This window comes from Euphorbia lathyris, chromosome 2, assembly GCF_963576675.1.
Source record: "Euphorbia lathyris chromosome 2, ddEupLath1.1, whole genome shotgun sequence".
Classification (NCBI taxonomy): domain Eukaryota; kingdom Viridiplantae; phylum Streptophyta; class Magnoliopsida; order Malpighiales; family Euphorbiaceae; genus Euphorbia; species Euphorbia lathyris.
In genome coordinates, this window is record NC_088911.1 from 118,985,367 (window position 1) to 119,057,455 (window position 72,089).

General features: G+C 34.7%; 3 protein-coding genes, 1 long non-coding RNA gene and 2 other non-coding genes across 7 annotated transcripts; 2 read left to right on the forward strand and 4 right to left on the reverse strand.

Annotated features, from left to right (window-relative positions):
* Positions 1-28,087: 28,087 nt before the first annotated feature.
* LOC136219682 (uncharacterized) lies at positions 28,088-29,442 on the reverse strand. Its single transcript, XR_010684242.1, has 3 exons — positions 29,323-29,442; positions 28,236-28,336; positions 28,088-28,144 (listed from the first exon to the last, which is right to left on the reverse strand). It is a non-coding gene; the product is annotated as an uncharacterized lncRNA (long non-coding RNA).
* LOC136219680 (protein TIFY 4B) lies at positions 29,311-34,350 on the forward strand. 2 transcript variants are annotated; one of them, XM_066007168.1, is made up of 9 exons: positions 29,311-29,563; positions 29,754-29,881; positions 29,961-30,133; positions 31,177-31,267; positions 31,356-31,515; positions 31,988-32,047; positions 33,001-33,064; positions 33,190-33,395; positions 33,858-34,350. In XM_066007168.1, the coding sequence occupies exons 1-9, from the start codon at positions 29,446-29,448 to the stop codon at positions 33,872-33,874; spliced, it is 1,017 nt and encodes a 338-aa protein (XP_065863240.1). In that variant the 5' UTR covers positions 29,311-29,445; the 3' UTR covers positions 33,875-34,350. The 2 variants fall into 2 exon arrangements, with proteins under 2 accessions (XP_065863240.1, XP_065863241.1); XM_066007169.1 differs by having other exon boundaries at positions 29,313-29,563; positions 29,695-29,881.
* A 294-nt stretch (positions 34,351-34,644) lies between these two features.
* On the forward strand, positions 34,645-37,645 carry LOC136219681 (acireductone dioxygenase 1). The gene is made up of 5 exons (XM_066007170.1): positions 34,645-34,802; positions 34,884-34,971; positions 35,056-35,150; positions 36,961-37,200; positions 37,296-37,645. Exons 1-5 carry the CDS (start codon positions 34,791-34,793, stop codon positions 37,428-37,430), a joined length of 570 nt encoding a protein of 189 aa, XP_065863242.1. The 5' UTR covers positions 34,645-34,790; the 3' UTR covers positions 37,431-37,645.
* Positions 37,646-38,827: 1,182 nt separating this feature from the next.
* On the reverse strand, positions 38,828-39,023 carry LOC136221102 (U2 spliceosomal RNA). Its single transcript, XR_010684891.1, has one exon. It is a non-coding gene; the product is annotated as a U2 spliceosomal RNA (small nuclear RNA).
* A 3,505-nt stretch (positions 39,024-42,528) lies between these two features.
* Positions 42,529-42,724, reverse strand: LOC136221089 (U2 spliceosomal RNA). Its single transcript, XR_010684880.1, has one exon. It is a non-coding gene; the product is annotated as a U2 spliceosomal RNA (small nuclear RNA).
* Positions 42,725-42,915: 191 nt separating this feature from the next.
* On the reverse strand, positions 42,916-45,216 carry LOC136216579 (chlorophyllase-2). The gene is made up of 2 exons (XM_066003121.1): positions 44,860-45,216; positions 42,916-43,803 (listed from the first exon to the last, which is right to left on the reverse strand). The coding sequence occupies exons 1-2, from the start codon at positions 45,118-45,120 to the stop codon at positions 43,132-43,134; spliced, it is 933 nt and encodes a 310-aa protein (XP_065859193.1). The 5' UTR covers positions 45,121-45,216; the 3' UTR covers positions 42,916-43,131.
* Between the last annotated feature and the right edge of the window lie 26,873 nt (positions 45,217-72,089).

The window sequence follows — 72,089 nt, forward strand, 5'->3', positions numbered from 1 at the left end:
AGGTTGATTATGTCGTTGACCTTTCCGTATTAGTTACGGTATAATTCGATCCTTTATCAACTACGTCCTTGAACTGAATCTTATGACTATGGGTAATGTCAAGTCACATATAGCGAGACGTTCGTTTTACTTGTTCTGGCCGAGTCAACTCCAATTAGATAGGATAAGAGAAATCTCATTTCAATATTAAGCTATCACCTTGCAAGGATTTAGAGTCAAGACTTCCACAAGCGATCCATGGACATATCTCCCATTTATCGCGAGTGATAAATGCTCAATCCAATGTATAACGATCCCGCAATCACTTCCTGTGATACCCAACCTCTGCTGTTCACACCCCAGAGTCATCTCTGTTAAGGATCATGTTACAACAGGATCAAAGCGTCACATTCAATAATCCAGAATGACCAATTAACATTCCTTTGAGTCTGAGGATTATTTATACCTATTAATACCAATGAGATGAACAGGTGACAAGGATGAATCTACCCATCCTGTTATCTCAAGTCGGGCCCCCAATCCTAATGAACTACTTTTCATCGGATCCATGTAACTGTCCAGATATCTATATATATGAAGCTTTTGAGATCAGCTTTCTGTCGGACAGAAGACATTGTTACATGCAAGTCTCAATAGTGATATGTCAATCCTAAACATATTACTTGACTTGGTGTGGTTTTAAGTTTATTAGTTTATTACAAAGTTTCGTCTCACTTCATACTTGTATGAACACTTTATAATCACTTTAAACAAACTTACGGATTCACAATGTCAGGCACCACACCTAGTTCAGTAATGAACTTCCTAATCCAAACCGCTTCCTTTGCTGCTTCCGCAGCAGCGATATACTCTGACTCGGTCATAGAGAAAGCTACGCTTCCTTGCTTGGAACTCTTCCAGCTGACCGCGCCCCCATTCAAGATAAACAGGTATCCTGATTGGGATTTAAAATCGTTCTCATCTGTGAGATGACTTGCATCTGAAAATCCTTCTATTTTCAGATCCCCTTCTCCGTATACTAGAAACATATCTTTAGTTCTTCTCAAGTACTTAAGAATGTTTTTGACGGCAATCCAGTGCTCGTCTCCCGGATTTCCTTGGTAACGACTCGTTATACTTAATGCGAACGCTACGTCAGGTCTAGTGCATAGCATAGCATACATAATCGAACCGATTGCGCTGGCATACGGGACTACAGCCATGCGCTTCTTATCATCATCGGTTTTAGGACATTGATGATTGTTTAACTTTACTCCATGTAGCATGGGTAAGTTACCTCGTTTCGATTCAAGCATGCTAAACCGCTTTAGCACCTTTTCGATGTATGTAGCCTGTGAAAGACCAATCAGTCTTCGTGATCTATCTCTGTAGATCTTTATACCAAGTATATAAGATGCTTCACCGAGGTCTTTCATTGAGAAGTTACCAGATAACCAAACTTTTACCGACTGTAGTAGAGCTATGTCATTTCCCATTAATAATATATCGTCCACATATAATATCAGAAATGCTACAGAGCTCCCACTTGCTTTCTTGTAAATGCAAGCTTCTTCGCAATTTTGTTCGAAACCAAATTGTTTTATGGTTTCGTCAAAACGCTTGTTCCAGCTTCTAGATGCTTGCTTGAGTCCATAAATGGATCTCTGAAGTTTGCAAACCTTGTTTGCATCCTTTGATATGAAACCTTCAGGTTGCATCATATATACATCCTCAAGCAGTTTTCCGTTTAGGAAAGCTGTTTTCACATCCATTTGCCAAATCTCGTAATCGTAGTGAGCGGCAATAGCAAGCATTATTCTGATTGATTTGGACATAGCCACAAGAGAGAAAGTTTCGTTATAATCAATTCCTTGCTTCTGACGATATCCTTTCGCTACTAACCTAGCTTTGTAGGTGCTAACCTTTCCATCCATGTCAGTCTTCTTTTTGAAGATCCACCTGCACCCAATGGGTTTTATCCCTTCGGGTGGATCAACCAAAGTCCACACTTGGTTGGTGTACATGGAATCCATCTCAGAATCCATGGCTTCAAGCCATGCTTTAGAATCTGGACTATTAAGAGCCTCTTCGTAGTTTTCGGGTTCGTCTTCTAACACGGGAACCTCATCATTATCTCCCACTAGAAAACCATATCTAATAGGGAGTTCACGAACTCTTTGTGATCTACGAAGGGGTGGCACTTGAGTCTCATCTAATGGGACTGCATCGGGTTCCTCGACCGCTTCTGTTGTTTCAGTTGGTGTTTCTTGTTCATGAACTTCATCAAGTTCAATCATGCTTCCCTTTTCTGTGCCTTCGAGAAACTCTTTCTCTAAGAAGGTTGCGTGCTTGGATACTATTACTTTCTGATCATCTGGATGATAGAAGTAATATCCCACAGTTTCCTTAGGGTATCCAATGAAGAAACATTTATCAGATTTAGAATCTAGTTTGTCGGACGCAATGCATTTGACATATGATGAACAACCACATACTCTCATGAATGAGAACATGGGTTTCCTACCAACGAACAATTCATATGGTGTGGAACTAGCGGATTTAGTTGGTACTCGATTTAGGTGAAGAGGGCGATTTCTAAGGCGTAGCCCCAGAATGTCTTTGGAAGTAATGCTATGCTCATCATGGATCGTACCATATCTAGTAAGGTACGGTTTCTCCTCTCGGACACACCATTGTGTTGTGGTGTATAGGGAGGTGTCCATTGTGAGCACATCCCACATTCAGTTAGATAATTCAGAAAATCATCTGAAAGATATTCGCCACCTCGATCGGATCGAAGTGTCTTTATTTTCTTTCCTAATTGATTTTCTACTTCATTCTTGAAGCATTTGAATTTCTCAAAAGCTTCAGATTTGTGCTTCATCAAGTAGATATAACCATATCGGGTATGGTCGTCTATGAAGCTTATGAAGTATCTGAATCCTCCTCTTGCTTGGACTGACATAGGACCGCATACATCCGAATGAATGAGTCCTAGAGTGTCTGATACACGTTCACCTTTATTGCTAAAGGGTGTCTTTGTCATTTTACCTTTTAAACATGCTTCGCATGTTTCCAATGATTCAGGATCAATTGAATTTATAAGCCCATCTTGATGTAGCTTAAGCATGCGTCTTTTGTTTATATGGCCTAAACGACAATGCCACAAGTAAGTTGAATTATCTAGCTTATGTCTTTTGGTATCAATTGCGAAAACAGAAATTTTGTCATCTAACACATAAATCCCATTTTGTGATATTCCTGAAAAATAGAAAATCGAATCTCTATAAAAATCGCAATGTTTGTCTTTTATTGAAATATGAAAACCGTCGTCAACAAGAAGGCTAATAGAAATAATGTTGCGAGACATTTGAGGAACGTATAAATAGTTCCTTAATTCTATTACAAGCCCAGAGGGCAAATTTAAAACATAATCTCCAATTGCGAGGGCGGCAACTCTTGCTCCATTTCCTACTCGCAAGTTTATGCTTCATTTCTTCAGTTCCCTAGTCCGATTTAGTTCCTGCATATTTGTACAAATATGAGATCCGCATCCGGTATCAAGTACCCAAGATTCAGACTGTGAAACTGTATTTATTTCAATATAAAACATACCAGATGTTGAAGCACTGCCTTTTCCCTTCTTGAGGGAGGCTAGGTACTCCTTGCAATTCCTTTTCCAATGCCCGTCTTTACCACAGAAGTGGCACTCTCCTTTGGCCTTCTTCACTTCCTTTCCCTTAGCTTTAGTGGGCATGGCTCCCTTGCCTTTCTTGGGATATTTAGGATTGGGAAAATTCCCCTTCCTTTTCTTTGATCCCTCTATGACAAGAGCTGATATTGCCTTGTCCTTTTTCATATTGGGCTCAACTGACTTGAGCATATTTGCAAGCTCTTCAAGAGAGGTTTGCAAGTCATTCATTTGATAGTTCATAATGAACTGTGAATAACTCTCTGGGAGGGATTGAAGAATTAAGTCTATGCTTAGTTCGTTATCCATCGCGAATCCAATACTAGAAAGTTTGGTAATATAGCCAATCATCTTGACACAATGTGTCATGACGGATGTGCCCTTTTGCATCCTGCTACGATACAATAACTTGGATATCTCGTAGCGTTCGCACCTAGTCTGTTTCCCAAACAGTTCCTTAAGGTGCATGATGATGGAATAGGCATCCATTTCCTCATGTTGCCTTTGTAATTCTGGTGTCATCGATGCAAGTATGATGCATCCCGCATGATCATCATCAGCTTTGTGCTTCTGGTAAGCATCAATTTCTTTGATGGGAGCATCATCAGCAGGGATAGGGGGTATCGATGTATCAAGTACATACCCTATCTTATCGAACTTCAAAACAATTTTGAGGTTACGAAACCAGTCGGTGAAGTTTGAACCGTTCAACTTGTTATCGGTAAGAATCTTTTGCAGATTGGTTTTAGTCATGATTTTAAGAGTGTTTAATTAAACCTGAGAGTGAGAAAGAGTAAACGTATGTTATTCATTTGCTTTAAAGTATAACAATCTAAAATTATAGGCCTTTTAGTTTATTTTAGACTGCTCCCACTATTTTGCCAAATTAATAGCCCTCCATATTAATTCGAAGAATTTCACAAATCCTTTAGTGAGTTAGGATCCTAACTCTTGAGATTTCGCCTTGAGTTTGCTCAACAAGCTAGTCTCATTCGTTAGGTAGATTCATGTAATCAATCACATCTTTAATGTGATTCCTAGGTTATTGGGTTACTAACCACGTTAGTAACTAATATGTTATTCACATTAATCCCAACCATATTGCCCATTAGTTTATGACAACATGAGTTTGCTCATCCAATTATCATAATCTAATTTAAGTATTACCCCATATTCATGAAAAGTGATTTTCGATAATTCAGGTGTTACCGTAAGACCCCGAGCTTGAGTTTGCTCAACAACCCAAAGGCCCCCAGTACTGCCGGCTGAATTATAATATTAGGGAGGGGCAACCGATTTTAATAACTTGTTTATTTACTTAACTTTTTAATGAGGGATTTTATTTTAGGTCTCATAATCTAACTTAGTCTTGATTTGCTTTAGCATACATCAGACACATACATTGGCGTTATGGACATATTATCTAAATTATTCCGTCGAGCCAGAGACGGAATAAAAGGCCAAACCTAGGGAAATACTAACTATTACATATTTCTCTTTAGGTCCTCCGTCTTCTCCATGGCGCCTTGAAATTACATATTAATTTCTATTCTACTAAAGAAAACTTCAATTGAATTGAAGGGAATTAGATGAGAGGAGAAATTACAATAGATAGTAGAAAGGCAGGACTCGCAGACCCTATTTCAAAAATACCAAAAGACTAAAAGAGGGTCCAAATATGTCCATAACTCCAAACATGCATAGACTCAATTAAATAGATTTAATTGGTTGATTACATAAGTATTTTATGTAATATTTAGGTTAATCACATTAACTCATCAAATTAACTTTCATCCAATTTTACTTCTAACAGTTTCGTATCCTTTTATATTAAACTTTTAGATTAATATAACTATACAAAACTTTAATGATGCACGTCCCAATTATTTTGATTTGAATTCATTTAAACCTTTTTTATTTACAAATAGGTAAAACAAACTTTTAAATAAATTTTCATTCGATAATCAAAACAGAAAACTATTAATTTCTGAAACATACATATATATATTTAAAACTAGTTTTCAAACGATTTAAAACTAGGTGGGTCTCGGGCCGGGCCCGAGGTCGGGCTGCCGTTTGGCAGCAGCCCTAGGCGTTTGATCCGCCGCTGCCTTGCGGCAGCGGCGGTCAGGCGCCGCGCGCGGTTGCTGTCGCGCGGCAGCAACCGCGCAATAGCAGTCGGGTCGCGCCGTAAGGCGCGACCCGAACTGCTATAATTTTTTTTGTATAAATATAAAACATATATATATATCAGTTTTAAAACGATTTTCAGAAAATAGGAAAAACTATCATAGATTTTCCGTTTTATCTTTTAGAATAAATAAAACTGATTTTATCAATCTAACCATAAAACTAATAGATTTTGTTATAATGATTATCAACCAAAATTATTAGGAATATGTGCATAACTTATTTTAATTAATAATTAATTAAAACTTATTTATCTTTTAGAACTAATTAATCAAAATAGTTTTGTTAATTAACCTAACTATAAATATTTATTCAATCTGATTGAAAAACTTCTAAATTTTCATATATGAAATAACGGATTTAACGCAGGCTCTGATACCACTGAAAGAAAATAGGCTAACGTATAGCAGCGGAAATATAAAAATTTTAACCTATTTCCATTAACCCCAAGATCCGCTTCTAGTTGAGTCAGATAACCAAGAAGCGGTTAAAATGATTTTTGAGGGCAAGTCTGTTTGCCGGAATAGCTTGAATATTATTAAAGGCATTAAAAGGATTGGGTCCTCCTTTGAGTCTATTAAGTTTGTTCATATTTATAGGGAGCAGAACCGCGTCGCGGACCGTCTTGCAATGGAAGGGCACTCTGGTTTGTTGGGTCTTTCTACCTTTTCTTCTCCACCGGGCTTCATTTCTTCTTTGATCTTGGAGGATGTGGTGGGGGTCAGTTTTCCTAGGCTGATCCCGGGTTGAGTTGTTTTGTTTGTTTGTTTTTTTTTCTTTCCTTTCCTACCAAAAAAAAATACAAAGAGGGATAAGAAGAAATACCTTTTAGATGTTCTATCTACCATTGCAAACGAAGTGCCCACAACTCTTACTTCGAGTTCCCGAGCACAAAACAAAACAACAGAAGATCAAGTTAGAATCAACCGTTTATTAACAACCAAAATAGATTGTCTCTAATTAATCAACACAAGATTAAGGATAAAGAGAAAGAGATGAAAATCAATTGAACGGAAGGAAGCGGTGGAAAATCTCGTCCTCGAGCTAGGGGTCGAAATTCTCTCTCTTAATGCTAGGGTAGAATTCGAAATTCTCTAGCTTAATTGCCTAGGGTTGAATTCGAAATTCACATAGGGGGTATTTATAAACTCTCTTGTATCTAATCCTTAGTTAGATAGAATTAGGTTATTGAATAAGAATTTAATTCGGAATAGAATTCTTTAATTATTATCCATTAATAAAAAGTATAATATCAATAACCTTATTGGATAATAATAAGAGTAATATAATCTAATTAAAACTCCTAACTTATTTATCCTTTAATTAATTTAATTCATAATCCTAATCTAATTAGGATTTGATAAAATCAAATTAATTATTTATGTATTTAACATACATAAAATCGCCCCCCCCCCCTTTAGCAATGGGTCTTATTGGGCTCAGTTGGGCTTCCATCAATTAATTAGCATCTGTCTCTCTTTTGGGTTCCAAGTCTTATGTGTGACCCATTAGGTTCTTATTGCTACTAGCCGTATGCAACTTATTAAATTAATTTTCAAAGAATTATATTTAATCTTTGCATAACGTAATGATGTACAAAGTATGTGATTAGCAAGTCCGTAATCATTCCCCTAGAGCTATAAGAAGACAGGTTGATTATGTCGTTGACCTTTCCGTATTAGTTACGGTATAATTCGATCCTTTATCAACTACGTCCTTGAACTGAATCTTATGACTATGGGTAATGTCAAGTCACATATAGCGAGACGTTCGTTTTACTTGTTCTGGCCGAGTCAACTCCAATTAGATAGGATAAGAGAAATCTCATTTCAATATTAAGCTATCACCTTGCAAGGATTTAGAGTCAAGACTTCCACAAGCGATCCATGGACATATCTCCCATTTATCGCGAGTGATAAATGCTCAATCCAATGTATAACGATCCCGCAATCACTTCCTGTGATACCCAACCTCTGCTGTTCACACCCCAGAGTCATCTCTGTTAAGGATCATGTTACAACAGGATCAAAGCGTCACATTCAATAATCCAGAATGACCAATTAACATTCCTTTGAGTCTGAGGATTATTTATACCTATTAATACCAATGAGATGAACAGGTGACAAGGATGAATCTACCCATCCTGTTATCTCAAGTCGGGCCCCCAATCCTAATGAACTACTTTTCATCGGATCCATGTAACTGTCCAGATATCTATATATATGAAGCTTTTGAGATCAGCTTTCTGTCGGACAGAAGACATTGTTACATGCAAGTCTCAATAGTGATATGTCAATCCTAAACATATTACTTGACTTGGGGTGGTTTTAAGTTTATTAGTTTATTACAAAGTTTCGTCTCACTTCATGCTTGTATGAACACTTTATAATCACTTTAAACAAACTTACGGATTTCCTTTTATTAGACTTTATTTAGTGCTTAAAAGGGATTGCCTTTATATAGTTATAAAACATATATCTCATTAAAACAAATGATATAAAGAACACTTCATTTATATTAATTTTGTATCCTAGAACAATTGTCTATAGGACACTAAACCCTAACAACCACTAGTCCACTCCCTAAGATGATAAAGATGTCCTCTATATGGTGCAAAGAATCCCTCTCCATTAGTATATCCACCATCACATAAGTAATAACAACCTTTGCACATTAAAAAACTATTTGTTATACACTCACTCATTTAAATTGGACTCAATGAAACATTTTTATCAAGTAAATTACCTTTTGGAACTTTTAAACCATTAGGTCTAGAGATAGCATCTCGAAGAATACGACCATCATGTGCTGATCCCTCCCAACCAGGTAAGACATATATAAATTCCATTTCAGGCGAGCACACTCCTAATACATTCATTGCTAGGTTACCTTTTCTCGTACGATATTTAGACCGATCCTCAAAAGGTACATTTACACTAATCATTGTACCATCAAGTGCATCTAAACCATTCTATAAAAAAAGAACTTTAGATCATGTAATGTTTATATTATTGTAATGCAATAAGTGTTAAATTGTTGTACCTTGAAATACTTCCACCTATCATCATTGCAATCCTCTGGTATTGGGGTAGGTTTCTTAAGCAATACAACATGTAGCTTCAAGATTGCCATCAAACAAGCATGAAATTGTCTACTAACCGTTTCACCAATTCTATAAAAAAGTGCACCAACCATTCTATTCTTTTTATGGTGAGCTAGTGTGTACAAGAAGCCTGCAACAATCTCCTCTAAACATGTATTTCTTGTCTCACTCAAACCACCAATATCTCTAACCAATTCAAGAAGTGCACCAAATGTTCGCCGATTAACACGAAGAAAGTTTCTACACAATGTGTCACTTTCTCTAATCATTCTATTTAAGTTGCGCAATCTCATTTTTCTTCTAGTTTGTTTATCTAGTCCTAGACGTTGACCATTATGTAATGTTTTTCTAATTGTGTACAACATCAAATGGACCGATACAATACAATTAATTAATGTAACGACATATCGAATAAACTCGTAAACTCTTCTCCTTCTCAAGGAATGAGCAATACGTGCCATTTCTGTACAATAAAACATCAATAAGACTTTCAATCAAATAATAAGGCTATCATAATATACAAAAACACATAACACTATCATGTATAGTTAGAAAAACATATAACACTATCTTACTTAGAGAAAGTGAGAGATACAACAAAGAGAAGAAACATAGCATTACAAGTTTTCTACTACTATTTGATAGAATATCATTAGCAGAAACATATAACACTATTGACCCATTTAGTAAAATAATACATAATTAAGTTGCTTTAATATGGCATATAACTCTAATAAAAACATAGAAATCACACAAAGAGATAAAATCCCTGATTCTTATAAAGAGAAAGAACAAATAGCTCCACAAACAAATAAACCCAAACCAGAAAACAATTGTAAGAATCAAATTAGAGAACCCAAATCCAAATAGCAGCAAAAACAATTCTAATCAAATATCAAATATGAAAACATGACATTGGACTTATCAATTTGGGATGAAATATCAGATAATACCATAAAGCAATACATTGGACTTATCAATTTGGGATGAAATATCAGATAATACCATAAAGCAATGATTTGAAATCACACATAATGGGTGAAAAATTCAAGTCAGAAAATGGAACAGGTTGGAATTTGTAATTGGAAGCTTACCTTTTCAAGTCAGAAAATGGGACGGTGGAACTTTGAAAAAGCAAGACCGCGACGACGGCGAGGGCATGGAATGAAGTTTTCGACAATGGAGTGAATCGAGTGAAGTTTTCTGGACCCAAATCTAAGGATGTATTCAAAGAGGCCTGTTTTACCTGGGAAAGGGAATCCAATTCCTTAATGGGCTTGGGGTAATGGGCAAACCTAAAGTGGGGTAAACCCATAATCTAAAATGGGTAAAGGGAATGGATTTTTTTGCTAAACAAACAATAACAAAGGGAATGAAACCCTCCCATACCCATTCCCATTCCTAAAGACCCTGAACCAAACGCTCCCTTAATCTTTCATAAGAAAAGTAATCCCAAGTTTATTTAAGTAGTTATAAAATGTTCATACAAGCATGAAGTGAGACTATACTTTATAATAGACCAATAAAATTAAATCAACCCAAGTCAAGTAATGTGTTAAAGGGGTTGGCATATTACTGTTGAGACTTGCATGTAACATGATGCTTTGATTCTGTGCGAGAATGATCCACTACAGGGGAGGCCCTGGGGTGTGTGAGAGCAGGGTTGGGTATCACATAAAGTAATTATAGGATAGTTAATGTTAGATTGAGCATTCGTCACTCCTGATAAATATGAGATATATCCAAATTGCCGCTTGTGGTGAATTGACTGAAATCCTTGCAAGGTGATAGAGTTAAGAGTAGAAATGGAAATTCACTCAACTTATCTTTCAGAGTAAATTCAACCTGGACAAGTAAAAACAGACTCTTCGTTATATGTAACCTTGACACATTCCATGGTTATAAGAATTGTCCACAGGATATAGTTGATGAAGGATCGAATTATACTGCACCTAATGCGAAAAGGTAAACGTCAGTATTCAACCTGGCTTCTTATTTGCACTGGGGGGATGTCTTAGGTTCTGCCAGTAACAGCTCGCGAAGTCAGTCCGTTATATATAAGTAGAAATTAATCAGGATGAATTAATTCCAAATGATATATACAGCTAGTAGCAATAAGAACCTAATGGTCGCACATGGGACTTGGAACTAGAGGACGTAATTGTAATTTAGTGGGACATTAAGCATGGGCTGAAATTTGTATTAATTATAGGGATAAAATAGTTTAATTAATAATTATAATTAGATTATAATTGTGAATTAAATTATAGGATTATCTGATAATATTAATTAGAAGTTTTTAGTGTGATTATAACTCTAATTAATTATTACTAACTTAAATTAATAACTAATTGGATTAGAGTTATTATCTAAATATATTTAGATATTATTAAGATAATAATAAGTATTTATTTAATTATCTAATTAGCAATTCTATTCCGAATAGGATTCTAATTAATTAATTAACTAATGCAACTAGGGTTAGGGTTTGAGAAGTCTATAAATAGACCCCTCTCCTTGTAAATTCCGGCCAAGACAATACTACAGGCTAGGAATTGTTCTGAAATCATCTCGGCTAAATTAGTCTCTTCTTTACTCTCTCTTTGATCTCGTGTCGATTCCTTTAGAGGCAATCAACTTAGATTGCTATTCATTGGTTGATTACTAATAGCTTTTCTTTTCTGTGTTGATTATTATTCGTGATACATGGATTAAGAGTTGTGGGCACTTCGTTTGCAACTGTAGATAGTTCGTCATAAAAGGTATTTCATTCTATCCCCTCTTTGTATGAAATAACAATTAATAGAGCTTGAAAAGGGAAATAGATAAAATTTTATTATTCCGTTGTGCCTAGGCTTATCTATTTTCCTTCAATAATTTCTTAGAGCGATCTCTCGTGATCTTGACACTAAGGATATACGCTACTTCTCCCATACCTTTCATCTCAAAACTTGAACTAAGTCAAACTTTGGTTTGATTTACATGACTCTTATCATTTCCTGCAATTAGGATATCATCGACATAGAATGCTAGAATGAAAAACTTATTTCTGGAGTGCTTAGTATAGACACAGTGGTCTTCTTCAATCTGATTGAAGCCATTCGATGTCATCTCATTATGAAAACATAGGTACCATTGCTTTGAAGATTGTTTGGGGTCATAGATCGATTTGATTAATTTGTAAACCTTTTGTTCGCTGCCTTTTTGAATGAAGCATACATGTTGTATGTAAATTTCTTTTTCTAATTCTCCATTGAGAAAAGCAGTCTTAGCATCCATTTAATGTAACTCTAGGTCCAAACTTGCTACAATTGCGAGTATGAACCTTATAGAAATAAATCTTACAACATGGGAAAAAGTCTCCTTGAAGTTTATTCCTTCTTGTTGCGTATAGCCCTTAGCAACTAGACGAGCCTTATATCTTTTGATACTATTGTCAGCCTTTCGCTTAATCTTGAGCACCCACTTCTTCCCAATTGTCCCTCTACCCTTGGGTAAGTCAACCACTTTCCAAACATGGTTAAATGGCATAGAAGTCATTTCTTCTTGCATTGCTTTAATCAATTTATCATTTTCAAGACATGAGAGAGCCTCTTGAATATTTATTAGTTCTGTATCATCACCCGGAGTTACTAAAAGAGCCGAGCCTTTGATACTTAATCGTGGGCGTTTAACTTTTTATCTTTTAGTACGACGCAGTTCCAAACCTTGATAAATGAACTTCATATATTCATCATATTTCGATATGCTCCCACTTGGACCAAGTTCCATATTGTCATAATAATAGGGAATATCACTCCCACTTTCATTCAGATTTAGAGTATTCGTAATGTTCTAAGGTACATTGCCATTATCTTGTTCCTCAAATTCCTGGGGGATTTGAACATTATGAGGTTCCTCATAAATTTACCCACTCGAATCGAGAGGTCTGTTAGACTCTAATTCATCATAGAGAGTGCTATCTTGGTCAACATCGCCTGATTTTGAAAACTCATTTTACAAAAAGATGACATCCCATGATTCAAATTTTGTGACTTTTCCATCTTTGTTTCTCCCACTATAACATATCCTTTTGATAGTTCTGGGTACCTTATAAAGATACACTTCTTACCCATCAGTCCTAGTTTCCCAAACTTGCTCGAGTTATCATGGGTGAAAACGGTGCAACACTAGGGTTTTAAATAATTTAAAACGGGCTTGCGATCAGTCCATAACTCATATGGAGGGGAAGTTACAGATTTGGAGGGCACTCGGTTTAGGGCGTAATAAGTTACCGTGAGCAAGACATCTCCCCAAAGTGAAATGGGTAAGTTGTCCTCATCCATCATTGATCTAACCATGTCGAGAAGAGTTATATTCCTCCTTTTGGCAACACCATTTTATTGTGGAGTGTATCAAATTGTCAACTGATCTTCAATTCCTTTTTCATCATATAAAGTGTTGAATTCATCTGAAAGATATTCCCAACCAGGGTCGATCCTAAGACTTTTGAGGTCTAGGAGTGAAGTACCAAAAGGGGCCCTAATAAATAAATGCATGTAAAAAATAAAGTAAGAAAGTCATTGTATAAAAAAAATAACTTTAAGTACCCCATTTCTTATACAAAATGATGTCTACGAGCATTTTTAGATGCAAAATCACTAATAATAGTGTGTGCATCAATACGTTCTAACATATTTCTCTCGGGTAAATTACACCCATGGCCACTAAGTTTTACTCATTTTAACATTGTGGCCACTGAACTTCAATTCTTAACGGTATGACCACTGAACTTTATTCGTTTTAACACCGGTGGCCATTGAACTTTAACTAATTCCTCAAAATGACCGGTAACGACCTCAAAATGAAAATATTAAAGAATTAAAGTTGTTCAGAACGACATTTACCATGAAACCATATTTTTTATTTTCCAAAATCACCTTTTTTGGACCTTTCGCTCTCTACAAATTCACTCTCTCTCTCTCTCCTAACCAAAAAAAACACCTAAATGACCTCAAAACAAAAAATTTCAAGAATTAAGGTTTCTTATAATATCATTAACTCTTCGATTTTTTTTATTTTAAGGCCGTCAACGGTCGTTTTGAGACGTTAAATGGCCACCAGTGTTAAAAAGTGTAATGTTCAATGCCCATACTGTTAAGAATTGAAGTTCAGTGACCATAATGTTAAATGGATAAAGTTCAGTGGGCATGGGTGTAATTTACCCTATTTCTCTCAATACATAAAATGGCTAAACCATTCAACTTTTCTTGTGACATTGGTGATCTTATATATTTTTTCAATAATTTTAACTTCGAAAAACTTCTTTCAGCATATGCAACAGTCACTAACATAGTTGAGAGGATTCGAAAAACAATTGAAATATTTGGATAACAATCTGATGCTTTCATAAACTCGAGAATTTTAATTGGTGATATGAACTCATTGGGCAAAGTCATTTCTAATACTTTCACTTCTGAAAAAAGATCATCTGCATCAACATCCGAAAAATCATTATAAGAAAATGTAGTCTTAAAATTTATGCAAAATTTTCTTAATTCATCATTATCCAATGACTTCAACCTTTTTGAATCAAATAAGAATCCAAAAATACCTTCAAATATCTTTAATTGATCAAATCTATCTTTCAAAGATTTTCTTACCATATCAACAACAATAAAAAATAATTAATTAGGATTCCTCGACTGATTGTATTATTTCATCATTATCATTCTCGTCAAATTGTTTTTTCCTAAAATCACGACGCCTGTTGGAAGTGTTGATTCTATATTCATATCATGTGTAAGGGATTTGGCAATATTCATACAAGATTCAAGCCCTTCATTTCTATATTTTCAAAGTATGACATTACACCTTCTACTTCCTTAATTCTAGTGTCAATGCACGTGGATTTAGATTGTAGTTTTTTACTCACCATGTTTATAACAAATAAAATTTCATATCAAATAACCATGCTGAGTAAAAATTCAATGCTTCACTTTTTGACATCATCACGACTATTATACAATTCCAATAAAGCTAATCTTATTTGAGGTGCTTGAAATCTTATCGCTTTAACACTTTTAGTTCGACTTTCCCATCAAGTATTACACAAAGATTTCATTATTAACCCCGGAACATTATCAACTAAAATTTCCCACCTTTTGGTAAAATTAGCAAATAATGAGTACACGAGTTGCACAATTCCAAAAAATGAAATAGCATTAACACATGAATGTGCCATATTAGCTAGAGTAAGATTAAGACTATGACACGCGTATGGCATATATAAAGCCGTCGAATTTATTTCAAGCAATCTCTTTTGCACCCTTTGGTGTTTTCCTTTCATATTAGATCCATTATCATAACTTAACCTCTAACATTATCAATATATAAACCAAGGGATTTGCATACATTTAACAATGCCTTAAAAAGCCTCAATCCAGATGTACCATCCACTTTTAAGAACTCTAAAAAAACTCCTATATTTTAATTTTGTCACTTGACATATTCACACATCATACTATCAAAGTCATTTATTCTTTATGGCTCACATCCGAGGTACAATTAAGAATTATAGAAAATATTTTGCCTCCTTAATGATTTTTATCATATAGAAGTTCTAACACTATAGGCTAAAAGAGAAATCGATTCATTTTGAATTTTAGGACCAAAATAATGGTAGTGAATTTCTTGGTTTCTGATACGTCGAACATGATATTGCATAACCAAATCAAATTCAACAATCATTTCAATTAAACCCAAAAAATAACCATTACTATCCTTATAAAGTTTCACACATGATCCACGAAAAGCTAAATTATGTTTCACTAGACATTTTACCACGGAAACTATTCTAATCTAAAATTGTCTCCAACCTTCTTCTTCTTTTGAAATTCCTATTTGCAAATCTTTATCAATGCCTTAGTTACTTTTTAATCTTATCTTGCTTCAGTCCAAGTACTCATATTAGTCATATGCTAAAAAAAATTCTCTTGTTGTTTGAGTCTCTCACTAAGATGCTTCCAATCATCCAATTTGCTAAAAGACTTTTGTTATTTTGAGATGTGAATAATTTGCAACAAAAGAAATATACTTTATTTGCAAGTTTTGAGTAAACCAACCATTTCCTATCACTATTCTCTCTAGTACTCAACTTTCAAAAATAATAAGCATATGAAAAATGCCTAGAAAGATTATCTAAAGGAAATGTAAGATTCAAATCCCTTATAGGCCTTTTTTCAACTAATATATCCATGGCTTTATTATCGAGATTACCCAAATTTTTTGGATCATGAATATCCAAACGAGGGACTAAGTGTTCATCAATATCAGCATCATCGACATTCCACATATTTTGGTACATTTTCATGGCCACTCAAATTAGTAACATCCTCGTTGATGAGATTTTCATCATCCAATTGTTCATTAGGTTATTCAATATTAGCTTCATCCACACTCAACCCACCATTAGAAGACTCTTCAACTCTTTTAGAAAAAAATTTGTTTATAGCCCCTTTTTGCGATTCTATGAGGTCTTTTGTGTTGGGGTTTGGTGTCCTATAGAGAATTATTATAGGATATAAACCAATTGTAAATGAATAAATTATCGTTTGTTTTATAAGATATAACATGTTAAACTATATAAAGGCAATTATCTTTTATCAAGAACTAATCAAGTTAAATAAAAGAAATCCCAAAGTTTATTTAAGTGATCATAAAGTGTCCATACAAGCATGAAGTGAGACGAAACTTTATAATAAACTGATAAACTTAAAAACAACCCCTAGTCAAGTAATGTGTTTATAGGATTAACATAATACTGTTGAGACTTGCATGTAATAATGTCTTCTGTTGTGAATAGAGAGCTGATCTCACAAGCTTTAGATATGGATATATCTAGACAGTTACACGGATTCGGTGAAGGAGTTCATTAAAATTGGGGACTCGATTTGAGATAACAAGATAGATGGATTTATCTAATGTCACTTGTTTCATCTCAAATAGTATTAGTAGTTATAAGTAATCCTTAGACTCAAATAAACATTAATTAGTGATCCTGGATTATGGAGTGTGATGATTTGATTCTGTGCGAGCACGATCCACTACAGGGGGAGCCTTTGGGTGTGTGAGAGCAGGGTTGGGTATCACATAAAGTGATTGCAGGATAGCTAATATTAGATTGAGCATTCGTCACTCCTGATAGATAGGAGATATATCCATGGCCTCTTGTGGAAGAATTAACTGGAAATCTTTGCAATGTGATATGTTTAAGAGTAGAATGGAGATTTCACTTAACCTATCTATTCAGAGTTAATTCTACATGGACAAGTAAAACAGACGTCTCATTATATGTAACTTGACATATTCCATAGTTACAGATTTGTCTAAGGATATAGCTGATGGAGGATCGAATTATATTGGACCTAATACAGAAAGGTAAACGTTGGAATCAATTTGACTTCTTATCACTCTAGGGAATGTGACGATTCTACTAATACAGTATGTGCACTCATTCTGTTATATGTTTAGGTTAAATTAGTTCGGTTGAATTAATTTAAATAAACATATACGACTAGTTGCGGTAAGAACCTCATGGGTCACACACAGAATTAAGACCGGAGGACGGAATTGTAGTTTTGAGAAGGAGAGACTAGGGGGATGAAATTTATAGTATAAATTAAAGATTGGATTAATTGATTTATTTAGATAAATGTAATTAGATTATATTTATGGTTATATCAATTAAAGAGATAATATTAATTAGATAAGTATAATGTGATTATATATCTATATTATTATCCTAACTTAATTAAATATTCTAATGGGATTAGGATAGTATTTATTAAATATAATTATATTAGATATAGATAATATTTGATAAATACCTTTTATTATCTAATTAGAAAACCTAATATGGTTAGGAATCTAATTAACTAAACCTAATGTGATTAGGATTGATTAATTTTTTTTTATGAAAAGGATTGATTAATTAAAAGACTATAAATATACCCCCCTATGCTAGGATTTTCTACCAAGACAATTAGAGGAATATGATTTTCTTCTCGTCCCCCATTCGACAAATTATCTCTTCCATTCATTCGTTTCTTAATTCGTGTGGATACCGTTAGAGGCAATCTACACTTGGTTGATATTTTGGTCGATTACTAACATTTCAGTTTTGTTTTTGTTTGTGTTCATGATTGACATGATATCCACGTGGGCACTTCATTTACAACGGTAGATAGTTCATCAACCAAGGTATATATGTTTAATCCCTCTTTATATGAAATAACGATTAACGGATCTTGGGAAAAGAGAAATATATAAAATAGATAAAAATTATATTTTCGCTGCGCCTAGACTTGTCTATTTTCCTTCATTGTGTTCATTTTCTCTTTTTCCCTTTTTCACTACCAGATAAATGCTTTCTAAGCAACATTATCTATTAAAACTGTAATTTGTATGACAACAAAATTCACATAAAAAGTAAAAAAAAAATAGCACATGGATCTTGCGTTTGACTTAGATTATGGAAAAATAATGAATATGGACCATTTATAGAAAAGTATTAAATTTAAGATCAATTTTTTTTGAGTATCCAATTTATGTCTTAACCAAGTTCAAAAATCACACCATAATACACAAATAAAGAATTTCAATTCACACTAGAAATATAATCCCCAAAAGTGGCTTGTAAAATTAAAATGATGGAAATAAAAATTACCTTTTCCAGAGTTAACGTCTGATGAAGCTTGAAGAATAATAATAAATGGGGAGTGGTGTCTGGTGAGAATTTGATGCGCTTTTTTTTCTCTCAAACTCAAAATTGTTGTGATTATTGAAGAAAATTTGATGACTTTCAGTTTCAGATATAAAGAAGAATAAAGATGAATAATGAATTGAATGAGGATTTATATAATCTTTAATTGTAGAATGAAGATGAGGAGTTGAAAAAATATAACCGCTTATAGGAGAGATAAATTAGAAATTGTTGGGATTTGGGTGGAATTGATTCAAGAAGATGATGAGTAATTGGGAAATGTAGATATATCGACAAAATGGTGCTTTAAGTTTTTTTGGATTAATTGTTCAGTTTAAATGTAATTTTTTAGGGACTATAGGTATATTTTAGTTATTAAAATTCCTTGTATTTAGGGATATAGTAGTAATTGTCAAATGTAAAATTCTATCCTTAATTAACAGTAAAGGATGGATAATTATATAAAAAAGGAAAGGGCTGACAAATGAGGGTTGCAGTATAATTAAATGGCCCAGTATAATTAAATGAGGGCTGAAATTCTATTCGTATGTTTGAATATGTATTTTTTTTCTATATTAATATATAATAAAGGCTATAAAAAAGTATTTTTTAGGGCCCTCATTTCCATGGAACCTGGGCAGGCGCTCCTCCTAACCAGGCCCAAGGACGGGTCTATTCCCAACCTTGGTTGGTTCTCAAAGCTTTGACTTTTCTATATAACTGATGCTCAGTTAAGTTCGTGAACTTCTTGAAACAATTTAATGCCTCAGACTTGTAATATATAAGATAGATGTGACCATATCTTGTATAGTGGTTAATAAAAGTGATGAAATAATAGGCCATGTGCCTTGCCCTCATATTCATTGGACCATGTACATCTGAATGTATCAATTGTAAAGGGTAGTCGGCTCTTATAGCCATTCCAAATGGTTTTCTAGACATCTTTTCTTTTAGGAATGTCTCATATGATGGTAATTCAAATGTTTTCAAACTACCTTACATGCCTTCTTTAACTAATCGATTCATATGATCTTGACCTAAGTGATTCAAATGAGCATGCCATAATAATGAATCTTTATCAATAGAAGAAGAATAAACAATATTAAAGGAAATGGAATTATTATAAGTACGTAACTCAACATCCATTGCTATTAAACCATTAGTAAAATAATTAGATCCATAAAAGGTATCTAGTAAACACAAATTCAAGTTGTTATTGTCAAAAAAAACAAATTAAAACCCATGCTTATGAAATGTGAAACATAAATGAGATTTCATCGAATCTTAAGTGCATAGAGAACAACATGTATGAATAGGGTCCGACCACCTCGTAGAACCAGCCTACAAGTACCAATCCTTTGAACCTACGTGTTAGTTGAGTTCTGTTTCATCAGACCAAACTCCAGAACCCAATTCTGCAATTGGAAGATGCCTGGCTTAAGGTTCAAAATAACGTGACTCCAAAATGTAACTCTTCGTGTCTTGGGATGCAAGTAAGACATGGAAAAACAGCAAAAAGGGTTTTAATCACACAATCTTCTAAATTCAAAAAAAAATTAGCATAGGTTTGAGTTTCGACTCTAAAACCTAAATATGTATTATGATAAGTAATTTCAGATTAATTCCAAAGAGTTACAATTAATATATACAATTGAATAAATTAAACTCATATAACTCTATCATAATTGAATCCTAATTAGTTTGAATTAAATACAGGATAAGTATATGACTAAAGGATAATTAGAAAGTATAGTTATTAGAGTAAAACTTTATGGTGGAGATATGTACTAGCAGCGCCCCTCGATGCAATATTGGGGACTCATCCAAAGTCGATTCTGAAGAAGTAAAAAGTGAATGCTCGGTAGAGACATGGTTAAAATGTCTGCAACTTGATCATGAGTTGGAATAAAACGAACGGATAAGAAAACATTTGCAACCTACTCATGCATGAAGTGGTAATTCAATGTACTTTGTGCGCATATGAAAATCGGGTTGATCGTGAGATAAACGGCACCAACATTGTCACATTAGAGCTGAAGGGGGCGAGGAATTGGGAACCATAGTTCTCGTAGAAGAGATTGAATCCAAAAAATCTCAGCAATGGCATTGGCAACCACTTTTTATTCACTCTCGATAGAGGAGTGAGCAATCGTAGGTTGCTTACCAGTATGCTAAGAGACAAGACTGCCATCAAAGTAGGTACAAATGACACCTGTTGATTGACGGTCATCCATGCAAACCCCTCTCCCCTAATCGTTGTCAGAATAGCAATGTATAACACAAATTGGGTTGGAGAAAAAGATAATGCCATGATCTCTAGTGCAATAAATATATCGAAGTACGAACCTATTTCAAGTGTTCATTCGTTGGGCAGTGCAGGAATTGGCAAAGTTTGTTGAAGGAGAAGGCAATAACGGGATGAGTCAATGTCAAATACTGGAGTGCACTAACAATGCTTCGATACTCATCTCCGAAGGTAATAGGCATTCTATGTTCCTTGGACAAATTCAGAGTGGAGGCCATGGGAGTGGAACATGGTTTGCAATTACCCATTTTTGCTCGTTCAATAATGTTGCCTGCATATTTCGCTTGGGACAGATGGATGCCTTGACTGGTGTAAGTGATTTCAAGCCCAAGAAATAAAAAGCACAACCAAGATTACGAACCGAAAATTTGGTTTCAATGGTATGATTTGTCACATTTGTGTCCCTAATTTTAGTTATTATACCATAATATTTGGTTACATTATAGTTATTTATTGATTGAAGAGTTAATTGGATATATGGATATAGTTTGGAGGTTAATTTCATGCTTTAAGTGTAAAATTAAAAGTTTAGGGTAAGTTTTAAAAGAAGTTAAATTTTAAAGGGGTCAAAATGGAGATTTTCCCTTATTGGGAATATAAATCTCACACTTTAAGACACTATTTTCGTGCACATCTTCCCCAACAAATAAAAAATCAAATTGATCTCCATCTTATTCATTTTTCCCATTCTTTTCCATTAAAACACCTAAATTACCCAGTTTCAATGATCTTAAGATATCCGAAGATTGCACCGTCGGATCGAGCTCATTTTTTTACAGTAGGTTCTAGACATCCTAATACACATTATTGTCGGTGTGATTTGGATTTGGAGACTTCTAGCTTGGGTTCGACCTAGACAGATTAGAGGGACAAATTTGGGGTTTAATGTGCTAATTTTCTCAATTAGTGCTAAAGTAAGTAATTATCAACTACCCTTTTAAGTTTTTATGTATATATATGTATATACAACTCTATATTTTCCAGAAAATCAAATTTTTGTTGGGATTTTTGCCATGCATTTGATTAATTTGAGTTTTTATGATATAGTTTTGAACATGAGTTTAAAGTTAAGTTCAAGTAATTATATATGTATTTGCATGTCAATTTCCACCTATAATATATGTTTATGTATACATGATTTAAGTTTGGTTTTGATGAACTTAGTATATTTGATTAATATTTGTGTAAGATTTGATATTTTGAAGAGTTAAAATTCAAAGAAAAGTGTGTTGAGAAACTTTATTGATAATTGATTTATGAACAATGGTATATTTATATGTTAAGTGATTTTCTATAAACTTATTTCTCAAAGTAAATTTTAGTTTTAATTAAAGATTGTTAAAGTTGCAATTTTTATGAATTTATGATTTATTGAAATGAAGTTTATATATGATGATTTATGTGTATTTTTAAGAAATTAAAGTTAATATTGATAAGTATATTTTTAAATTATTTATTGGTGATTTTGGTTTGATTTATGAAGTATGATTTAATATTTTGAAAATTGATTGAGTAAAGGTACTGAGAAATTTATGATGTTGATTTATGAGTTATATATATATTTACATATATATATATATATGTTTTTAAATTATAATATTTTTAGTATCCATCAAGAGTAATCCGGATAGGTGGCTTTAATTAAAGTCCGTATTTAGTGAGAAATACGGCATGTGTACACAGTTGGAAGACCTATCGGGTATGGCAAAGAAGTGTTGAGTAAGACCATGCAGGATAGGCAAAATTATGAGATATCTCGATTATATTGTATTGTGGGGATTGATACATACGAGGATTATCTCTCGGATGGATACAATCTATAAAGTATTTAATGAAGTACGATTTATGAAGTATTTACCGAAATACGGTTTATGAGGTATTTATTGATTTATAGTTGATTTGAGTAAATGGTTAATTGCAAACCTATTTATTTTGTATAGTCGAGATTTTAAACAAATAAATATATATAGTTATTTTGGACATGCGTTTTATATTAAGTGTTTTAATACCGTGATTTACGTTTTGACTATGTGTGATATTTTGAGAAATAATGTTTAATACAAGCTTATGATAATTAAAATTTCATATCTGGTTAAAAGTACTATTTTGAGTATTTTATTATGATTTAATCCATAAAATGTTCATTTTGAAGTATATGAATTTTATATGATGTATTTTGAAAATCAAACTATATATATACTTATTTTGAGTATAAGTATTTTATGTAGTTGATAATTGCTTACTGAGATTTTTGTCTCACATTTTTAAATGTTTTAATGTTTTTAGGTGAGAAAGTGCAGGATAGAGAGAAGGTTACCGACCGATTAGGCGAGGATCGGAAGTAGTTGCTTATTGTTAGAATTATTATTAGAACTTTAGTATTTGACTGTAATATGATGAAGTTGGTAAATATGTTGAGGTTTTAATGTAATAGGAATACGGATTTGTTTAGAATATACATTTAAGAGGAATACCTAGAAAAGTGATATTTATGATATTTGGAGACTATTTAGTGTTGATTGTGATCTTTCTATTTCACGCCCGATGCCGATTGAGGTCGTTTAGGGTCGGATGTGACATGATTGATGAGAGTTGAACTCGTACTCAGGGCCGGCCCTAGGCATAGGCCTGGGGTGCGGCCGCCTAGGGTCCAAGGCTAAAAGGGGCCCAAAAATTTTAATTTTATTGAATATATACTATTTTTTTAATTATAAATTTAGTTATAATACCCATTAGGTCTAAAAATTGACCAAATAATATGACAGTTAGGTTTAAAATCGGCCCAAATTTCTATTCTTAGACTTTTTAAGTACAATTTTTATTTATTAAGGGCCATTATCTCTTATTTCGCCTGGACCCCCTAAAATGTCAAGACCGGTCCTGCTCGTACTTGTGACAAAGATGTCATCGACATAGCAGAGAATGAAGATTTTGTCCATATCAGTATAACGAGTGAACAAAGAATTATTCATTTATGACATCGAGAAACCCAAGGTGCAAATGAATTGTTTGAGACGTAAAAACCACTCACGAGGGGCTTGCTTTAGCCTGCAGAGAGTTTTTTTAGTAAACACACGTGATTGGGTTGATCGCTATCTTGAAAACGATGTGGTTGTTCCATATAAATTGTTTCATTAAGGCAACCATGAAGGAAAGAATTGGAAACATCGAACTGGTTGATAGACCAGTTATGCGCAGCAGCAAGAGATAAAATGATGGAAATGGTAGTCGCCTTAACCACTAGAATAAATGTCTCTTTGTAATCCAAGCTTGACAGTTGTGTAAATCCACGAGCAACCAAATGTGTCTTGTAACGTTCGATAATGCCATCAAGTCATTTTTTTATGTAAAAGAGCCAACGATAAGTGATGATGCTACGATCTGAAGAACGGGGAACCAATGTCCAAGTACCATTATCCAAGAGAGCTTTGGAGAAATAACTCGGGTCAGGCGAAGGCATTATTTTAAAGGAATGAATAGCCGAAAATTTTCCTCGAGAATGCAATGTGGAAGCTCGAAGCTGCATTGGATGCCTGTGGTATGGATGAGGACCTAGTGATGTAGGGTTGATGCTGAAAGGTTCCTATTGGGAAATATGAGGGATAATGTTTGACGTACTTAGATTAGTCTCATGAGAGGAGAAATGGGACTTGTATGAAGTAGAAATGCTTATTGGACTGATGATAAGAAATGAGACCAAAGAGTTCGTGGGTCCTGGTGTGGGGCAGGTGTCAAGTGACTGGATAGATAAGGGAGTAGTAGAGAGCTTAGAAGGGAGTGTAAAAGTGGGACTAGAAACAGAAAAAAAAGGGATAAGAAGTGGACAAACCAATAGGAGAAGGAGGTGAAGTACACGGTGAAGCCACTGGAATATGGAGAGGAGATGCAAGGTGTTGAAATCCAATTTTGATGAAGTTTTTGATAACACAAAAATTATGATTAAGGAATTAGATCCCTAAGGTATTGAAAATTTAGAATCAATTATTTGTGTTTATATGCTAACAATTTATTTTAAGTGTTTGAAATGATTAGAAGCAATATACAAAAATCAGCAATAAGGCCTTAATGAAATTAAAGGCCTAGCCGAAACAAGCCCAGAACCCATAAGCAGAAGCCCATGTGAAAGTCAAACAAAGACTTTCCTAATCTGGCAAAATATCAGAAGACAGAAGACTCTGTTAAAAACTCATCTCTTTTGATAATCACAAACCAGGAAATGCACAGTGTGCACGTATGTGGTTTCAAAATTCAGAAATAGATTATTAGACACGTGTCTTAACGGTCAATAGTCCTCTGAATTCTGAAATGGCTATTTCCTTAAATGGCAATATGGGTGCAGCAAGTCAGAAGCTCTAGAGGAGAACATAAGTTGTTTCTTCACAACAGTTACCTTCTAATTCAAATGATAAGTTTGAATGCTCCACCTATAAAAGCCAAGTCCAAGCTCCATTTTAGCGCATATTAGTGTTAAGTAGCAGGCCGACGGTTCAAGCCGGCGATTATAAGATGCCTACTAGCCTTTCTCCGAAAAAGACTAGCCTTCTCATATCGTACCCAATTTCCCGAAGCCAACCGGTCTCCTATAAGGAATCCGGTTACTTTTTTTTCCATTCGTGGGTGGCGACTCTTCTATCTCTGAGCTTTGGTCCTGCCGAGTAGCTTAATTCCCGGATTGATTGCTTTCAGCTTCAATCACATCGTTGTCATCAACAGTATCATCCCCTCGGGTCTTCCGGGCGAGGCTTGATATCTACAATAACTCTCTTGAGATAAGGTCAATAGTTTCTTTAAGCGATCCCTTGTGATCTTGACCTCAAGGATATATGCAACTTTTCCTATATCTTTCATCTCAAAACTTGAACTTAACCAAGCTTTGGTTTGATTTACAAAAGTCATATCATTACCTGCAATTAGGATATCATCAACATATAATGATAAAATGATAAACTTATTTTCGGAGCGTTTGGTATAGACATAGTGGTCTTCTTCAATTTGATTGAAGCCATTCGATGTCATCTCATCATGAAAACGATGGTACCATTGTCTTGAAGACTGTTTGAGGCCATAGATCGATTTGATCAATTTGCAAACCTTTTGTTCGCAGCCTTCTCAAACGAAACCTACAGGCTGTTGCATGCAAATTTCTTCTTCCAATTCTCCATTGAGAAATGCAGTCTTGACATCCATTTAATGTAGCTCAGGTCGAACCCTTCCACTAGTGCGAGTATGAGCCTTATGGAAGTAAATCTTAAAAGAGGAGAGAATGTGTCCTCAAAGTCTATTCCTTCTTGTTGTGTGTAGCCCTTGGCGACTAAGTGAGCCTTGTATCTTTCGATACTGCCATCAGCCTTTCGCTTAATCTTGAGAACCCATTTGTTCCCAATTACCCTTCTACCCTTGGGTAAGTCAACAAATTCCCAAATATGGTTGACTCGTATGGAAGTCATTTCTTCTTCCATTGGTTTAATCCATTTGTCCTTTTCGGGACATAAGAGAGCTTGTTGAATATTCTTCGGTTTCGCATCATCATAAGGAGTTATTAAAAAAGTTGAGCCTTCGACACCAAATCATTATAATCAACTTTTTGTCTTTTAGTGCAATGCGGTTCTGAATCCTGGTAGACAAATTTTATGTATTCATCATAATTAGGTATGCTCCCACTAGGACCAAGTTCCATATTTTCATAATAATGAGGAATAGCACTCCCACTTTCATCCGGATCTAGAGTATTAGTAACATTTTGAGGTACATTGACATGATCTTGTTCCTCGAATTGCTGAGTGATTTGAACATTATAAGGTTCCTCGGAAATTCTCCCACTCGAATTGAGAGGTCCGTTAGGCTTTAATTCCTCATAGAGGGTGTATCTTGGTTGACATCGCCTGATTTCAAAAACTCATTTTCCTGAAAGACGACATCTCGTGATTCAAATTTTGTAACTCTTCCATCTTCATTTTCTCCTATTAGAACATATCCTTTTGACAGTTTTGGGTATCTTATAAAGATACATTTCTTACCATTCGGGCCTAGTTTCCCAAACTTACTCGAGGTGTCGTCGGCGAAAGCGGTGCAGCACCAAGGTTTTAAATAGTTTTAAACGGGCTTGCGACCGGTCCATAGTTCATATGGAGTGGAAGTGGCAGATTTGGAGGGCATTCGATTTAAGACATAGGTTGCCGTGAGCAACGCAATGGGTAAGTTGGTCTCAGCCATCATCGACCTAACCATATCGAGAAGAGTTCTATTCCTCCTCTCGATAACACCATTTTGTTGCAGAGTGTGTTGAATTATCAACTGATATTCAATTCCTTTTTCATCACATAAAGCATTGAATTCATTTCCCAACCTCGGCCAGTTCTCAAAGCTTTGACTTTTCTATCTAACTGATTCTCGGCTAAGTTCATGAACTTTTTGAAACAGCTTAATGCCCCAGATTTGTGAGACATGAGATAAACGTGGCCATATCTAGTATAATCATCAATAAAAGTGATGAAATAGTAGGCCCCGTGCCTAGCCCTCATATTCATTGGACCACAAATATGTGAATGGATTAATTGTAAAGGGTAGTCGGCTCTAGTAGCCTTTCCGAACGGTTTTCTTGACATTTTTCCTTTTAGGCAAGTCTCACATGGTGGTAATTCGATGTGGTTCAAACTACCTAAGAGGCCTTCTTTAGCTAATTGATTCATATGATCTTGGCCTATGCGATTCAAACGAGCATGCCATAATAATGCATCTTTATCAATAGAAGAAGAAGAGACAATATTAAGGGAAATGGATTTTTTTTATAAGTACTTAACTCAACATTCATGGCAATCAAACCATTCGTAAAATAACTAGATCCCTAATAGGTATCTAGGAAACACAATTTCAAGCTATTATAATTAAAAAAAAAAAAATTAAAACCCATGTTCATCAATTGTGAAACAGAAATGAGATTTCAATGAATCTCAGGGGCATAAAGAACATCATGTAGGAAAAGAGTCTGACCTCCTTGTATAATCCACATACAAGTACCAATCCCTCGAACTTCGACCTTGGAGTTGTTTCCTACATACAACCACTTTGATCCCTTTAGGAAGCGTAAAAAATCTACGAAGGCTTCATGATCCTTCGTCACGTGGTCCGTTGCACCTGAATCAATTATGCTTAAAGGATCTAATTCAGTCAAAAGAACAGTTGAAGATACATAAACTTAACTAACAAGCATTTTAGAAACATGTACCTTAGGGACTTTGCATTCAGACACATAGTGCCCTCTTTGCTGACAATCGTAACATTTCACACATGAGATGTTGGCTTTGCTAAAGATCTCGAGTTCGAATTCTAGCATACGCAAAAAGCTTTAATTGAAATAGAATCCACTTAAAAAATGTATGACGAGGCTCGAACCGAGAAATCAGATAAACTATAAAAAAAACTAAAAATATATAGAGTATTATATATACTGTGCAATACGATGGTCTAATTAAATTATAAAAAAAATTACCTAATTATTTAGGCAAATGATATATACAACCCTAAGAGTTGTACACAAGCTTTAATTCTCCATATGTTTTCAATAAAATAAAATAAAAATCTTAATTCTAAAACATTTATTTGTATTGGAAATATAATTAATTTACTAATTTTTATGAGTATTAATAAAATATTAATAAATTTTATTATAAGATTATCTTAAAAAAAACCAAATTAACATATTTTTTTTTGATGAAAATGCTTATAACTTCATTAGATACGAAAAGAACAATTACAACAAGAAATGAAAAAGGTAAAAAACCTTATAAAATCCACAATGGAACCAAAACGACTACAAAGAGCATAAAAAGCCATAAAATGTATAAAACACACATAAAAACAAAAATACATATACTTCATAAAAACCAAAATTAACATTAATAATACTAATTTGTGGGTTTTTATTTCCGGCTCTTAGGACTATAAATATCGGGATCCAATTATTTATTATTTTGTAAAAATAATAACAAATTTTCATAATTCAATTCAACTCGTGCAACTCACCAACATTTGACTGGTTAAATTATTATTTACAACAATAAAAAAGAACGAACAAAGAAAACAAATAAAGGGTTAGTCACTAGTCAGCAACTAGTCCCAAGATATTTTTAAACACAATGCAGTTTTTTTAGTAGAAGAAACCCAATATTAGGACCTTTAAAACCACCTACTAATCCACAATTAACAGATTCCTCTGTATACGTGGCAGCCTAGGGAGCAACCCCCAGCTCCTAAAAGCTCCCCCTTCTTAAAAAAAAAATTATAATAAAAATAACAGAAAGCATCGGCCTTACCTCACTCACTATTACTCACTCGCTCATTCACTTTCCCTTTCTTCTCCTTTTCCCCCACTTCTCAATTTCACCGTTCTACCACCAAATTGCAGCTCCGGCCAATCTCCCGCCGGAATCTTACTGATGGACGCCGGCGTTACTTCTGCTAGGTCTATACTCGACAAACCCCTCACTCAGCTTACTGAAGAAGACATTTCTCAGCTCACCCGCGAAGATTGCCGCAAATACCTCAAAGAAAAAGGTCCTCCATTTCTATTTGTTCTTTTCTTTTTTGTTTTCAATTTTCTTACTTTTTTTTGTTTACATATTTTTCATTTTCTTTTCCGTTTTTGTCCTTTGTGTTCGCCATATTTTCCGGTGCCCGTAAATTAGGAGGCAGCTGACACGTGTCTCCATTATTTTCCTCCGATTTTGTGAGAATGTCCGTACAGGAATGCGTAGACCATCGTGGAACAAATCGCAGGCCATCCAGCAAGTAATCTCCCTCAAAGCTCTACTCGAAACTAGTGAAGATTCAGGCGCCGGTGCTCTCAGAAAAATATTGGTTTCGAAACCGGTGGTGAGTCAATTTCCGCTACTAGCAGTTTCACCAGAATTGTCTAAGTATATTTAATAATTAGTATTAATAAAATCTATAGGTGACTTCAAATTCGGTTGATTCAGCAAAGGAACCGAGCGATACAAATAACCTAGCTTCGGTATCGGTAGATGACATTGCTCCGTGCAGGCAAAATGATTCCCCTAAATCTGGTCCTCCCAGGCCGTTGGATTGCCAACTGGAAGAGGCAGATAATACAGCCAGTGGTTGCAGGTTATCTATGATTTTCAAGATTTGTGTATTGACATTTTTTTTTCCTATGATTAATTTTCTGATCGTTAAACGGATAAGTAAATTGATGCATAGCCAGTATCCTGCAGAGTTTAATGCTTTAAGGTTCATGCTTTGAAAATGTGTATCCAACTCTTTGTGAGGGATGACTGCTCTGTAGGTTTATTGCAAGCTATATGATGCAGATGACTGACATTGTTGACACTAGTTTTGATTCTTTTGAAAACTCCTGTGGACATACTAATAAGTAAGGTACCAAAATAGGTCTATGGTTTTTGGGGAAGTATCAATTTAGGCTCCCCGTATAAAATAGCACTAATATAGGCTTAACATTTAAAAAATGGTACCAATTTAGGCCTCCATAACAGAACGAGACACGTCATTGATATTACTCTGATAAGTTCTGTCAATTGTACGTGGAGGGAGATATAAGAACTTAACGGAGTAATAGGAATGACGTGTCCAATCTATTATCGAGGCCTAAATTGATACTTTTTTTAAACGTTAAGCCTATATTGGTGCTATTTTGTATGTGGAGCCTAAATTGATACTTCCCCAAAAACCATAGGCCTATTTTGGTACCTTATCCCTACTAATAATTATTCACTACACCAGGGCACAAGTTGATCAGTAGAATTGGCATATTTTGTTGCATAGTCATTCTTTGAACATTTCTTTTCTGATTGTAAGGTAGTTGTTTCCATCACAATATATTTTTGGGAGAATGCTAGAGTTTTATTATTTTAATTTGGACTCATGATTGCGAAAATTTTATACCTCTGAATGTAAATTACTTCAAGTTACTCCTATATATATATATATTTTTCTGATTATATATGGAGTGCTATGCTCCTATTTTCACAGGCAATTTTTCTGGTTGATTGATTGTATTGATAGATATAATGAGATGCCATCAATGCATTAACCTGTCTAGTGAGTACAATTGAAACTCAAGTTGCGCTTGCTAGTTGTCCTTATCTGCTGCTCAACTCTGTTGACGTAAGGTTTTTGAAATGTGACTGCAGAAATCCAAAATTAACAGATGGCTTGATCGGGCAAATGACAATTTTCTATAGCGGAAAGGTGAATGTTTATGATGGAGTCCCACCTGATAAGGTAATGAAGCTTCTCCTTTGCATGGATACCTGGAGATAACTCTGATAGCTTGCTGGCCTTCCAATGCATCAACACTATGGATTTGCAGGCCCAGGCAATCATGCATCTTGCAGCAAGCCCACTTCACTCACCTTTGGATGATCGAATTCGTAGACCTGCATTTTCGTTTCCATATCAGTTACAGACCCAAAGTGACAGACATGTCTTTAACTCTTCTAGTGCTGCCATCTCTGACCCCACTCAGACAGGTAAGCTGTTAGCATAGAAGTATCTACTTGTTTCTCTTTGAAGCTTTTAATTTTAGGACTTAGATTGTGTTTCTAAGAATCACTCGAGGTACTCTAGATGCTGCTAGTGCTGAAGATATGTGTAGGAAATGGAAAGATGCATGCCTGTATCTTTAGCATTAGAAAGGAAAGAAGAAAAAAGAACTTTTTCTAGCATTGTTCCTAAATTTTGAAATATGATAGACTACTATCTAGATCTCTGTTCTAAAGTCTGAAACAAAACATTATGTTAATTGACTTCAACTCAATGAAACCTTCAAATAATGAATCATTCGGGCTAGGGTGCATAAAAATGAAATAATGTGGTCTGTACTATGTAGTATCAATATAACTCAAAAGTGAATTGATTAATTTAAAACTTACCTTAGACTCTGAAAGTACGTGGACTTTTTATGTTGCTTCACTTAATTAAATTTACAAATTTTCTTTGCAGAGAAGATGACAGAATATTCTCAGCAGTGTAAAGAGAAAGGGAATTTAACTCATGACCAAGGTAATGACTCTTGTAGCTTCTTATTCTATAGGGTTTTTCATATATTTTTCTGGTTTTCTTTGGTGAAGGTGATGAATGTGATTGTTTTTAAAGAGAAAAATATTAAATCTTGCACATTCATTAAGGTGGAGGGTGGAAGTAAACATTTCAGTATTGTACATGCTAAGAAATTGTGGTACCTCATAAGAGTAAGAACCTTCTTAGTATATTTATTTAGGTTACTCAGGCCGGGTTTCTCTCTAGAAACAGACGTAGGAATTTTCTTCTAAGTTGGTTTCTTACAAGATTGAGAGATTCTGATTATTTATTTTACTGACAATTGTATCTTTCCGTTACACGATGATTGTGGAAATTATTAGTACCAAGCATGTCCTTGTCATTTTCTAGTGATTTGCAATTTAAATATGGCATTTTCATGGAAACTGATTATTTGTGTCTTGTATCAAGATATTAACCTTTTAGTAATTTCCATTTTAGTAAATCATATACAACTGCTCCCACCAACAGCACACCCATGTTGGAATCTGTAATTGCCATTATACATATCTCCCCGAGTGCAAAATGCTAATGCTAGGTTCAGACATTACCCTTGTTTGTGCTTGCTTGACTGTCTTCCAATTCCTTGCATGCACTTGGATTCTGATAGCAACTATTTTATATTCAACTAAAACTGTCTTCAGGAGCTTTGATGGGATTAACACCATCTCCGCAACTCGCTTCTCTCCTGCTTTACTTTTTCAAAGTTGCTTTTTTCCACTCCTGCTTTTGCCGTGCTGCAATCTGCTGCTCTCTGTTTGAGCAGTATATAGATTTTTAGTGCATTTATTTAGTAATTCACCCCTTTCATATTATGCAGAGTACCCTCATGGTTATCTTGCTATAGATGCTGCAAGTGAAAATTGCATAAAGTGGTCAGCTGTTTGCTCACCCTAACACTGTTTTCTCTTTTTAAGATGTAGAAAATCAGATGAACCGCAAAATATCTTTGCAGAGATATCTCGAGAAGAAAAAAGATAGGTACTCATAGTGGCTAAACTGTTTATGGGGTGAACCCAATAACTTTGTTGTCTTTGCTATTGCAATACTATTAATCTGACACCTTTTTGTTTTTGTATGTGTTTCACTGCATATACTAATATTAGGGGCAGATTTAAGGTCAGGAAAAATGTAGGGCCAACTTCTTCAAGCTTGGAGGTGTATTTCAACCATAATGTGAGAACGCATACCTCAAATGAACAACCAACCAGAAGCAGCACGAGCTCTCCACCGCATCCTGTAGCGCCACATACCTCATCTACATCAGCTGATGATCAGATGAAGATTAGTTTTTCAGTTGACCTCAACGAAGGTAGCTACAAATTTCATTTATACAGTATGTTTCATGCTGTTTACTCGGACTGTAGCTTTAGGGCTTATTATTGAACTTTTGATTTCAAAACATTTTATGTATGGGCTTTAAAAAATCTTGCTCGTTCACTGGTATCATGAAGAATGAGAAAAAAAAATCAAAATTTCATAAACACCAACAAACATTTTTGTTTCAGGGTATCTAAATTCTCGATATGCTACTCAAAGTCAAACCATGTTTGTTAGTTCCCATACAACTTAATGATTCTCTTACCTCTTTGCTAGAAATGCTTGGCATTCCTAACCATTTGAAACTGGGTAAATTTCAGTTTGTTATCTAGGTGATCTGTAATTCTAGTGCCTCTTCTACTAAGTGTTCTGATTTTATATTATCGTCTTCTGTAGATTGGGATTCTATAGTGATTTGAAAGTGGTTTTATATAGTGTTATTGGTGTTCTGCAGATATCCAAGAACTTTGACATGCTATATGCAATGATATACGGTTATCGGTACTGCCAAGAGTACCCCTTTCAGACAGTCAACATTGTCGAAGAAGAAACCATTCTAACAATCTTCAACAAGTCTGCATCTTACACGATTCGTGTTCCTTGATGATGAAGGCTTTATTATCATCTTCTTTCTTATTTTTTCACCCCCCTATAGGATTGCCCCTATTTCTAGAGATCCCTAGGAGAGAATTACTTCTTGAGCAGGGATTGCACCCGCAGTTGATCAATTTTGTACAAGAATCACGGTCTGAGGAATTTCTTGTTTCTACATGTAATGTCACCTGGCCGGGTTAGATATGCAGCCATGAGCAACTATTCTGTCACATAATGTAAATTTAAGCCTATCTATTCGATATGCATTATGTTGCTCATCTCATTCCTAGACTTGCAATTGTGTTGCACATAAAAATCTTTAGAATGATTGATCAAAGTTCAGTTGGTACGTACATGCTTGCCCAGTTTACTCTTTGTAAACTCTCTAAAATTATTGTATGCCCCTCTTTTGCTTATTTATTCCACTAGCAATCAATTGGATTATTTTTCCGTAGTGTTTGCAGTTTAAAGTTGCAGTAAAGGAAACCAGAAATAACAAAATAAATTAAAACAATAAGCAATATCAGTAAATGGTTTATTAAAGCTCCCACACACCTCTCTTCAGTAAATTGAATAATGTGGAAAATGCCAAAAATGATATTAGTTTGAGTACAAACGCTCACACCACAAGTAAGAAGAGGAAATAGAACCCTACACGTGGGTGGAGGCAAGTGAAACAACTAAGAAGTGGCAGAGAAATCAAGATAGGTATAAACATTAAGGATGCTTGAAGAAGTTTCTTAACTAGATTCTGATTCCTGCGCGTTGCAGTGACTAACTATTTTTCTCGCTCATGGCTATCGAGGTGAGTTTTTTCCACCTCGGTTTTAAATTATCCTCTTTATCTTGCCCTAAATTTCCTAACCGGATATGATTCTTGTTGCAGGCATGGTTCATGGATGAAAGCAGCGAAGATCAGAGGCTCCCACACCGCCGAAACCCGGAAGAGTTCGTTTCATTGGATCATTTGGCTGGTCTAGTCTAGTCTAGTCTCTTCCTTCTTTTTCATATATACTGTGTTTATGAGCAATTGAAAACTTATATAACTATGTATGCAGAATTGGGAGTCCTATATTGGCATTTGAATCCAGACGACTATGAGAATGATGAAGAATTAAAGAAGATCCGGGAAACCAGAGGATACAATTACATGGTATCTCTTTTCTCCATTTTCTATTTGATTATTCTATCGTCATCTTTGTTGTATCAACGAAGTAATCCTAAACATGTTTTTAGTATTTCCTTTTAATATTAGTGAAGACAAAAGGTGTTTCCCTGTTCAATGGATGTGCCTTAATTAGTTTTCCCTTTTCACTTGAAAAATATTACGTAGGTTTCATCATCCTCTATGTTGACAACTGTTATTAGAATCTTACATCGAATCGATTGGATTCAATTTCGAGCCGAATCTATTGGGAGAATCTAAATTGTAACAGAATCTTGCCATTGTTATTCAAATCATAATATTCTATTCGAATCAGATCTATTTCGAGTCGGATCTTCATCACTAACCATCAAAAACTTCAACAACACTAACTACTATACCCACTATTCTCTACTCCGATTGTTATTTAAAGTTATCAACTTAAACTAGTTTCATTCAATCATCATCAAGTTGACAACAAAGCAAAAAGACGGAGTCAGAAACTCAAACTCTCCGTCTCCACTAAGTTATTAAATAGAGTCTGATTTGTGAATTGGTTTTATTTTAAGATTGCATTTGCATTAGATTTGAATTTTAAGTAGTTGTTTGATATGATTTCATTTTTTACATTACAATTGCACTTCTAGAATAATATTTGATTATATTTTGAGTTCAACATGGTATATATTTTATTTATTATAATATTATGAATTTGAACCGAATCTTACGATTCAATTCGATTCACGAGTCACGATTCATAAAATATGGATTTCGATTCACGAGTCAAATCTCGATTTGACAACTATAAACAATAAGTAGGAAGCAACACTTTGCTACAATACATTTTATGCCAGTCTAATGACTAATGGCATATTGTAGGCGTTTGCACCAAAAATAAATTCTTATTTTTCAGATTATTTGTTTTTTATGATTTTAATTTATTAAAAGGCATCAAGGTATATATAGTTGGTAAATCTTTTAAACTTTTCAAAGCCCCTTTTATTTCCGGAGAGAACATATTCTGGGGGAAACTTTTCTTTGGAGAACTTTTTATTGGGAAAACTGATGTACCTTTCTTGATGCACCTTTTTTCTTCATGGAAACTTATTTAGAATCTTTTGGAGATCATAGATCACTAGAAAGTAGATCAACTTCTGAAGGTGGAAAACGTGTATTAGTGAGAGAGGCTTGGAAGTTACCACTACTAACATCTATAAAGGAGAGAATCATTGGATAAAAACTCTCTACAAATACTACTTCAAATACGGGAAAATCAAGCAAATCTGGTCTAGCATTCGATTTTAGACTTCAGTGAATTCAAAGTTCTATTAATTTCTTGTCCAGTTCATTTCCCCTTTGAATTTCTCTCTTAGCTCTGTAGACGGTCATTTCAATTTAAGTTCAAAATTCTTCTTCAAATTGAAAACAAATTCTTCAAGCATTTCTTAGGCTAGAATCATTTTGATTGTCAGAACCTTGAGAAATTTCAAGGTCCCTTTTATTCCGACAATCGTTCGATGTAGAGCTTCATTAGGTGCATTTACTTAGATTTGTAGTTTGAGAATACTATAATTCTCTAGCTCGGCCGCATTTTCATGAAAAGAGCCAGACATTGATTAATTTCTTCTCATACTTATTATCTCCACCTTGGTTTTAGTTGACTAGCTCTAATTCGAACATGCTTTGGCTGGGAGCCTCATCATTTTCTTTTTGTTCACCACCTTACAATTACTCACTCTTACTTCAAGTGGATGTTCTTTAACAGATTTTCTGCTTCAGGTAATCGGATTCATATCAATGGTTGTTACTATCTTTGTAGGATTTGCTTGATTTATGCCCAGAGAAAGTTGCTAACTATGACGAGAAGTTAAAGAACTTCTACACAGAGCACATACATGCAGACGAGGAGATACGTTACTGCCTAAAAGGAAGTGGATATTTTGATGTTCGAGACAAGGATGATCGTTGGATCCGAATCTGGATCAAGGCAGGTGATCTTATTGTTCTTCCAGCAGGGATCTACCACCGTTTCACCCTTGACACAAATAACTATGTTAAGGTACGTAATAATCAAAGATATAAGCACAAAAACTTGATTAATTAAGTGTCAATTGGAGGTTTGGATTGATAAATTATTGAATTGGAGATGTGCAGTTAATGAGGTTATTTGTGGGAGAACCAGTGTGGACAGCATTCAATCGTCCACAAGAAAACCATCCTGCGAGGAAAGAGTATATCATGAGTATGACTGAGAGTGAGAAGGTTGGATTTGCAGTTGAAGCTCGTTAAGGTTTCAACAAAAAACTTGCTTGCTATTGGTTACTATGATGTGATCTCTGTACAGTTACTGTTATATAATGTTGCTGTCTAATCTAATGTACGATATAGCTGAACCTACCTTTTCTATACACACAAATCCATTTACATGGGAATGTAAATAAAATACTGAATATTGGCTGGTCATTATTTATAAAATTATCTCCCTCATGGTCATTATTAGTTCAGTTCATACTATAGGATCACATTGTTATTATTCAAATTATATTTGTTGTAGTGAAATGTAGTGCTCACAGTAAGCTCATCCAAAGTAAGCATAACCTAACCCAATACTAAAATGCCAATAAATTTATAACATATCACACCAGTAAATAAAAACACTATAGTTCGTTCAAAGAAAAATAGCACTATAGCTAATAAGTACAAATTAATTATTTAAATAAAATTCTCAATTGTAAGTTAAAAACCTCTTATAGATTTACCATATTTCAAATGTACTCTTATTAGAAAATAAATATTTATTAGATTTCTGAGGTTTAATATTTGCTTCACATTTTAACAATACAAAAATATATAAAAAAAAAATGACTGCTTGTAATTGATTAAAAAAAGGTTCATCCCCATCCAGGGTATTACTTGTACTACCAGAAATTTTAAAGAATACTGCAAGAATGCAATTTGTATTATCAATAAGAATTAACTGGAATTGGAGAGGCAAGCCAAAATGCCAGGGCTAATCACACAAGAAGTTTAGCTAATATTGGAGATGCGAGCCAGGCTAAGAAGTTTAACTGAAATTGAGATTGAAAATATTAATTGATGACTTTGAGATTGAATTTGCTATTTTTTTTTAACTTAGTATATGATTGTTAAATTTAATTAAACAAGAAAATTTGCTTGCTATATTTAATATCATTGTTATTTTTATGGAAGAATTTATATCAATATTTAATCTTATGGAAATATTACATTATTATTAACCGTCCAATCCGAATTAGACAAGCAAAAAAATATAAAAATAAACCCAACATTTGTGAAACAAAACATTCAGTGTATAAATAACTACACTGAAGAACTTTAAGAATATATTCATTGTAAAAATAGCTTATGTTAAATACCAGTAAATTTATAACATTTCACACTAATCAGTAAATAATAACACTAAATAAGTATAAATTAATTCTTCAAATAAAATTCTAAATTCAAATAAAATTCTAAATTTATAACATTTCACATTTACTTCTTATTAGATTTCTGACATCTAATATTACTTTACATATTAACAATGCAAAAATATAAAAAACGACAGCTTGTAATTGATTAAAAGGTTATATTAAGTAAATGCTAAATTCAACCATAACAGTATAAAGTAACCAGGTGTAAACCCATAAGAAGTTATACTGAAATTGGAGGGGTGAGCCAGGCCAATGCAGTAGTGCAACGCATAGGCGAATCTTGAAGACCCCAATGGCAAGCCATTGAAATGGATCTTCACCCTTAAAAAATTAATTTAATATCGTGTGGCCCATTGGACCACATATCAGATATTAAACTGATAAGAACAGATACTACACTTGATCTTAGCCAAAAGGCCGAGAAAGGTATGAAGTTTCTCATGTTGGGCTTCTGTTTTTATACTACACTCCTTGCTCCTCAAGTAGCTTGCCTTCCGATGTGGGATTGAGGATAAGCGAAAGATACACTTGCTCGCTCAAGCTGACGCCTTGTCATTTGCCAACAAGTTTACCCACTAAATTAACACACCTAAAGCAAAACTTTTTCATCATAACTCCACCTAGGTTCTCGATTGATCTGTGTAATTGCTTCCAACCAAAAAGGCACTTACTGAAAAATTAACTTCCAATCGGATATGGAAGCATATGATATGTTATTATTACATATACTTACATGAATGAAAGCTGCTGCTAAACCTAAAAGTTCCATTCCTATGTAAATATGGTGGAATATAGTATACTAGCTAAGCCATCAAGGATCTAATACATCAGCACCAAATTTATTTTTATGCAATCATCATGCGCAGATTTGTTCTAAATGATAAAAATGTTTTTAGTGTTTGTATGGATTGGTTGATTGTCAGTTTAGTATTACTTAGAGGACTAAGTTTTGCCTGTTTAATTGCTTCGGTTTCATCAATGTCCTCTATTGGATCTGTATTTTTAAATCCAATTTTAAAGCTGGTTTAATAATTAAAGTCATGTTTTTTTCTAAATATATAGTTAAAATTTTAAAAATACTAATAAAAAGTAAGTGTTATTAAGTGACAAGTAAAAAAATCATAGTTGAATTTTTAAATATGGAAAAAAAGAACATTCAAATTAAAAATACTATCATCCTTTTTATCGACATAAATCTAAACCGACTTTAAATTGGAAAATAAATATCGAGTTTAAAAATATCAACACGCCATTATTTGTTTCCCCCCTGTGTTATATTATTTTATTTTTAATAATATCGGGTTTTTAGTGCGTGCTCTTGGGGTGCCAATCTAGTTGGGATTCTAGGATCATTGCTACTGTATCGTCCCAGCTTCTTAAAAAAAAAAAAATTAAAAGCGCCATTAGGTGATTATAAAAAAAAAGTCATTAAAAGAAATCGTGGTTGAATTTTTAATTATATGGACAATAAAAGTCTTTCATATATAAAAATATCCGGACGCTCTTTATTGACATAAAATCTAAATTGTCTTTAACTTAAAAAAATGTTTTCGGTTTTTTTTCAAATATAATTACAATTTTAAAGATAAAAAAAATTAGAAATGCATTAAGTGATTATAAAACGTAACACAAATAGAAAAGCGTGGTTGAAATTTTAAATATGGCGAGAAGACTAAAAATCCCCCTCAAATTAAAAAATATTGGAACACTTTTTTATCGCTACAAAATTTAAATTGTCTTTAACTTAAAAAAAAAATGCATACGCTTCTTTTCAAAATGTATAGTTAAACTTTTAAAATACTCTCAAAAAATTATAAGTGTTGTTAAGTGATTATAAGAGATGTCATGAATTAAAAAGTTTTGTTAAAATTTTAAATACATGGTAAAAAGATACAACTATATTAAAATGAAAAAAATATCCAGACACTTTCATCACAAAAATTCTATATCATCTTTAAAATACAGATACTTATTTCGTATTTAATCTTCTAAAATACCTCAAATTATAAAAAACGTCGTTAGGTGACAATAAAAAACTGACAAAATTTAAAAGTATGGTTAAATTTAAAAATATAAAAACATATGCGGAAAAGTGTCACTAAAAATGATTGTAATAGACCATTTTTTTAAGTGTAGAGTGACCCGGTCAAATTCTCAATATGCCCCTTAATGCCTTTTGTGATATCATCCAGAATCCAAGCATCTTAGTACTCTCAATGTAAGGAATAAATTCTAACCCAAACCTGAGCGTTACTTGAGTTCTGTTTTATCGGATCGAACTCCGAAAGCCAATTCTGCAATCGAAAGATGCATGGCTTATGGTTTAAAATACCGCGACTCTAAACGTAACTCTGCGTGTCTTAGGATGCAAGTAAGACATGGAATAACCACTTTTCCAAATAAATAGGGCACAAAGGGTGTTTGATCTCACAAACTTTCGTTAATGTCTCTTTTAACTTGTTTTCTAAGGTCGAGTCTTCCAATAAGCGATTTTTTGCAATTCTTAATTCTCATATCGTAAGCAGTGTGTGCAATCTTCACAAACTTGTAGCCACCGACATCATGAATATTAGCATACGAGATTTTAATCATACAATCTTCTAAATTTGAAACAATATTAGCATAGGTTTGAGTTTTATCGATGTTCTTTCTATTACCAGATGGTGAGTCTTTTTGCACCGCATTAGGGATTGAATTTTGAAATTGTATAATTGAAAATAATTCTGAAATACTGAGGTAGCTGAAAAGTCAGTGAAGGATAGGTCTCACCGTTGCCACCAGGCGTCACAGAGGAAAAACTAATCGGAAAAGAGGTATTTGAATATTCACGATTAAGCCCTGAACACTAGGAGAGCCCTCTTTTATATTCTGCTTATTTATAATGGTTTATTTTTTACTTTAACTTATTGTTAATTGAAAATTTAATTGATGAATTGGGAATTTGTTATCATTTTCAACTTATTAGCATTATTTGATTATTTAATTTAGTTGTGACAATTTTAATAGATTATGATTGAAATTGAAAATATTAATTGATGACTTTGAGATTGAATTTGCTATTTTTTTTTTAACTCAGTATATTATTATATGATTGTTTAATTTAATTAAACAAGAAAATTTGCTTGCTATTAGTCACGTTATTAGGCTAAGAATCATTATTCATGATATGTCTATTATTATTTTTGTTATATTTCATATCATTGTTATTTTTATTTGTATGGAAGAATTTATATCAATGTTTTTTTTTTAAAGTTGTGCACAATACACTTACATTAAACAAATAAAGATTACATTAAAGAGAAAGAAAACCTGCAACCCACTACAACACTCATGTGATTCGAACCCATGACCTCTACAATCATAGGTAAGCTCTCAATATTTAATCTTATGGAAATATTACATTATTATTAACCGTCCAATCCGAATTAGACAAGCAAAAAAATATAAAAATAAACCCAACATTTATGAAATAAAACATTCAGTGTATAAGTAACTATACTGAAGAACTTTAAGAATATATTCATTGTAAAAATAGCTTATGTTAAATACCAATAAATTTATAACATTTCACACTAATCAGTAAATAACAACACTAATTAATAAGTATAAATTAATTCTTCAAATAAAATTCTAAATTCTAAGTTAAGAACCTCTAATATAACCATATTTTTCACATTTACTTCTTTTTATTATAAACAATTAAATATTAGATTCCTGGTATATAATATTACTTCACATTTTAACAATACAAAAATATGAAAAGTGAGAGCTTGTAATTGATTAAAAGCTTATATCCTAAATTAATCCAAAATATATCAGACTTTCCAAACTTATACTTTAATGGTTAATAAATAAAATATTAAGTAGATGCTGATTTAAACATAACAGTCGAACAAGAACCAGGGACAATCACATAAAATGTGAAACTGAAATTGGAGGGGTGAGCCAGGCCAATGCAGTAGTGCAACGCATAGGCGACTCGTGAAGATCCCAATGGCAAGCCATTAAAACGGATCTTCTCCCTTAAAAAATTAATTTAATATCGTGTGGCCCATTGGACCACATATCAGATATTAAACTGATAAGAACAGATACTACACTTGATCTTAGCCAAAAGGCCGAGAAAGGTATGAGTTTTCTCTTGTTGGGCTTCTGTTTTTATACTACACTCCCTGCTCCTCAAGAAGCTTTCCTTCCGATGTGGGATTGAGGACAAACAAAGATACATTTCTTCGCTCACTCTAACGCCTTGTCAACAGTTTTAGCCACTGAATACCAACTCATGGCAAAGCTTTTTCATCATAACTTTGAAGATCGACGGATTCAAGCCTTGAAGCATATGATATATTGATATATAATATATTATTATTATTACATATAATACATGAAAACTGCTGCTAAGAGTTCCATTCTAACAGAGCAATTCTTATGTAAATATGCTGGAATATACTACAAAAGCCATCAAGGATCTAATACATTACAACCAAATTTATTTCTATACAATCATTGTGTGCTTATGTAGTATTAAAACCAGCATTTCATACATAAAATTCAGAAGCTTGAAGCTCGACTGGTCCGGTCTGTCCATCTCTAATGGAGACTAAATCACAGAAATCACCATCCAAATAAGCTTTCATAAATGCAACCATAACACCAGCAATAAACCTCCTCATAGGCTCCCTGGATTTCCCATTCATACACAAGCAATAACTAGCTTTCCCTCTGATACCCTTAGTATCATCATCTAACATATCAAGATGACCATAATCTTTCACAACAAAATAGCAAGCTGGTTTCTTACATTCCTCAAAGAAACTTTCATGGTTAACACCCTTTGGAGCACAAGGAGGGAACAAAGGGTTCCTCTTCACTTCACCTAAACCGGAACCAATAACCATTGCAGCCATATCTAAATCGAATGAATGAGGAACATATGTGAGTACTGGTGGAGGTGTTTGTTTGCCTTTGTCCGTACCATCAACTGGGTCTACTCCAATTACTGCTGAAAATTTGAGTGAAGTTGCTGCTTTGTCTAGAGCTAATGCAAAAGCAGTCTTGCCTCCTCGGCTATGGCCTGCAAGAACTAGCTTGCTTAGTTTTGGTTGAACATGGGGAGGGAGAAAGTTAGATAAGCCTTTGGATAGCCAATTTGTTATTGAAGCTGCTGATTTTATTTCTTCAGTTGAATCTGCACCCGCCACTGTGTATAACTGTGTCATGTATCACAAATTTGTTAACTCTTTTATGTAAATTATTGAACAAGATCAGCCCTTAATACATGAATATGCAATTATTTGATAGTTTGAGGTGGATTTTTATAAAAAGAAATGAGAATTGTATGTATACAAATTGTTCTTAATTGAAGAATGGCTAATAAGATCAAGGGGAAAAAGGAACACCAACAAGCTTTGTTGTTGTTATTTATTATGGACTGGTCATTTAATTTGGCATTTAAATCATTAATAAATTATAATTATATACATTAAGTTCTTAGTTACAAGCACGAATATCAAATTCAATTAAAAGCGAGTGGTCTATTATAAATTTGACATGCCCAATCTTTCCGAATAGAGAAATATACGGTCTTGATGCTTCTCTTATAGTCATACTAAATATATAAGAATCTAATTTCGAACTGAAAAGTGACAAATTATTCATTCGTTATGTAATATACGAATCAAACTATTCATTCGTTTTTAATCAGGGTCGGTTCTAGATTTACTGATAGGGGTAAAAATCCCTTACAGCTTCATAAAGCTTTCGAATATTTTTCGACGAGCATTAGGTGTTTTAGCCCGTCTAGCCGTCTGAATTTGTCCCTGCTTTTAATTGAGTTTGATATTTTTGTCTCTCTAACCAAGAGCTCCATGTATACAATTACAATGTGTGATTGACTCAATATTGCCAAATTAAAAGATTGATGAGGTTCCTAAGCATAACTAGAATATTTTGGTATGTGGATCGGATCATAGGGTAATTTGGGATGGGTTAGGGGTCCATTGGGCTTTAGAATAGAAAATGGGAATTCAGATTTCAGACAGAAAAATAAAATATCTAGTTACAATTCTACTATGGCTCATTCACATCACTTTTTGCCTATTCCACTAAGTTACTTCCTCACTATTACATAAAACGACGTGTCATCTTAGCTGCTACACAAAACCAAAACAATCTGATATAATTACATTCTTGACCACAAAAAAGAATTTCAGAAAAGTCCAACTAAAGCAGAAAGAAAGAAGCATAAGTCGAAATGAAGTAAGAACCTGAGGAGCAATGACAATGAAGCCATGAGAAGCAACATGTTGGAAGAGCATAGAGTAGAAATAATTGTAGAGAAGATAACCAGGCAGGAACATCAGAATTGGGAATTCTCCTGCTTCTTTTGGCATTGCTATCAATAGAGATTTCGGAGGAAGCTCCGAAGAAGATTTTTTGATGATACATGATGTTCCTGATTCTACTTTTTTAATCTCTGTTGAGTATTTTCCCATCTCAAACACTTTTGATTTAGACGAGGAAGACATTTTAGTTGTCTGTCTGTCTGTCTGTTTAAGATGAAACCTCCCAAATCTGAACTCAAGTATGTTTCTTTGAGTGAATATTCAAGTGAAAGAAGGATAAGTAATGTATTTATGTGGCCTTCTCATGGCCTCATTCCATTATAAAACTTATTGGCCCAACACCACTTGGCTCTCATTTACACAACTACACTAAGTTTTGGTCTACTTTTTCTAATTTTGGAATCTTAATTTTTTCATATTTATTTTCTTTTAAATGGATAAATTTCATTGTAACGTGGTTAATGAAGTGCAGATTTAGGTATAATGTATGAAATTGTCTAAATTTAATTTTAACGTTTTTAAGCAAGATCAATTTTATCTTTACATTACTGTTTTCTTTATATAAGACATTTCAAACATCAATTATGTTTATTTAACGGGTTACTAACACAGTTAAAAAAATTGGCCTAATGCATACCCAACCCCTTAAAGTTGTCCGTTTTGTTCATTTAACCCCCTCACCTTACGGGACAACCCTTTAACCCCCTAAACTCCATAAAAATGGTATTTCTCACCCCCTTAACTTGTCCATTTATCCTCTCAACTCATAGAATGTTCTATTTACCCCCTTAACTCTATAAAGTGGTATTTTTCACCCCTTACAATCCGTTATCGAAGCCTAAATTGATAACTTTTTTTAAACGTTAAACCTATATTTATGTTTTCCATAAAAGTGGAACCTAAATTGATACTTCCCCAAAAATCATAGGCCTATTTCGGTACATTATCCCTACATATAATGTATTTAACTTGTTTATATTAATGTTCTTGTTATTTCTATTTTTTATTCGTTCTTTCTCCATTCAACTTTTTTTACTACTATAAAGGGATAAGAAATACCATTTTTATGAAATTAAGAGGGTAAATAGGATCATAAGTGGTGAGAAATACCACTTTTATGGAGTTAAGGGGGTAAATAGGATATTCGATGAGTTGAGAAGGGGTAAAATGACAAATTTGGACAAGTTAAGGGGGTGAGAAATACCATTTTTATGGAGTTTAGGGGGTTAAAGGGTTGTCCCGTAAGGTGAGGGGGTTAAATGAACAAAACGGACAACTTTAGGGGGCTGGGTATGCATTAGGCCAAAAAAATTTGTTACAATGCTACCAATTAAGTTTGTCATATATAATTTAATCTCAATTTTTTTTATAAAAGTTTCTAAATTGTTTCGAATAAACAATAAAAATGCTCTTCAAACAAGAGCAAAGGAGGACCAACAAACTGAAATGCATCAATTTTTTTTTTTGAAAAGAAAATACATCTTTTATAAAACCTTGTAACAGTTTGAATTCCTGAGTGATTGTTATTGATGTATAATTCAATATATATACAGAATACAGTTCACGTTGTAGTGAAAGTCTAATTCTATATTCTAGGTTAGAAATAGGGAACTAACTATACAGATAAGATATAATCTACGAATAAAACAATATAATCTCTAATACACCCCCGTAGTCGAAAGGTTCGGAGGCCGAATGTTGAGACTATTCCTGAAGTCTTCAAATAGCGGTGAGGGTAGTAATTTGGTGAATATGTCAGCTATCTGATATCGAGATGGAACGTGTAGAAATCGGACCTTGCCTTTAGCGACCCTTTCCCGGACGAAATGAATATCCATCTCTACATGTTTAGTACGGTGGTGCTGAACCGGATTGCCGGTGAGATAATGGTTGATTTCTGAACCGGGCATCCAAATTCAAGAAGAAGATTGCGGATCCAGCATGTTTCAGACACGACATTCCATGATACTCTGCTTCGACGCTTGAACGGGATAATGTGGGTTGTCGTTTTGCTGACCAAGAAATAAGGTTATCTCCAAGAAACACACAATATCCTGAAGTCGACCGACGAGTATCGGGATAGCCCGCCCAGTAAGCATCTGTGTATGAGGTTAATTGATTGGGACATTATGCAATTAAAGTAAGACCGAGTTCAAGAGTGCCATGAATATATCAAAGAATTCGTTTGAGTGCAGCCATGTGGGAGGTCTTGGGATCATGCATAAACAGACAGATTTGTTGAACAGCATATGATATGTCAAGTCTGGTGAGGGTCAGATATTGAAGAGCACCAGCCAATTGTCTATATTCCGTTGGATCGTGGTAACCGGAGCCAGATGATATGCTAAGCTTTTGCTTTGTATCGATAGGAGTGGCGGCTGCATTACAGGATCCAAGTCCGGCTTTTTCAATAATTTCTGAAGCATATTTGCGTTGAGATAGAAATACGGAACCAGGTGAACGAGTAACAGATATCCCCAAGAAGTAATGTAACGGACCCAAGTCTTTCATTGCAAATTCGGAGCTTAATTTGGAAAGTATGGAATCCTGAAGCATGTCAGACGAAGTAACAAGAATAATATCATCAACATACAGGAGAATATAGGTTGTGTTTGTACCGTGTTGATAAACGAACAGAGAGTGATCAAACACGTTGTTGGTGAATCCCACTTTAGTGACAAATGCGGCAAACCGCTAGTACCAGGCCCTTGGAGCTTGCTTTAGTCCATACAGTGATTTCTGAAGCAGACATACATGGTCAGGATATTTTGGATCACAGAAACCCAATGGTTGGTGCATGTATACTGTTTCATTAAGGTCTCCATATAAGAATGCATTTTTGACATCTAACTGACGAAGATTCCAATTTCTGGATAAAGCAATACTGAGAACAGCTCGAATGGTTGCCAGTTAAACACATGGCTAAACATTTCACCACAATCCACACCAGCTAACTGTCCTGACCCATTGCCAACCAACCGTGCTTTGTATCGCTCAAAGGATCCGTCTGATTTGGTTTTGTGCCTGAAAATCCACCAACTACGAATAACATTAGCATTTTTAGGACGGGGTACGAGTACCCATGTCTTATTTTGAATAAGAGCCTCAAATTTGTCAGTCATGGCTTGTGTCCAATTTGGATCACTTAATGCAAGGGTTGGTGTTTTAGGGATAGAAGATATGACAGGTGGTGCAGAGGTGGACAAATTTAGCATACAACGAGGTTTATATATCCCGTGTTGTGCCCATATGGTCATGGGATGAGTGTTTTGATTGGGAAGTGTAATGGAGGTGGTTGGTGGGGGCGCGACAGCAGTAGCTGTGCGAATTGAAGAAGTTGAGGCGGAGCTGTTAGGAGAAATTGGATAGGGGTTCGACTCTTGTGATACGGAATGAGGAGTTAAGGGCGGCAGAGACGAGGGAGACGGGAAAGATGATGAAGACACGAAAGACGCAAGAGACGCGGGAGACGACGGAGATGTCAGAGATTACGAGGACGAACGACGGAGGGGGACGGTAGGGGCAGGTGGTAGAAGACCATTGACTGCCTTAGGGTCCGCAGGGGCAAAAATGTGATCTGCTGGTTTTAGTGAAAATGGGAAAACAGACTCATCGAATACGACATGACGGGATATAACAAGTTTGTTTTTGGACATATCATAGAACTCATATCCCCTATGATTAGACGGATAACCTAGGAAGACGCACAGATGTGAATGAGCGTCTGGTTTATGATGAGACGGAGACGAAATAAGAGGAAAGCATAGACACCCGAAGACACGTAAATGAGAATAGGTGGGATCTCGTTGATAGAGGATTTTAGTTGGAGAATTGTAACCTAAGATTTTGTGAGGGTATATGTTCAGAAGATATGTGGCAAGTTCGAGAGCATGTTGCCAAAAATTAAATGGAATGGATGCATGGTTCATGACTGTGCAAATGATATTATTAATGGTTCGAATTGTACGTTCGGATTTTCCATTTTGAGGTGATGTGTATGGACAAGAGAACCGAAATTGTATCCCGTGATTATTACAAAATTGACAAAATGAATTATTATTGAATTCGCCCCCATTGTCGCACTGAAAGACTTTAATGTCACGCTCTAATTGCGTGCGAACGAATGAACAAAAAGTGAGAAACACAGAATAAACTTGTGATTTATGAGCTAAAGGAAAAGTCCACAAAAAATTAGTATAATTGTCAAGAAATAGCACATAGTAACGGTGACCACTAGAGCTTAAAGTGGGGGAAGTCCAGATATCACTGTGAATTAAATCAAAAGGCATGCAAGCAGAATTGTAAGAGGAGTGAAACAGTAATTTAACTTGTTTTCCATTAACACATGAAGAGCAAACAGAAACATTCTTAATCCTATTACAAGAAATCAAATTTTTATTCAGCAGGGTGTTCAAAATTGGAGGCCTTGGATGTCCCAAACGATTATGCCAAACATTAAAAGATAATGCGGTAAGAGCAGAATGAGAGGAAGGTGAGGTGAAAGAGCTAGATACGACCGGATAGAGGTCCCCCATACTATTACATCTCAGGATATATGTTTCTGTCTGTAAATCCTTCACAGAGAAACCCAACGGATCAAATTCCACAGAAACTTGGCTATCAACAGTAAATTGATGGACAGAAATAAGATTTTTAATGAGTAGAGGGGCATGCAAAACATTATTCAATTTTAAAGGATGGTGCTTAGTGGCTAAAGAAGCATTACCGGAACCACAGATAGGTACACAATGACCATTACCGACAATAATATTTCCATTGAGGCTCGAATTAAAATAAGAAGTGAGTGTATCTTTGTGAGCTGTCATGTGAGATGTTGCTTCTGTGTCCATGTGCCATTGATCTGGTGGTGTGATTGACATGGTGTGCATGGCTTCTGCAATGTCGATTGGGGTATAAGATGGATTTGCCACATTTAGATATGTTTGCTGTATGTTGGGACGGGGTCCAAGTGTGTCAGATTGAGGCGGATATGGACATGGTGGGGTGGCCCACAGCTGCTGTGGTGCCCAAGGGTAGTAGGAAGCCCAGGGCGGGATGGCGGGGTGACGGTAGGAGGAGCTGGATAAAGATCGAGAGTAGTAACAGCCTCCTCTGTCGCGGTTATAGCGGCCGCCGTGTCTACTGTCATGGTGGAACTGGTTGGTGCGGTGGTGCGCAGGCCGTGCAGGAGGGAAATACGACAGCGGTGCTGCTGATTCGACTGAAGTCACGGCAAGTGCTACTATTTTTATGGGCGCGGGCGGTCTCTTCAAGGATGAGCATGGACCGGGCTTTGTGAAAGGGAGGAAGGGGATCCCCATGTCAGGTTTGAGTGCCAACAGTATCATAGGCATCAGTTAAACTAGAGATGAGTTGTAAGACCATTTTATCATTGGTAATAGGACAACCCACATTTGATAATTGATCGGAGAGGGATTTGAGGTGTTGACAGTAGGAGGATATATCAGAAAAATCATCTAACTTGATTTTCGAGAATTCTTGTTGAAGAAAGAGAGCATGAGAGTGCTTGTTGTCTGAAAATATATCCTGTAGACGACTCCAGGCTTTGGCTATGGTGGAATCTGCTTCAATAATGGTGTGAAGCAAGTCAAGGGATATAGTGTTATATATCCATTGGAGGACAACAGCATCGATACGGGACCAAAGTTCAGGGTTTTGTGTTGTAGAGAGTTAGCGGAAGTGTTTGTGGTTTGAGGAGGAATAATGTGGTCGAGGACTTGGAAGGCTTTGGCATGAAGTTTAAACAGGACAGTCCAGGTTGGGCAGTGTCCTTTTTCGATGTCTAGGGTAATTTTGATAAAAGTGGAGATGTTTGATATGGTGAGGGACGGATGGGTGGGAGAGGTGTTGTCGTTATTGGCTGTCATGGTGTTGGAATTTTCGGTATTAGGGGTTTCGGTGTTTGAGGTTGCGGAGGTGGTGGTCATGGCGGCGGTGAGGGAGGTCGGCGGCGGTGGAAGGAGAGAGAAAGAGAAATTTTGGTAGGTAGAGGGAGATAGATTAGGGTTTGGTCTCTGATACAACGTAACAGTTTGAATTTCTGAGTGATTGTTATTGATGTATAATTCAATATATATATATATAATACAGTTCACGTTGTAGTGAAAGTCTAATTGTATATTCTAGGCTAGAAATAGGGAACTAACTATACAGATAAGATATAATCTACAAATAAAACAATATAATCTCTAATAAATCTCAATCAAGAAAAATACAAGCTTGAGCTTTAAAGCAATGTCCCCTTTTTTTTGGTAGAAATAAGAAAACAAAAGCAAACAGAACAAAAACCTAACCCGGGATTAGCCTTGGAAAGCTAACCCCCACCACATCCTCCAGAAGGATCGAGGAGAGAAAGGCCGGAGGAGAAGGATAATTAGTGACTCCCCAACTTCCTTCATGACCTGCAGCCGCCAGAAGATCCGCCACCCTGTTCTGCTCTCTAAAGATATGGCAGAAAGTGATAGAAGCAAAGGAATGGCAGAGCCTCTTGATCCCTTTAATAAGATTCTTGCCTTTCATCCCAATAGCTAAATTGCTAGAAATTAACCTGATAGCTTCCTGATTATCAGATTCAACACTATTTACAAAAGCAATGTCCCCTTTTGATTCATACTAAGTGAACTATCTTGCATTATGTCAAGGTTATTAACCATATTTACAAAAATTAAATATGGTCATTTTATTTCTATTTTTTTCTAGAATTATTTTTGTAAATAGAGTTTTTTTTGAAAGAGATGTGGTACTTGTTCTCTTCGACTACGGAAGGTTCCCAACATTATTATATATAAAAAACGGGTTGAATATTGTAAATTTTTTCAAGAAGAATGATATATGTGAAAAATATCAGTTCTGTGTCTGTAGTCCAGGAAAGCACGGAAACTTTGATTTATTGAGTGAGGCACACAAGAGTTTTTGCAGCAAAAGAAAAAGACGAAATGAAGACCATGATAAGAAATGCTTCTCTTTTGAAGAAAAGATTGAGACTGAGATGGTAATAACATAGGCTACAGAGGCGAATTTTAAATAACATTGGTCTACATGGAAGACATCTACCTCTTTGTCACTTACCACTTGAGCATTGGGACTAAATCCTCATTTCCATATGAGATAATTTGATCAAGAACTTGCTAATATTTGTATTTATAATAGCTTTAAGATTAAAACATGTTACTAAGATAAATATACATATGAGTGAGAGTTACACATGCTAATTATCCAAAATAATACATACATACAGATAAAATCTCAATTTCATTCATGTTTTCCGTAAAATTCCAACTCTTGAATGAGCCTGTCGAGATATCTAGACAAATCAACTCCGGTAGCATCGGATATTACCAGCCCATCTTTGAGTTGAGCTAAATCTTGAGCAAGACAACGTGCATGAGCTGCGATAGATCTAAGAATCAAAGTATCATTTCCAATCTGCTTGTTTGTAATATCTCATTGCTCCTGAAAAAACTCATTCTGATCGTGCTCCTATTGTAAATCCCCTTATAAGCCATTCTCCTTTTGTTGGCTGAACCGATATGTTTCTTTAAGTTGATGGATTTGATTAGCATATGTCAGTATTTTCTCATTAACCTCATCAGTGTAACTTTGGTGTTTCATAATCAATAAATCCTTCTCGAAACTAGCTGCATTTGCTTCGAGAACTGCTGAATTCTGCTCCTAAATTACAGAATCTCATTCAAGAATGGTTGAACCTATTTCAAGTATCGCTGCATTTTTCTTATGCGTAACAATGTTCCTTTCTTGAACAACTGAATTCATACATTGAATCGCTACGTTTCTGTGACGAACTGTTGCTTTTCTCTCCCGAACCGCTGCATTCTTCTCTTGAACTGTTGCATTTTTATTTTGAATTGATGTGTTTCTCTCGTGGATAACAACTTCCTTTTCTTGAATTGTTGCATCTTTCTCGTGGACATCAGCTTCCTTTTCTTGAATTGTTGCGTTCTTCTCGTGGACACCAGCTTCCTTTTCTTGAATTGTTGCTGAATTTTTCCTTTGAACTATTGCATTTTTTCTTTAATTGTCATATCTTTCACTTTAATTGCTGCATTTTTCCCTTGAACATCCAAATTTCTCTCTTGGAAGGCCACATTTTTCTCTTGAAACTATATTTTTTCCTGGACAACTGCGGTTCTTTCTCATTCTGCACCGGCTAATTTCATTTTTGGTTCTTTCATTAGATATTATCACCTGATCTTTGGAGTTGTCAATTTTTCTGACTTCAGTCATCGGAATTTCAATTGACACCCCTAAGTTAGCAGGCTGCAATAACTCATCTACTTCGAGGGTTTCATCTTTTGGATGAACGACTTCAGATCTCTCCACTATATTTCGATGCCATATAATATACTCTTCACTTACAGCTTTCGTCCGACCCTCATTCACAATGACTTTCAATTGTTTCCAAGCCTTAATTACAACCTTTATTTTATCTTTGGTGTTTTCTACTCCATATTCAAAATTAGCTTGTCTTATCTCGTGGATAGCAGGTACAAATTGGCGAGACCTGCTTGCCTTCTCACCAAGATTAGAGCATATCTGGTACCTACCAACGGTCCTAACAAAGGTACCCATTTATACTTTTTGCAACAATATAGAGTATCTGGTCTCTCAATCCAGACTGGTACCCATATAATATCAGTGATTTTTATTTTTTGGAAGAATTTAGAATATTGTTTCTTCGAAAGGCATTTCTTTGGCCACTATGTGTCCTCGAAGTTTTTGATGTAATTCTTACACGGATCATACCTTTTATTATATTCCAAGTTTGGAAAACCAAAGTGTTCTGGGTAATTGAAATGGCTAAAAGCCCAGACACATAATAAAGGCCTGCATCCTATAAATCTGCCAGCCCCATGAATCCAGCAATGATCAATGGATTGAAAACATTTCGGCTAATATCCCTATTATCGGGTTGATGCCTTTGCTGCTCTGGACCACCTTCGTGAAATTAACGATGACCTTTAAATCAATCCTTCCCAAATGTCTTGGAAACAACAACACCAAACCTTAAATCAATAAAGCTAGCATTTGGACTCCACTATCATTTTTAATATTATCATTCGCAAACATCGTCATCTTCGACATGATAAACTCCTAATCCACCTCCTATTCTTTTATATCCTCAACTTCAATTCTGAATAATTTAGCTAACTATCTTCTTGGCCCTCTCGTTATTATTGTAGATAAAAAATCAATTTTCCTTTCTTACAGTGATGTTAATTAATCACGGATATTCTTCTAAGGTGGGGGTCAAGTAATTCATTTCGAAGGTAAAACACTTGAAATAGGGATTCCGAAATTGAATCAGAGCTTTAAGCATGGCAGGGTGAATAGGTATATAAATTAGATTCTTTATCCAACCGTATTGAAAGGAAAATGCCCCTACAACCTGGGCTAGCATCAGTTGGAAAATCTATTTCAGATCTTCCAAATCATTCTGATTAAAATCGACTTTGATGATGATAGGGGCTATCGGCACTGTGGCACTATTACCTTGTTTCTGTTGGCTTTCTATGAACCATTTTTCTGTTTCTATTTTGCTTAACATTTCGTAGGTTGGTAATTCCATTGAAATTTAATCAAGTGCCCTATGTTTATGCATATTTGAACAAATAGTGAAACACTAGTGAGAATGATAATGTATACCCCATAATGTAAAAAAGTGTGTATGTATGAATGTTATGTATTCCTCATTAAAATTGCAGACACAGCAAAGAAAAAAATTCAAAAGAAGAAAGGCATTTCCATTATATTTGAAGTAGACATCACATCATTTTGGAGAACATATATAAAGGACTACCCCCCCCCCCCCCTCTAGTGAAATATTAGAATAAACCGATATTCAAAAGCATCAGCTTTCATTTAACTTGCCTTTATATCAAACTGACATTCAAAAGCATCAGTTGCCCTTACAAAACTACTACCCATATATATTTAATAAAACATCTAAAAGATATACCATATATCCCAAGGTCCATCTTTTCAATGTTTTACCAAAAAGTCATAATACACTAAGTATTATGTCATTGTTTCCTTTCTTTTCGAAAGTACCTAGGGGGTGAAATATTTCTTTTTCTTCTTAGGGAATTAAACTCCTCGCCGATTTCACCTTGTACAAAAAGAACCCCTGATATCAGATTTTTAATTTCTCGGGTTTCTGACTCCTTTCGGTCAAGTCACTTAGTCCTGCACTACCTTCCTCACATAGTTATTCTTCTTCACTTGGTAGTGGATCTTCTTGCCCTACATCGTGTTTGGGAACCACATGATCTTGCACTAGTTGGTCTTCTAGAATATTGATATGATTAAATTTCAATTTGGGAACAACCCCCACAGGTAAATCATCATCGTCTTCAGACTGCCCCCATCATCAGATTCATCTGAGTCATCTCATGATTTGTATCCTTGTTCTTCAAAATTATGTCTGAATGGAGGCCCATATCCCTCATTAACAGGCACATCATATTGATGTACCGCTGCTAAATTGATCACAATTAATGGGATACTATAATAAAGGGCTACAACAAACCTCTATTACTCTATTGTTTCCACTGGCAGAATCGTGGATGGGTGTTTAATTCTTCTATCATAGTGATAGTTGTAAGGATTCAGTATCCCTGAAGGTATGCCAATCGCCTAATATACATTAAGCATCATTAGCCTACCTTTAGTTTATGTCCAGGGTTGCTCATTTTTGACCGGGTCTTGCATTAGATTATTTATATAGTTGCTTTCGAGTTGAAAAAATACTGATTCAACACACGAATCTCGTCTACCCACATTTCCAAATATTCCCTGATGTTGAAAACAAAAAAGCCCTAATGGAGGTTTGGAGAAACTTGGAACACTTGGAGTCACTCCTTGTAGACCCCGAATTTCAGTAACCAGTCAGAGAAGTAAGAGATAGTTTCAGGATGTTCCCTCCATTGATTGATACAATGGGTTATCCAAGTTAGGGATGTGCATTATGTGGTTTGAAAGTGAAAAATCGAACTGATATTGTTTGGTTTTATAATTGCACGGTTCGAATTCGGTGTGTTATTTTGGTGAATATTGGTTTTCGATGCGGTTTCTAATAAAAACCGAAATAACCGAACCACACTGATTAGTTGCTACTATGTCGTTTTATACATGTATGGTTGGAAAAGGAATATCCTAATCCTTCCTAAATTTATACATGCCACATATCTAATGATTAGACCACCTGTTAATATTTTAATTTATGATTCTGCCAAAAAAAACCTTTAATATAACCATTAGATTCTAATCTAACACATATTTACCTTAACTTTGAATTTATGCTCTTACTTAGTCTATCCTAAATTAATTGTTCCCTCGAGACTAAAAAATAAATAGGAAAAGAAATAGAAAAAAAACACTTATTTTCTATCGGTATCTCTTCACTTTCACTCTTTGGCTCTCTCTAGAAGCCTCCACAACAACAAGACTAAAAGCTAACCTTTGAAACCTAAATGTAATCCACTCAAAGTCTCAACTCTCAAACTACCACCGCTCACTTCCCATCTCTTCTAATTCTATTTTTGTTTTGAAGCTTTTATTTGGACCATCTGCTGATCTAGATCTCATTTTTCTCTTGTTACTCTTGGAAGTTCTAACACGTAGGTAAGGTTTAACTTCTATTTGAGATTTTTTTTCTGAGTTTATGTTATTGTTCCTGAGTTATCAAACAAACTCAGAATACTTTATTTTTTAGTGTTCATCATTTTTCCATGATTTAGTTTTTTTAGGCTGAGCAGGCTAGATTTGCTCATCTATGGTATTATAATGCCACGATTCAGTTAATTAATGAAAAAAAACAAAGAACACAGGTGAAGCCAAACTAAAAATGAGGGAGAAAAGTCTAAACCTCGGTAAAAGGAAGTCGAATTAGAAGAGAGGAGGAGGCTATTTAGTTAGGTCCAACTATGTAGTGGGTAAAGTAGGGTTTTTTAGTGGTGATTAGTTTTAATCAAGTGGTTATATTTATTCAATCCTTATCAAAGGGTTGTAAATGAAACATGATTTTTGTCCACTTTCCTTTCCGTGTAACTTTAGGATTTGTCATGATGTATTATTTTTTTTTTGTCTTTTATCTTTTTAATGGTGTGGTTACTTAATATTTTATATCATTATTTATGCTATAGTGGGTTAGCTATTCATATTTAACATGTTAAGCCTATTTTTTAATTTAGATTTATTCCTTTTACATATTTTATGTTATAATTATAATAAACTATTTGACTTATAAGATTTGTTGTCCATAATATTAGTCATAATTATAATAAACTAATTGAGATTGTATAATAAACCAATTGACTTATAAGATTTTCTATCCGTATTTTATATTTTTATATATTTTATGTTATAGTTATAATAAACTAATTGAGATTTGTGTATTTATTTTTCCAGGTGTCACAAACAAAAGCTCAAATGAAAGATAAGAGTGATAAGGCTACTGCTGTCCCTCCAAAGCCCCTAAACCCCCAAAAAGAAACTAAAGCGGTTTTGAAATCAAAGAGGAAGCCAATGAAGACGAGGTCTATGGTTTGGGAACACTTCACAAAATATGTAGATGATGAAGGAGAAACAAGAGCTAAGTGTAATCATTGTGGTAAGGATTTCAAATCTCATTCTAGGACAAATGGAACGACAATACTCATGTGAAAGCATGTAAAAAAATCCACGTAACATATAGACACATCAAGCTCAATTAGCTTTGCAATCTGCATCTGGACAAGGTGAAAATGCTAACTGTTTGACAAGTTGGAAATTTGATCGGAATTATGCTAGAAAATGTCTTGTTTATATGATTGTTGTTGATGAGCTTCCTTTTAGCTTTGTTGATAGGGATGGGTTTAAGAAATTTGTGGGTAGTATTTGTCCTAGATTTAAGATTCCATCTAAGTGGACGATTCAACGTGATATATTTCAGTTATATTTGGATGAGAAACTGAAATTAAGAAAGATTTTTGATGTCGAAGGTCAAAGAATATGCATAACCATAGATACTTGGACTTCAATTCGAAGGATCAATTACATGTGCATCATTGCTCACTTTATAGACGTTGATTGGCAATTGAATAAAAAAATCATGAACTTTTGTCCCATTTAATCTCATAAAGGTGAAGATATAGGTAATGCCATTGAGACTTGTTTGCATGATTGGGGGATTAGAAAAGTATTCACTATTACTATTGACAATGCCTCGTCTAATGATGTTGCAATTTCTTATTTGAAGAAAAAATTCATAAATTGGAAAGATTGCATTGCGAATTGCAAATACATTCACATGAGATGCATTGCACATATTCTGAATTTGGTTGTTGTTGATGGGTTGAAGGAAGTTTGTGAACCGGTGAAAAGGGTAAGAAATTATGTAAGATATGTTAGACAATCTCATGCTAGATTACAGAAATTTTATCAATGTGTTGTGCTTGAAAATATTGATTACAAGAAATCTTTGTGTTTGGATGTGCCAACTATATGGAACTCAACATACTTGATGTTGAGTACTGCTGAAAATTATGAAAAAACCTTTAATAGATTTGGGAGTAGTATGAATCCATTTTTTGAATATGAAATGATGTCACAAGATGGGTTGTTGTGTTCTGATGATTGGGTATTTGTTAGATCATTGTCCATTATGTTGAAAGAATTTTATGATGCTACTTTACTCATTTTAGGCTCTTTATATTGTCGCGCCTGTGCCCGCGGATCGCGAATTGTTATATTCAATACGGCTCCCGCTCTACTGGTTTGTTAACGGTGCTGGATAGTCCCTCTAGGGAGATTATTAAAGGGATTTTCGAGTCGCCACCAATCAGTTTGACGGTCTGATTGGACACCGATTTAATTCCAAATTGACCCATTCGGGTGAGTTCGGATAAGGTAATGGTCTGTGATGATTCTAAGTTCGGTTTTCGGTTACGTGTAGGGAAGAGACGTAATCTCACCCTACCCCGCCCAATAAATCGGTATTGTTGTAGTTCTAAATGCTTGCTTTATGTGTTTGTGTTTCCTATTGCTTTGAAGGGTCATTAATTGTATCAATTCAAGCCTTTGACGATACTCGTAAGGTTGTGGTCATACGACCGTAATAGAATCGTTATCCAACGATCAAATTTGTTAGAGGAACCCGTAAAAGGGTTGTGGTCATTCGACCGTAATAGAATCGTTATCCAACGATCAAAATTGATAGAGGAACCCGTAAATTATTTTTATTTGTTGATTAAATATAGTTTAAAATATTAACACGTTTTTTAAAGATATTAATTATTTATTGTTTATTTATTTGGATCATTATTCAATGATCGAGGTAATCCAATCATTTTATAATTTCTATTCAGAAATTAAAACTTGATTAATGAAATTTGAGAATTAGTCGGCTTAAATGAAATTTAAGTAAAATGGAAGTGGTTTCTCAAGTCTATTTTTGAGCTAATTAATTATATTTAAATCAAGGAAAACCAATTGAACTAAGTTAAAAGGAATTTACTAATTAGAATTAGGTAATTAAAATAGACGGGTTGAAACTTGACTCAAATTAATAAGAAACCCAATCTCATTTTAGTGAAAAGCCCACTTCTAATTTCAGGATTAATATCAGCCATCTGATTAAGTTTGATCAGATGACTATTATTAGCCTTACCCTTAATTTAGGATATAAATTGAACTTTTCTCCATAACTTAAATTAGAAAACCCTAGCCTCCACTGTACACCTTCTTCTTCAGCTCTCATTTTTAGAAGCATAGCAGCCATAATCGGCCACTACATTGCCACAGTCGGCGTCATTTCATGCTGAATCCGACTACATCAGTCGTGTCTGCATCATTCACCGATCATCCTTTCATCATTCGCCTCGCTCGCGAACTGTCGTTTGTTCGCCTCGCTAGGTGAACCGCCGTTTGTTCGTCTTGCTCGTTTGCCTGTCGTCACAGTCTCATCGGCGGTTATGGCTTTTGTTCCTTGCTCAGCCGTCTAACGTCTGCCCTTGGTCCGCCGCTGCTGTCTGGTCAGTATTCATCACGGCTCTACCTCCGTCTTCATCGTCACGACTCTTCCACCACCGTTCTTCTACTGTAGCCGCTCCGACCTGCATTGAGGTAAGATCTTTGTATTTCTATATAGTCTGTTTCGTTTTCCTTTTGGATATGAAGATTGAAATCCGAAGTGCTGAGATCAGTGATTATTCTCTTGCTCTTGTTGTTTTTTATTTAGATCTGGCATCTCAGGTAAACGATGGTGATGATTAGGATCAGGTGAGGATGGAAAAGGGAAATGAAGAGCTCTGTTTGATATTTGATTAAGTTGATTATCTTTATTTATTAGTATCTTTTTATCCTATATTAGTGAGTTTTTTTATTTCTTAACATTCTGTAACAGCCAAATAAAATAGTGGAAATCTACTCTATGCAAAACGTGAGAGCCGAAATCAGGGTACCAGTGGGATTCAGATTGAAAATGAATTAGATTTATTCTATAAGGATAATAATAATTTTTTTTACAGATAAGTTAGATTTAAGCTCATGTAAACCTGCATTATTTAGAAGATGAAAATAGGTTAGCACGGTTAACACAATAATGTTAGTATACTGTATAGTATAAATATGAATATATTAGTATATTGTATAGTAGTTGGTAATGTACATAGTTAGTAAGAATGATATTTTGTTAGTAAAGAATAGGTATAAATATTGGATTTGCAAAAAAATAAATAAAAATGTAAGAGGTTCTAGTTAATATGTAAAGTTAGATTAATAAATTGTTAGTAGAGGACAGATACAAATACATATACACAAAGAATAAAATACAAGTTCTAATTAATGTATCAAGTTAGTAAGATTAGTAAGTGGTTAGTAGGTATTAAATAAATAACATGTATGTAAAAGAGCTGAGAACTAATAGATCTTTATTAGTGGTTTGCAAAACCAGTTCATTTTAAAAGCAAAATGAATGCTTTTAATTGTTGTTTTTACAAACTAGGAATAAAAATTCTTAGGTCAAAGCTTTGGAGACCAAATGAAGAACAATTAATTTGTATTGAATTTGTAGAAGTAACAATTACAAAACTCTCTCTCTAACTAAGAAAAAGTCTCATAAGTGCAGAAATTTCTGCCTTCAAATTCCTCTCATTTTGGGCTAGAATCCCATCTTTACAAATTTAACTTCCAAATTCTCTTTACAAAATCTGGCCTCCCCTCCTCAAATGAGCAAAAGAAGCTTCTTTTATAACTGAGTTCAACATGGGTTTCTCTTTCAGCATGGTTCCTTTTCAATGAATATTTTTGTTTCTTCTACCTTGAAAATGTGATTTCTGCATGGTTTTTGTCTTTAGTTTTCAGATTTCCCATGTCAATTTGTCTCTTTAGTCTTGAGAGTGGGTTTTTCTCTTGAAATGAGAGATTATAATGCTGTCCACTTTTGGATTTGACTCTTAATATTTGAACTTTGGATTCTTGTCCACATTTCATTTTAGTTGAAGCTTGGATTAGGAGTCATTCAATTTTATGTTTTATCTACAAAAGAAAAAGATGTAATAGATTAGTTTTGTAAATGCAAATTTTATTTCTTAATAAAAGCATCTTATTCTTTTTTGTTTTATTATTTTTTATAATCTATTTTTTTAATATTAATTCATTCATAATTAATTGTTTCTAAGAATAAATTATGTTTTAAATATGACTTAGACAAATCTTTATCAAAAATCATATTTAAAACTATATCTATTTCTTGAGAATAATTTTAAATGAATGGATTAAATTCAAGATATTAACTTAACTATTTAAACAAAAAATTTGAGTTTAACTAACAATTTGAAATATAACCATTTCAAAATTATACTCAGAAAACAACATATTATGTCTCAAATATAATTTACAGCAAGATGGAAAATTCATTTATTCCAATGAACTATACATTGAGTGTGATTTGGTAATTAAGATATAACAAATTGGCATACAAAAGCTCCATTTTTTGGATAAATCATACGTGCGAATGAAGTGTTTTATTTCCGATATAATTTATAAATTTGTCGAAATTTCAAATATTGTCAATTAAAGCATAAAAATGTCCCGGACAAAAATGGGTATCTACATATATATCACATCTAACACACTTTGGACTGAAATAGTACATTTGCATGCTGAAATTTTAGAATGGATAAACCACACTGATGAATGGTTCAATAATATGGGCAAGAGGATGAAGGACAAGTTTGATAAGTATTGGGGGGACCATAAAATGATGAACAAATTAATTTATATATCTGTTATGTTTGATCCCCATGAAAAAATTGAAGCCATGGAGGTTGTGTTTGAAGATTTCTTTGGAAAGGTTGAGGGGGCTGGATTTTTTTTAGATGTAAATACAAGTCAATCGACTAGTAATTTGAATGAGGCAAATTATGTTAGAAAGCCAAGACCTCTTCTTAGGGATACATATATATAAAAAAAACAAGATCAGATGGTATGGGTGGTGTATACAAGAAGACTGAGTTAGAAGTGTATTTAGCTGAGGCAGTAGTGGATGATCAAGAAGACTTTGATGTATTGAAATGGTGGAAGATAAACTCAGGTGGATTTCCTGTGCTTTCTGAAATGGCAAGAGATGTGTTGGTTGTCCCAATATCTACAGTGTCATTTGAAAGTGCTTTTAGCACGGGTGGGAGAGTGCTAGGCTCATTTAGGAGTTCTTTCACTTCTAAGTTTGTGGAAGTTCTAATATGTGTACAAGATTGGCATATGCCTTCATTGAAAACGATAAATATTGAAGAAGATCTAGATGATCTTGAAAAAGCTGAAAAGGGTATTATATCTTTTTTCTTATTTGTAATATATATTTTAATTTTTTTAATTGTTTCTTTATTGATAAGTTCTTGTTTTGATCTTTCAGATTTGCCGGTGGACAGGTTTGGTAGGTGTTTAATTTTTTTATATGATATCCATCTATACTATTTTTTTTTAATTAATGGTTATATTCATGCTTTTTTTTGCTGGGTGAAAATTCCAGCTTTAATTACCATAGCATGAGCTGTCGGTGTTGCCATTTTAGCCATGTATCTTTATGGAAAGGTAAATTTGTATTATAAAATATGATTCTATACAAAATTATGTTCCTGGAAACTTATTTTATTGAATTTTGAATTATCTTCAACTTGTTAGGTGAAACAGTAAGTGGATGTGTTTTGGTCTTTTGGAATGAATATAGTGGTGAATACAAACGGTGGGTGGAATTGTGAAGAAGTTGCCTACCTGTGAATACAAATGGTTGGTGAAATTGCGAAGAAGTTGCTTACTTTTTGGCGATGGATACTTGTAAGCACATGGAGAAATATAGTTTTTGATGATGAATACTTGTAAATACAAGGAGAAACATAGTTGTGAAGAATAGATGTTAACTTTGTTTTGAAGTCATTTGACTACTTTATGCAAATGGCTAGTTAGTTTTTTTTTAAGTCATTTGGATTTTTTATGCAAATGACTTGTTGAATATTTTTTGATGTATTCACCAACTATTAATATTACAACGGATAATGGTAGAATTTAGAAATTTGTGTGTTCGCAGTTTACATTTTTGAAGTTATTTGATAACTTGCAGGTATATGAATTAAAACTTTGTGTTTTTTAGATTATTTGTGAAGTTTTGAATTAATTCGGTCAATTCGAGAAAACCCGAACCGAGCCGAAAAAATAGGTTCGGTTTGGTTTGGTTTATGCTCTTACGTCGGTTCAGTTCGGTACAAGGTTTTTAGATATTTCGGTATTCGGTAAATTCGGTTCGGTTCGGTTTTAAACCAATGCACAGCCCTAATCCAAATCTTGTCCAATATAATTCTTGTGCTTCCTACATGGGCTAGACACCACAACATCGAATATGCCTCTTGAGGGAAAATTAAGACATCATCGGTTGCTATGTAAAAACAATTCAGATGCGGGAATCTTAGATGCCAATCAATGAATATATTGGGCGTCTTGCATCAGATTATTTACATGGTTGCTTTCCAGTCGAAAAATATACTGATTCAACATATGAATCTCGTTTACCCACATTTCTAAATATTCCCTGATGTTGAAAACAAAAAAGCCCTAAGGGAGGTTTGGAGAAACTTGGAACACTTGGAGCCACTCCTTGTAGACCCCGAATTTCAGCAACCAATCAGAGAAGTAAGAGATAGTTTCATGATGTTCCCTCTATGGATTGATATAATGGGTTATCCAAGCCTTGTCCAATATAATTCTCGTGCTTCCTACATAGGCTAGATACCACAACATCGAGTATGCCTCTTACGGGAAAATTAAGACATCATCGGCTGCTATGTAAAAACAATTACGGGAATCTTGGATGCCAATCAATGAATTTGATGGGTGTGTTATGGACCCCATACTGATACATGAGTATAGTTTGATGAGTCCCAACCATCTCCATGTCTCTGTTGTCTAATATGGTTCGAGTAACATTGATTATAACATCTAGAGGTAACATGTTCGATATATTGCCATCGGCTAAGTTTCATATTAGACCATTCATTCTTTCTGTAAAACTATGTTTGTCACATCTACAATTTTAATGAGGAATCTTATTTTATGATGTATGTATGATGGTATGACCGAACACATGAATATAGTACAGAGCCTAAAACCCAACATGCTGAAGTTATTTAAATATTAAAATGAGGGCCTCTAGCCCAGAAATGTATCAGATAACACTAAGCTAAATTTATAGGACAAAATTTGTATGTATAAATTTGGGCGGGCTAAGGGGAGGCATTAAAAAAAATCATAAATTCGACCGGTTGTTAGGTATTTTTTTAGGAAATGAAATCATCAATACTTAGAAAATTATTAGGACTCGACACTCCCGCGCTCTAGAGTCGTAAAACCATTTGGATTCTAATCACACTCTTGTGTAATGTATCATATGTTCATAAAGAGTTTCCGAGAAGGTAATTACGACGGGGCTACCTTCAGTCTAATTCTAACGGGTGGATATAAGAGTTTGTTTTGGATTTCAAACCATTTTTTGATACTAAACCTTCGAACCAAGGGTTTAGCAAAACCCTTCCAACCTGAACTTGGCTGAAAAGCAGCTTGAGTTGAGAACGTTTCACGAATCTAACCAGGTTTTCCATGACCTTTGAGTGTTCGTGTGGTAGTGTGGGTTATGAAATAGAGTGTACAATATGATACATATTAATTAAAAAAATGAAATAACAAAAATAAAAATATATCACATATATTAGCTTGCCAGTCCCCAATGGAGTAGGCAACTGTTGCAACCAGATTTTTCGGACGCGGGCACCAGACGTTTAAATTGTTTGATAGTTTTTTATATTTTTTCTTTAACTATTTTTTAGAGTTGCCATCAATCAAAATTAAGGTGTGATTGGACACCGAAATTAGATAAAAAAAATTAGTGGATAAGGGGGTCTGCGAAATAGAGATTTTAGGTTTGTCTGTCGATTCCATGTAGGGAAGAAAACCTTGAGTAATCACCCTAACCCGTCCAAAATTGGTACTAAAAATGTGATTTGTGTATTAATATTTATCTGATTTGTCATTATTATATTTTTATCCCTATGATATAAGCGCATAAATTGAGTCATTTCATTTTAATTAGTTTTATTTTGACCGATTTTATACTCTTATGACATAGACGTATGAATTAGGCCATTTTGTTTAAATTAGTTTTATTTTGATCGATTTCATACTCCTATGACATAGACGTATGAATTAGGCCATTTCATTTGAATTAATTTTATTTTGAGCAACTCCATAATCTTATAGCATAGACGTACGAATTGGGCCATTTCGTTTAAACTAGTTTTATTTTGACTGATTTCATACTTCTATGATATAGACGTATGAATTGGATCAATTAATTTATATTTTTTTACTACTTTTCAAACCTCTATAACATAGACGTATGAATTGGATCAATTAATTTATATTTTTTTTACTACTTTTCAAACCTCTATAACATAGACGTATGAGAAATCGAATAAATCCTTTACTTGGGAGGAGCTTAATGTATCTTTCAAACTTTATTCATCTATGTAAATAAAATTAATTATTTTTTTTGTCATAATTTAGATTAGAATTGAATGCATTTAGATTATGATTATATTTTAGCCATTTATTAATGATCAAGGAATAAAAAATAGAAAAAATATAAATAAGAAGATGCAAAGAAAATAGATAAATATTGAGTTGGTCTTCTTATATGACTCGGATATAACTGGACTTGCAATTAGTTCTATTTCCATTACCACCTTTTAACTTAGTTCATAAACTTATTATCTCTATTTATTTCGGTTAAAAACACGCATATACTTCAATTCATCTCATTTCCCTGATTCATATTATTTAAAAAAGAAAGAAGGCCTAACTCTTCTCTCCTTATGGTGGCACCGCTCTCACATTCTCTACCCCCTTCTCTCAAATTCATCTATTTTTGCCCCTTATGTCTTCAGATAAATTGATGAAAAAGGAAAAAGAGAAGCAAGGAAATTAATTAAGTGAAAGGAAGGATTGAACATGATGAATCTATCCGTTTAATCGAAACTCAATCTTGGAGATGCCATGATTCAACATTTTTGCTACAAAAGAAGCCATTGTTCAGTTTAGAAGGTTATTTATTGTTATTAGAACATGGTGAGCCCCCCTTTTTTTTTTACTTTCTAGTGACTTGGATCTGCTTCATTTGGGGGCCTTTAACATTTTTCTTCCTTTCTATAAACTCGAAGTCTGAAGATGGTGAGGGCACTTAAGTCTAAGGTGTAAAATAAATAGTATAAAGGATTATGTCTTTGATTCGTGAAATTTTGAGAACTAGTTAAAGGTTTTCATTTATGTTAAATAGAAATGAATCTGTGAAGGTATTGCAAATGTTTTGAATGCACAGATGTATTTAAGTGATGTGCTTCCACTCATTTACCGACCTATGAAAAGAGAAAGTTCAATTTGTCCCTAATAACATAGGAACTCCCAAAAAACCCTTTTTACTATGTTTTCTTAATGACAATAGATGCATAAGTGGTGAAGAAATTTCACCTGGAGAAATGGACGTTTTCTTTCTGCAATGTCTTGGTGCTTTCCTTATATGTCCTTCCTCCTTTTTTTTTCTATATCCCCCCTTACTGATTACAGTCTTCTTATATTAAGGTTTTTGTGTGGATGTAATTCATCTTGATTAAGGGGATTTTCATTGCCCTTTTCTTATGCTGGCTGTAATTAAAGAGGTTGTGGCGACTCGTTTTTTTTATCTTTTACGGTCCTCCATTTATATATGTTGTATTGTTTTCTGTATTTGGCTTAGTTAAAACTTAAAAGGCCTTTACCTGTGTTATATTATTCATGTATTTGGCTTAGTTAAGTGGACTTTTTTGTAATGAGGAGATTGCACCCTAAATCATGAATGTTATTTTCGATTTGTAATTAATTTGAAATATTGTATTAATATATCAATGACTGTTAGCTTTTGTCAATTAAGTTATTAGTCTTGAAATTGATTAATTCAACACTTATAATTTTCCCGTTATTCCCCTTTCTTTTTAGTTGTCTTCTTCAAATCTCCACCCTTTTTTTAAGTTTACGAATTTGAATTGATTTCATATTCACTTCATTTTTTATTCTCCTTTTCTTATTTTTTTTAATAATAACTAAGAGTTTATTTGAGAAATTTAACATAAATATGGAAAGAGGCGGATACATGGTAATCGCAACGTGTCACTTTGATTAATAGAAAAATGAAAAAATGAGAATAAGTATAAGGTCGACAAAATAAAGAATAAACGAGAAAGTGTCAATTATTGTTCGAGTGAAAGAGAAAAAAAGAAAATTATTTTTAACAAAAGGTACTAATATATAACGACCACCCAAACTTAATGGATGTCGACGATTTAGTGACAAATACCAAATTAACTTGCTAATCTTTTATAATATTAAATGTAATTGAACTTTTGTGAGGAACTTGTGTATGTTTAAAACATGTCGATATATAGAAATGAAAGAAAAACAAGGAATTAGTTAATATTCTCTACGTATGTAAAATTTAAGCAAAATCGATAACACTTAGCACACCAAACAAAAAGTGAAAAAGAAATTACTACAAGTCATGACCTATGAAGAACTGATCAAATATTATAAACATTTATGCGAAATGAAGTAATACAAGTAAAAATAAGTGAAACGCCACTAATTAGGAAGACTTCTCGAAGCATTCGACAGGTATTCCCTGTAACGACCCGGTCCGGAGTGGGTGGCATAGGGGTAGAAGGCATGAGCAAGAGTGGCCCTAAGGGATGGTGATGGGGGCAGGAATAAACTGAATCCCACATCGAAAATGGAGAGGGGGTGATTGGGGCTTATTAGTAAGATGTGAATCCAATACATGTAGACGCGTTTTAAAGGTGTGAGGCCCAAGATGTTGGATTTGGGCCAGAGCGGACAATATCTACATGGTATTAGACCATGGTGTTACAATTGGTATCAGAGCCGACTCTCCACGTACGATGTGTGGTTCGGGGACGAACCAGGCAGAAGCTGGTGGCCTGTAACGACCTGGTCTGGAGGGGTGGCGCCGGGGTAGAAGGCCTGAGCAAGAGAGGCCCTAAGGGATGGCGATGGGGGCATGAATAAACTGAATCCCACATCGAAAATGGAGAGGGAGTGATTAGGGCTTATTAGTAAGATGTGAATCCAATACATGTAGACGTGTTTTAAAGCCGTGAGGCCCAAAATGTTGGATTTGGGCCAGAGCGGACACTATCTACATGGTATTGGACCATGGTGTTACATTCCCAATAATGAATGTTTGAGAATGGGCAAAATTACCCCGGACAAAATGGGCATCACACTTTGTGATAGAATGTGGAAAAAATGAAAAGTATGAATATGTAGGGAGAACCTTAGTTTCTCAAGATGAGACTTAATGACTTGTGTAATCACACCAAAATGATAATCTCATAGTCTAGCTTATAAGAGCATGTTTTCCTCTTTTTGGCTTTTGAAACAATGTTTTACTAATCTCCAATATAATTAGCCCTAAATTAAAAAAAGTAAGGATTTCGAGAGATTAAGAAATATAAGTTTGAAAAGACAAATTTACATGAGTTTTGAATGTAGAATTTTTAAGTTAGTTTTGGCTTAATAAGATACTTTACAAGCTTAGTAAGTTAAATTAATCTGAATGGCCTCCTGCTAGAATCTTTCCACGTAGTCCTTATTGGACCAGGTAGTTGAGATCCTATATGTTCTTGCTTTTTGGGATGGATGTTACGAAATGGTCAGCGAAGAGCTTAGACATCTGCTTAAAGTTGGTGATGGTCTCGATCCCTAAGGAATCATACCAATAAGAAGTAGCACCCTTCAGGGTGGTAGGAAATAGGTGGCACATCACAATGTCGATTATCGTGGTAGTATCCATAGATCGCATAAAGTTTTTAACATGAGCAGTGGGATCTGTTGTCCCATCGTATTCCTTCAGCAATGGGTATTTAAACCCTTGGGGGCATCAGCTCGTTCATAATTTTCTTGCACATGAGTATTTCTACTTCTATGACGTCAATATGTCCAACATCGATCCCCACCTCGCCAATGGTGCTTATGAGCTTATCAAGCTTTTTTGTATTGCCTCGAGTTTAGCCTTGACAATCTTATCTTTGATCGGGAGGTCCATTTCTTTCGATGCCCAACGCTATCAGGTTTAGGGCTTGGCTGATCTTTCTTGGCTGGCCGATCGGGATTATGCCGATCAATGATGAGTCCATCAAGGGTTGAAGTCTGATGTCATCCTACTTGGGGAGGGTCGTCTTCCTTCTCTTTCTTAGACCAATATCATGGGAGATTGGTCAATATCTATCGTGTTATGTGGAGGGGAAGTCTGAGTCTAATGGCGATGTACCGAGGAGACTCTTTTCCCTATTGATTGGGTGTCTAGATCTTTCTATCGGCTCTTCGAAGAGTTGTCTTGACTGTGGTAGCAGCTTCAGACAATGTGGTGTCTAGTCGAGCAATTGGTGTCTTCAGCTTCAGACAATGATGCTGGAGACATCTTAGACAGAATCAAGGTTTTCTGTCAGGTGCAATGAGATTGCGTCCAAGAGCCTTTGCTGCTGGGGCTCTAGGACTTCCCCTTCTTCCACCATGTCCATGATTGGGTCGTTGTAGACACCGAGTCGGAGGACCTATGACGAAAACCTGAAAACAAGACGGTTGAAGCGGTTGATTCTGGAAGTTTTGAAAAACAAAAAAAAATAAAAAAATAAAAATAAAATAAGGAAGGAAAAGTTACAACGGGTCGCTGTTGTCGATCGGATGGCTCGCGAGTGCTTAGCTGCGTGGTGCGAGCGCCTAGCGACAACCGACGCGCGTCCGACGACAGTCGGACGCCCGCTCGACAGCACGAGGCGGACGCTCGGCATCCATCGGACGCACGCGTCCGACCGCGAATGGCGCACGCTCGACGTCCGGGCGACGCACGAGCCCGGTAGCACGGAGCGCGCGCTCGTCGGCCACGGGGCGTGTGCGTCCGGCAGCGCGGAACGCGCGTTCGGTGGCCACGGCACATGGGCGCCCGGCAGCGCGGGACGCGCGCTCGACGGCCACGGGACGTGTGCGCCCGACGGCGCGAGACGCGCCCCGGCGGCCGTTGGGCGAGCGTTCGACGACGTTGGGCGAACGCCCAACGTCGGCTGGGCGCGCGCCCAACGATAGTTGGGCGCTCGCCCAACGATAGTTGGGCGCTCGCCCAACGATAGTTGGGCGCTCGCCCAACGATAGTTGGGCGATCGCCGAACAATTGTTGGGCGATAGCCCAACGAAGGTTGGGCGGTCGCCCAACATGGCTTGGGCGGCCGCCCAACCCTTTTGGGCGACGCCCGATCTTTCTCGGGCGTCGCCCATTTTCTCCGAGGATCCAAATGCCTATAAAAGGCACGGATCCCCATGCATTTAGAGGGGGGGATTCTTTGGAGCTTTCTCACTCTAAACATTTTTAGAGAGAGAAAGTCAATTTTTTGGAGAAAATATTTTTTTTTCCTAAAAAAATCCAAATTTTCCCAAAGTTAAATTTTTACTAAAAAACACAAAAAACCGGAAAATCACGACTCGTGGAATCAATCGGCTTCGACTGTCAGATACCGAACTTGAGGTATTATCCGAGGACTAGACTCGTTTTATTTTATTTAATTTATTTCTTTTCCTTTATTTATTTTTATGTTATAATTTTATTTATTTTGTCATTTATTTATTTATCACGTTTTATTTAATTTTTCGTATTTATTTAATTCCCGTCTCTTGTTAGATAAACGTTCGGTTTTGTTTTGAAGTAAAAAAACCTCGTTTTGATATCCCAATACGAACCGTGATCCGATTAAAAGGTAGTTCGGGTATTGAAAACGTTGTAATTATAAGTTTTAACTAAAGAAATTTCCAAATAATGTTTGAAAATAAAAACGTCGTTTTAGGAACTTCCGTTATTGACTATGATCCATTTTTGGTAGTTCGGAAATCCAAAACGATTGAATTAGACTTAATTTAAAGCTTTTGAATAAATCCGAAAATAATTGGAGTGCTGCTGTAATTTTCTGTTTTCTGTCACTAAAGGCTGTTTACCGACGGAATTTCCGTCGGTAAAGCTGCTGAAATATAAAAAATGCTGTTTTGGTCCCGCTTTCTCAACTTTTAAGCTTTCAATCCTTTGTACATATATGTATATTTATGTAATAAATATTTTCAAATTATTTTTGGATAATTGGTGCATATAGTTATTTAGAATATTTATATATCATTTTTTAATTTAATCTAATATAAGTATATGTATATATATATTTTCTTTTTTATTCATTTAAGTGATAATGGGTTTTATTTTAGAATGTTATTTACTTGGGTGTTTTGAAAGTAATTAATTTGTAGATATTTTGTGGATAAATGGGTATTATTTTGATATTTAAACTACATTATGTATGTATATATATAGTTTTGGACTATTTGGGCTATATTAGTTATTATTAGATAAAACTATTTTGGGGACAAATAATATTTTCTTATTTAGAGGTTTTATTTATTATTTTCACATATTTAAAGTAAACATGTATTATACTTAGTATTTTCATTAT

Excerpts from the sequence above, each read along its gene's own strand:
- LOC136219680 (XM_066007168.1), top strand. The coding sequence starts at position 29,446 with ATGGACGCCGGCGTTACTTCTGCTAGGTCTATACTCGACAAACCCCTC. Across the intron at positions 29,564-29,753 it reads CAAATACCTCAAAGAAAAAG|GAATGCGTAGACCATCGTGG; the intron begins GTCCTCCATTTC and ends ATGTCCGTACAG. Across the intron at positions 32,048-33,000 it reads GAATTTAACTCATGACCAAG|ATGTAGAAAATCAGATGAAC; the intron begins GTAATGACTCTT and ends TCTCTTTTTAAG.
- LOC136219681 (XM_066007170.1), top strand. Across the intron at positions 34,972-35,055 it reads TTCATTGGATCATTTGGCTG|AATTGGGAGTCCTATATTGG; the intron begins GTCTAGTCTAGT and ends CTATGTATGCAG. Across the intron at positions 35,151-36,960 it reads CCAGAGGATACAATTACATG|GATTTGCTTGATTTATGCCC; the intron begins GTATCTCTTTTC and ends CTATCTTTGTAG.
- LOC136216579 (XM_066003121.1), bottom strand. The coding sequence starts at position 45,120 with ATGTCTTCCTCGTCTAAATCAAAAGTGTTTGAGATGGGAAAATACTCA. Across the intron at positions 43,804-44,859 it reads TCATTGTCATTGCTCCTCAG|TTATACACAGTGGCGGGTGC; the intron begins GTTCTTACTTCA and ends TACATGACACAG.